This window comes from Fundulus heteroclitus, chromosome 3 (genome assembly GCF_011125445.2).
Source record: "Fundulus heteroclitus isolate FHET01 chromosome 3, MU-UCD_Fhet_4.1, whole genome shotgun sequence".
NCBI lineage: Eukaryota > Metazoa > Chordata > Actinopteri > Cyprinodontiformes > Fundulidae > Fundulus > Fundulus heteroclitus.
The window spans coordinates 40996759-41068847 of NC_046363.1; the positions used below are offsets into that span (position 1 = coordinate 40996759).

The 72089-nt window shown below is 38.9% G+C and overlaps 3 protein-coding genes across 5 annotated transcripts; 1 reads left to right on the forward strand and 2 right to left on the reverse strand.

The window, feature by feature from the left end:
• Positions 1 to 928: 928 nt before the first annotated feature.
• atg5 (ATG5 autophagy related 5 homolog (S. cerevisiae)) lies at positions 929 to 51431 on the reverse strand. Of its 2 annotated transcripts, none has more exons than XM_012877608.3 (8): positions 51311 to 51431; positions 50756 to 50949; positions 47823 to 47950; positions 46438 to 46516; positions 45798 to 45960; positions 41287 to 41381; positions 23809 to 23926; positions 929 to 2494 (listed from the first exon to the last, which is right to left on the reverse strand). In XM_012877608.3, exons 2-8 carry the CDS (start codon positions 50861 to 50863, stop codon positions 2358 to 2360), a joined length of 828 nt encoding a protein of 275 aa, XP_012733062.2. In that variant the 5' UTR covers positions 50864 to 50949; positions 51311 to 51431; the 3' UTR covers positions 929 to 2357. The 2 variants fall into 2 exon arrangements, with proteins under 2 accessions (XP_012733062.2, XP_012733068.2); XM_012877614.3 differs by having other exon boundaries at positions 50756 to 50946; positions 51311 to 51401.
• A 174-nt stretch (positions 51432 to 51605) lies between these two features.
• On the forward strand, positions 51606 to 55092 carry dctn3 (dynactin 3 (p22)). Its single transcript, XM_036135400.1, has 7 exons — positions 51606 to 51773; positions 52578 to 52662; positions 53676 to 53762; positions 53886 to 53969; positions 54224 to 54282; positions 54369 to 54428; positions 54684 to 55092. Exons 1-7 carry the CDS (start codon positions 51672 to 51674, stop codon positions 54768 to 54770), a joined length of 564 nt encoding a protein of 187 aa, XP_035991293.1. The 5' UTR covers positions 51606 to 51671; the 3' UTR covers positions 54771 to 55092.
• Positions 55093 to 55284: 192 nt separating this feature from the next.
• LOC118562681 (lecithin retinol acyltransferase-like) lies at positions 55285 to 58859 on the reverse strand. 2 transcript variants are annotated; one of them, XM_036135399.1, is made up of 5 exons: positions 58631 to 58859; positions 57309 to 57783; positions 57045 to 57177; positions 56725 to 56969; positions 55285 to 55568 (listed from the first exon to the last, which is right to left on the reverse strand). In XM_036135399.1, the coding sequence occupies exons 2-5, from the start codon at positions 57402 to 57404 to the stop codon at positions 55458 to 55460; spliced, it is 585 nt and encodes a 194-aa protein (XP_035991292.1). In that variant the 5' UTR covers positions 57405 to 57783; positions 58631 to 58859; the 3' UTR covers positions 55285 to 55457. The 2 variants fall into 2 exon arrangements, with proteins under 2 accessions (XP_035991292.1, XP_035991291.1); XM_036135398.1 differs by lacking the exon at positions 58631 to 58859 and having other exon boundaries at positions 57309 to 57460; positions 57546 to 57806.
• Between the last annotated feature and the right edge of the window lie 13230 nt (positions 58860 to 72089).

The following is a 72089-nucleotide window of genomic DNA, read 5'->3' on the forward strand; positions in this document are numbered from 1 at the left end:
CTGTACTTTTTACTTTTACTTGAGTATATTATTATTGAAGTATCGCTACTCTTACTTGAGTTAAATTTCTGGCTACTCTGCCTACTGTGAGTAACTTCATATATAAAGAACAAACTTTTAACCAAAAATACACCAGAGAGACAAAAGCCCAGAGTTTGTTAAAGGGAGACTTCTTATTTTTAAACAAGCTTTGTTATTTTAATATTATTTTCTATCTGCTGAGGTCATTGAGCTATTTGGAGGTCACATTAAGGTACAGTAAAATTAGATATTGTCATTAGAAGTACTTTTTACTCTTCTCACATTCTGTATATACATTAACTGTTAGTATTGCTTAGTTTAATGTTGAAAAACAATTATTTAGAAGTTTCATCTGCCTAAATGTGTTGTGTTGTAATGTTATTCTTTGTATATTTTTAAATTTTTGTCTTTAATTTACCAGAATTGCACAAAGCCTTAATTTTTGTCTGTCGGATTACATAATTTTTAAATATCAAATCATCACCTGTTATGATTTGTTACTCAGTACTTGAGTAACCTTCTTACTGAATACCTTTTTACTCTTGAGTAATTTCTTGGCTGACAACTTTTTACTTTTACTTGTGTAAAAATATGTTGAAGTAGTGCTACTCTTACTTAAATACAATTTTTGGCAACTCTACCCACCTCTGGCTAAATTAAAAGGTGAAAAGGAATCCATGTGTGCTTCTCTATCGATGTCTAAATAGGGTTGAAAAGGCGAACCAAGCCTGATTGTTAAAGGAGACATATCATGCAAAAAACACTTTTTTTAGCCCTTAAAACATTGAGTTGTGTACATGTGTTTCTAGTAGTACAGAAATGTTGAATTTAGGATCTGCGTTGATATTTTTCAATCCATTCAGTTTTCTTTATTCCCCGTTTTGAACAATTATTTCACACCATTGAAAAAATTTGTGAATCCGCCATTTTTATTTCTTGCCACCGTTTTGCAGTCCAAGCTGAATGATGCAGAATCTACAAGTGGAGATGTTAAAAAGTTGGATTTCTGGGTGTGTTAACCTGCACCAAAACGGGTTGCTGTCAGACGCACACATTAAATAATTTAAATGTGTAAAGGAAGGATTTAAAAGCATATTTTCATGACTAAACAGAGACAATAACTAAAATACACAAAAATACAGCGTTGGAATTTGCATCCAATCATCCTAGTGGTGTCATATTGTTGAGCATCTTGTTTGATTTTGCCAGTTTTGTGTGTCCTCCCCCTTAAACATGGAAAGTAAAACATATGAAATAAAACATATGCATTAAATGGTCCCAGAAAGTTTGCACAGTATAAGCAAACAGTCTTATCGGTCCGGCTCAAAAACAGATGCCCAGTTCAGCTTGGCTGTGGATAAAGAAGAGTAGAAAACCAAGCAGAGCGTTGTACTGATGGGGAGAAATCAGCACCTGCAATTTAAGATGACTCAGATGGCAGAGTGGGAAAATATTACATCTCTGTCTATCTTTGCAGAAATGTAAAACAATAAAACAAAGAAAATCAATTTGAGTTTAACCGTTTGGTTTAATAATCACACGTCTGTAACTTCTGATTCATGACTGAACAGAAATAAAAACACCTTTTTTATTTTATTTTATTAGAATTAGACTTTGACCTGAGCGGTTCTAAGAGGAGCTCAGTCCGACCCAGTTTCTGGTGAATGCTGTAGCCTCCAGAACCGCTGGTTCACTGGTCAAGCTCATATATTTAATTGGTGCAATACAACAGCTTTGAGATGTGACTCTTAAAAAAGGGGAACAACTTTCTAGGCTGCGATGTAAACTCATCAACACCACGTATGTCATGATGCAGGAGTGTCACGTCTAAGGCAACTTCAGCAGAACTCGACTCTGCATCCTCCTCCGAAACAAAAAAAAAAAAAAAAACTGCTTCCCTGTCTCCAAGACAGTCTGTTAATGAGAAAGACGGTGGAAAGTTCGAAAATATGTTCACCTCCAGTGTATATATTTGGTTATTTGGAGCACATGTGAAACAGGAGGGGGGAACAGGGAGTCGTCTCTTCTCTTATAGAAATATTTCTCAATCTGAGACGAATATACAGAAGAAAAGTTATTTCCGTCCTCTGCGTCCATCGAAAGATTTCTGTGGAGGAAAGAGGAGTCGTAGCAAAGACCGGATGGAAAATGTAAACGAACAAGCCGGGAGATTTGTTGAGTATCTCGTTTCCCGCCTTAGTTCATATTTATGATCGCTTATTTGGATCGTTCTCCGTTAATTTCTGTTAGTCTCCACAGTGAGGTGCTACCATGTCAGAGGTCGCCCCGCTGGCGGGTGATTGGCCGACGAGTCATTGGGGTGCGGAGGAGCGGCCTCAGTCTGTGGGCACCGGCACGACGCAGATGTGCAGGAAGTTGTCAGGATGGCTGAGGTGTTCGCTCAACCACTGCAGGGGAGTCTCCAGCAGAGGCTCGATGCCGTGGATCAACACCTGGTAGCGCTTCTGCTCACCTGGGCGGAGACAGGACGGGTGTTAGCACTGAAACATCGAACCCAGGCTCATTTACAGGTCCAGTGAAAAAAATCACATATTTACATCATGCAGCCACAACAGCATTCTATTAATTATTCATTTTATTAACCCTGGTTCTTTAGGGATGTACTCGACTCGTTCTTTTGCTATGGTGGCATGATCATACCTCATAATTATAAATTGTACATCCCTGTAGATTTTCCCTAACCCACTGAAGGTAAAGGTTGAATGCACAAGCTAAAGAAATGTCCATGCTTTCATTTAAATCTTTTATAAAAGTGGTTCTGAGGGTTTGACAATGTCTTTTCACTTGACCCAGGCCTGTTAAGTGGTGTGGACTGTCTGCAGCTGATAGTTTGTATTTGTTAGACCGCTGCCCCAGAAACACATCCCATGTGTGAGGAGCATGTGGCCTCCAGCAGACCACTGGGGGGAATCTATCTGACCAAACCATTGGAAACTGTCCTTCTGAGGGGGGTCTGAGGACCTGACGTCCTGTGGTAGACCCTGAGCTCACTGCCCGGCACCGTGGAGAATGTCCGGCATTTGCCAGCGAACACCAGAATCAGCAGGCTTGGCACTGCCGCCCTGTTCTTCATACAAATGAGGACAGACTCACTCTGAGCTCATGTGACAGACCTGAACGGGTCTGGAGAATCTGTGGTGAACATTATCCTCCCGGTGAGGGATGATGCTCGGCCTCGTGTGACAAGACTATGCAGACAGTTCCTGGAAGATGAAGGAATTGATACCAGTGACTGGCCTCCATGCTCCCCTGATCCAACAGAACATCTCTGGGACATCGGGTTGAGGTCCGTATGACCCCAGACTGTCCAGGAGCTCGGAGATGCCCTGGTCAGGATCTGGGAGGAGACACCATCCCCAGCCTCATCCGGCAAGCATCCCATCCTGTGGGGGCCATACTCACTACTGAGGAACATTTTCAGTCGCTGCAAAATCATTTCAGCAAACTGGACAAGCCTGCCGCGATTTTTCACTTTTTCAGTCTCACTTTATCAGTGACTTGGGATTAGGCCCTCTGTGGGTTGATAGTTTTCATTTTCCTCAAACGATGCAACATCCTTTTGCTCCCAACACATCAACTATTCCATATCAGTATAGATATCCAGCAGGATCTCTTTTTTTTTTTTTTTTAAAACAGTTCCTCTACTTTCTTTGAGCAGCGTATGATTTTGTGAACCCACCTCTTATGTCATAATGTATTGTGTCATAATGTATTTATTAGTATTTATAATGTATTTATAACCGATAATTACTGATTATTTACATTATATATATATATATATATATATATATATATATATATATATATATATATATATATATATATATATATATATATATATATATATATTTCCCTACCCTTTAGACACTATGAAAAAAAAAAACTACCTGGATGCTGAAATTACTCCTCTGCCCCATCACAGGCCCACACAAATACCACATGGTCAACCTCCTCCCCTCCACAAACACATCCACACATGGTAACAAGATGGAAATAAAATCAGTCCAGTTTTAATTGATATGTTACAAATGACCTACAGGCTGATACCGATGTTAGTGCAGATATATCGTTTATCAAAGCCTGGTTAACACAGCAGGATAATTAGCCTGATTTTTGTCCCCTATCCCACCCTCCCTACATGCCCTGATTATCAGGAGGGCTTTTAAGATAATCTTAACAGATATTCCTACCGTGCGTTGTGTGTTTAGAGTGATCGGGTATACTGGGGAGGATGCCGGGAACGCTCTGACCTCAAATCGGGGAGATTCAACATGTTGGATTGTCTTGGCCCGATATCCTAGCGTGTGTGGTGTTCCCCGAGGACAAACAAGCACGTCACATTCAACATGTGGCCTACAGCCAATCAGAAAGCGAGGTGAGGGAAAGCCAGAGAATAAAAAAAAGCACAACAACTCCCATCCATATATCATAGTGTCCCTGTTCTCCTTTAATCAACATATTTTTAATGTTTTTTCTCTGTTAAAATTAGTCCACAACCATCGCCTCTGTTCTTCCTCGTCGTCCATGTTTATTTACTCTGAACTCACGTTCGATTTTTAGAGGTTTCGCAAGATTTCCCGTCTGATATCTAAATGATTAAATCTGACCAGACAACCCACACTTTTATGAAAAAACCTGTTATAGCTGCAATTATTTTACCGTTACATGTGGCGTGTACCTTGGGTTTTGAAAATTATCCAACAACAGTATTTATTAGTTGTATTTTGTAGATTGTCATATATTACTTTTACTCGAAAAAAAACAACAAAAAAAAAACGCCACAGTTGTAACAAATCCCTAAAAGGCCAAAGTGTAATTACAGGAGTCTCTTTAATACTCATGTCTGAAACCAAGCTGCTAAGACTGCTTTTTGTTTCACTTCACTCTGCTTTGTTCGAGTGCTATTCGAGATAAAAGACAAAGAAGAAAGTGTAGACAACACTGAAAAGGTGACGGGAAGAAGAGGAAGAAAATAAATGCAAAAACGGAAGAGAAGAAGAGAGCTGATTGAAAAGAATTCTGATGAAAATGAACAGTCAAGGAGAGAGGAGGAAGTTAGTTAGTTTAGGAGATATGAGTAGAGAAGAAGAGTGCAAGTGACGGGAGGAAGAAAGGAACGTAAGGGGGGGAAAATAAAAAATGGTTAGTTCTAAAAAAAAAAAAGGAAAAAAAAAGATAAAAAGACAAAACCTGAGGAAACAACTGAGCAGAGAAAAGAAATAGTTAGATGAGGTGAGATAGACCACATCAGACACAACACTAATACCACTTCTGTGGTGGATGAGACAGAGGAAGAAGAGAGAAAGTACAAAACTATGACTGTGCTTTCAGTTACGACGCGGCGCCAAGTGACAGTTGATTGTTTTTGAATGCACTGGCAGCAGCATTTGAATTTTTACCTTTCAGTCTGACATGTGGTCTGCATGCACGAGCATGTGTCCGGATGCGCTGGCCTCCTGTGACTGATACCGCCCGTTGCTGAAAGGCCACGACCGAAAAGCGTTTGTTACGAGAAACGATTGGACCGAAACCGCAGAAGATGTGTAATTTGCAGAGATGATATTTGACCATGAAGTGACATTCAGGCACCCAAAAACCTTTAACTGACGATCTTTAACTGTTCTAGAAACAAGCTCACGAGCTTTTTCCGGGAAGTTGATCAAATCTAAGATGATAAACCTAATGCCTTACGCTTGCACGTGTTACACTTTTACTGTACAGGTAACAAAAAAAAAGTAAATCTGAGAGGAAGAGTTAAAACGAGAAGTAGAACTGCGGTAATGCATAGTTTTACGCATGGCGCCTAATGATCTTTCACACCTTTTGAACCACTTCTCTTCTCCTCCATGTGTACTTTGAGCAGATCACAAGTAGCTGGTAGTTAGAAAATGTTAATTAGAAAAAAAGCTCACAAGAGTAATTTGGTGTCAGACGAAAAATGCACGAAAAACTAGATGTTCCGTATTTTTTTTTCTCTTATTTGCCATTTCTAACTATAGACCAAACTAAAACTTTATTTTCAGCTACTTTTTTTGTATTTAAATATACTTTTAATTAAAACTTTTAAAAGTCTTCTACAGCTGAGGTGTTAAATCTTGCCTAAAAACTTAAAATAGCAAAATCAATTAATGAAAATTAAATATTCAAGAAAATTATCATTGATGATACTTTAACAAATCTTCAGTTTGTCCTTTACTGAAAATATGCAGTTAAATGGCAGAAGTGAAGTCTTAATTATTGCTGGCACTGTGGTTAAAAATTCAAAATGCTGATTTATTATCATCACTACAAAAAAAAAAACTACTTGTTATTCAGATGAAATATTTTTGCAGCAAACATGCAGACAAAAAAGGCCGATGGTTGTTTTACAAAGCCATTAAGCAAGAGGATTTCTCAAAGACAGAAATTACTTTTTACATTTTCTTTGATATTTAAAACTAATACTTTAAACTACTTTGATTTGCACGCTCTAAAAACTGCAACGTGGCCTCTCAGCATTAGGATTTCATCTCTCTGGTATAGATGAAACTGCATGTGCGTGACAAAGACGAATAGAAATGGGCACTTTTCCCGTCAACCGCTCCTCCACTCTCACATACGTAAATGCACTCTCTCTCTCACGGTCTACCTATATGGATGCATTTATATATACATACTAGTTGCACTACCCAGTATGTGACATTTTAGTTCCACGTAATATCAGGAGAACGGTTGAGGCAGTGTGCTAACCGACGGTCTGAGAAGTAGCTCCACCCAACACCTGCTGAGAAACTGGCAACATGAAATCTGCACAAACCTTGCATCAAATATCCAAAACAGCGTCTAAGCAGAGGCTCCTCTCTGGATATGACTTATTAAGCACTCTTTAACACCAGAAACACATTTCCTGGATGAAACTAAAATAATAATAAAAAAATAATAGTGTTGTCGCCAAATTAGATTTTTTTTTTATTTATTACCTTTCAGCAGACTCCAAAATAACATTGAATTTGTATATATTTACACATAAGATTAGTAATACTGCGCAGGAAATCTGGTAAATGCAGACACGTTGCATATACGATGTGCAGAGATTAAATTAAGGGACGCCTAACTTGGTCTGCTGAAATAAAACAGCATACGTTATGCAGGATTTGCTATGTTAATAATCTGAGGGCGGCTTTTTTTTAAGCACCTTTTATAAGTTTTGCTTAAATCAGAGGCTGAGGATTACAAGACAAAATGAAAGCTTTGAATGGGAATGTATTCTTGATTAAATAAAGGAAAAGCGGGAAGAAAATAAGTTCATTCTTTTAAGCAAAAAATAAACAAATATTTCTGCTGCATGCCTAAACCAAAAAAAAAAAAAAAAAAAAAAAAGCATGCTGACAAGAAGTGATCAGTTGGTGCTTGTGGCAAGACACAAACCACCACAGCGCAACCATAAGCACGTTGCAGAACAAAAAGCTGGTACGGTACGGACGTTTTGTGTTGTTAACACTTATTAAAAACTATTTAGTCCTGATTCAAACACTCCTTTGTCCACAAAATGCAGACTAAGAGACAGATATGTGAAGCAAAACTATGACTTTCAGTCTGCATGAAGGCACTCCTACATAAAACATCAGCAGCAGTGTTTTATTTACCAGTAGTCACATGCTGATATGCTCCCTTCACTGCTGGCCTTTGTGCCTGCTTCACACGGCAACATGTTCAAAGCCTGACAGACGGCACACATAACTGTAAAAAAATAAAATAAAATCGTAGATATAACAGGTTTTGCCCTAAGGTGTGTGGCGTCTGGTCAAACACCAAGTCCAACACAACACACATGAACAGATTTCACTCAGGATCATTAAGATAGACGGGAAATCTCGCCAAACCTCGCAAGACTGGGAGAGTAAAGCCTGGTGGCCCTCCAAGCTTATAGCACACTGGGGAAAACACTGCATGTAAAAAAAAAAATATATATATATATATATATATGTGTATATATATATATATATATATATATATGTGTATATATATATATATATATATATATATATATATATATATATATATATATATATATATTAGGGCTGGGCAACGATTAAAATATTTAATCGCGATTAATCGCCCTGATTAATCGCGATTAATCGCATTGTATTTACAAACTCCAAGAATGAATTCAAAAGTAGTGTAAAGAGCACTTTTATTTTATTGTTCTGCTGCCATATGAACAAAAGTGTTGTAACATTTGTAGCACTTATTTTATACTGGATATTTTCAACCCATCTATTGAATTTAGTGCACTAGTTGATCTTTTCTTCATAAGAGAACAACAAGCACTGCAGCCAAAATATGGCCTTTTTTGACCTGCTGTATATTAGCCAGTCCCTAAGCTTGATGTATCATGAAACTGTTGACCTTTTGGGTTTTGTGGTTTTTATTTTATTACAATTAAATAATAATAATAATAATAATAATAATAATAATAATAATAATAATAATGTTATGTTCAGTGTTTTTTTCGCTAATCCACCTCTTATATATTTCAATCCTTATGTAATTTTGTCTGTGTTGTGTGCACCTGCCTGTTGCTTTAATCCTATAAATTTCCCCGTCGTGGGATAAAAAAAGGATTAGCTAATGTTATCTTATCTTAAATAACACTTTTTAATATATGTACTGGGTTCTTTCAAGGTCTTAATTACATGTTATGTGTGGGCTCCAGTAACATCCATCCATCCATCCATCCATCCACTGATCTACCTGGATGTTCCCTGGAGGACTGAAACGCCTCAGTCAGAGACGTCTGTGGGTCTGTCGGGGCAGTGAGAGAAGTTTCGTCTCCTCTCTCCGTTTCTGGGGCTCGACGTTTTCATGTTTTTTCACGTGCTTAGATAAATTTGTTGTGTTTCCACTGAAATGAACCGGCTTTTTACAAAACATACAGCTTGATTTCATTTACGGTATTAAAATAAAGCCAAACGGTGCTACTTCCCCTGTTCATGTTTTTCCGCTGCTGCGGTCTCTCTCAGCTGTTTGTTTGTTAAGTTTGTGTGAGAGCTGAGTGGGCGGGCCAGGCTGAGCCTGCGTGCTGATTGGCTGGCGCCGCTGAGCCATGTACGAGAGGGGAGGGGGAGCGGGAGAGTGCTGCCGTGAGACAGCGCGCTGCAGCCAGCACGCCTGCTGACTGACACTGACTGAAAGCATGTGAGCAACATGCGTTAATGCGCGATAAAATAAATATCGCCGTTAATAGTCTAATGAATTAACGCGAAATTAACGCGTTAAGTTGCCCAGCCCTAATATATATATATATATATATATATATGTGTGTGTGTGTGTTTGTCTCTTTTTCTGTGTCTCTGCTCTGTCTTCTCTAAGCCCCAGTGGGTGGAGGCAGATGAGCGTTCACACTGAGCCTGGTTCTGGTTCTGCTGGAGGTTCTTCTCCCTGTTAAAGGGGAGTTTTCCTCTCCACTGTCGCTTCATGCATGCTCAGTATGAGGGATTGCTGCAAAGCCATCAACAATGCAGAAGACTGTCCACTGTGGCTCTACGCTCTTTCAGGAGGAGTGAATGCTGCTTGGAGAGACTTGATGCAACCTGCTGGGTTATATATATATATATATATATATATATATATATATATATATATATATATATATATATATATATATATATCATTACCGTATTATAAGAGAGTCGGTGTAGGACTTTAAACAGCTCCTGAATCCACAGCTGTGTTTAGAAACTGTACATGTAAAGCTGGAGATGTTAGGTTAAGTTAAAAGTGATCTTTCAGATGACAATGCTGTGAGTAATTTGAGTAATATGCTAATAACTATTATGTCAAACACAAAACACACATAACAGCATGAAACACTGTTTTGTTTCTTTGTTGCCAGTCGGCTAATTTTACTACAATAACTCAGAGTTTAAAAAAAAAAAAAAAAGACGGTTATAATAAATTAAACTTAGCTCACTAAGGTGGAGTAAAGCTTGTAGAATTAACTAAATCCCGAAAGCATTGTGGAGTTAAGCCAAGAAACACAGAAAGTAAAAGGTGTGATCCTGCTTCACTAACAACTATTGTGAGACAACACTTTCTCTGGTTCTCTCTCTCTCTCTCTCACACACACACACACACACACACACACACACACACACACACACACACACACACACACACACACACACACACACACAACCCTTACTTTCTGGTAGGTGTTTCCTACCCTTCACCATTCAACCTTCAACATTCGGGCCTTGCCTACATGTGGGTGGAGTAGGTGTATCACAGTCTCAGTATGAGAAAAGGGGGAGAATGTAAAGTGAGCAACACCCCCACCAACTTTACCAATCTACACAGTCAAATCTATATTTCTATAAGTCATTAAACTAACCACCTGCACCTAAATCACTCAGAGAGAAAAGTACAGGCTCAGGCTCACATTCAAGGCCACTTCAGACTATTGATGAAACATAGAAACAGCACTCCAGCAGTGAAAGCTGTTCCTCTTCAGGAAGAGGAGGTCCTCCGCCTTGACACAGCCGACATGTTGAAGACTCTGAGGAGAGTCAACCCGGGGAAGGCCCCAGGTCCCGACAACATACCTAGGCGGGTGCTGCAAGTCAGCTGGCTGGTGTCCTCACAGACATTTTTAACACCTCGCTGGACCAAGCCACAGTGCCAGCATGCTTTAAGCCTGCCTCCATCATTCCAGTGCCAAATAAACCTCAGGTCACCTGCTTCAACGACCACCAGCCTGTTGCACTGACTCCCCTCATGATGAAGTGCTTTGAAAGGTTGGTAAAAGAACAAATCGTCTCCAGTCGCCCCCCAACACTCGACCTGTTCCAGTTTGCCTACCGACGGAACTGCCCCACTGAGGACGCCATCTCTTCTGCTCTTCACCTGAGTCTGGCACACCTGGAGGAGAAGAGGTGTGCTTCAACTGGCTGCTAGACTTCCTCACCAACAGACCTCAGTCGGTCCAGGTCAGACAGAACACCTCTGATGTCATCACCCTCAGCACGGGCTCCCCTCAGGGCTGCGTCCTGAGCCCCCTGCTGTTCACCCTGATGACAAATGACTGCGTCCCCAGGTTCACCACCAATCACATCATGAAGTTTGCAGATGACACGACGGTGGTGGGCCTGATCAGAGACGACAACGACCAGGACTACAGAGAGGAGGTGGAGCAGCTGGTGGGCTGGTGCAGAGACAACAGCCTGATCCTGAACGCGGAGAAGACGAAGGAGATCATTGTTGACTTCAGGAAGAACCGGCCTCACCACCCTCCACTGCTCATCAACAGCTCAGCTGTGGAAGTGGTCAACAGCACCATGTTCCTCAGGGTGCACATCACAGACAATCTCACCTGGTCTGTGAACACCTCGTCACTGGTCAAGAGGGCACAGAAGCGACTGTACTTCCAGCGGAGGATGAGGAGAGCCCACCTGCCCCCGCCCAGACTCACGACCTTCTACAGAAGCACCATAGAAAGCATTCTGACCAGCTGTCTCTCTGTGTGGTGTGGAGGCTGAAGCGCCTCCGACTGGAAGAATGTGAGGAGAGTGGTGAGGACAGCAGAAGGGATCATCGGGGCTCCTCTCCCCTCCATAAAGGACATTTCATCACAGCGCTGCGTGTCCCGAGCCCGAAACATCATCAGTGACCCCTCACACCCCCACCATGGACTGTTCTCCCTGCTGCATTCTGGGAAGAGGTTCCGCAGCATCCGCTGCAGGTCCACCAGGTTCTGCAAAAGCTTTTTCCCCGTTCACAAATATGTGAAGCAAAACTATGGATTTTGAGTCTGCTACATAAAACATCAGCAGCAGTGTTTTATTTACCAGTAGTCACATGCTGATATGTTCCCTTCACGACAACTGCTGGCCTTTATGCCTGCTTCACACGGCAACATGTTCAAAGCCTGACAGACGGCACACACAATTGTAAAAAAATGAAATAAAATCGTAGATATAACAAATGTGGGTCGTCTAGTCAAATTTGACCTTGTAAAGTCAAATTTGACTTTGACTTTGTAAAGTGCCTCGAGATGACGTGTTGAGAATTAATGATTTATATATATATATATATATATATATATATATATATATATATATATATATATATATATATATATAGCATTACTGTATTGTAAGAGATTCGGTGTAGGACTTAAAACAGCTCCTGAATCCACAGCTGTGTTTAAAAACTGTACCTGTAAAGCTGGAGATGTTAGGTTAAGTTAAAAGTGACCTTTCAGATGACAATGCTGTGAGTAATTTAAGTAATATGCTAATAACTATTATGTCAAACACAAAACACACAGATAACAGCGTGAAACACTGTTTTGTTTCTTTGTTGCCAGTCGGCTAACTTTAATACAAAACCTCAGAGTTTATAAAAAAAAAAAAAAGACGGTTATAATGAATTAAAATTAGCTTACTAAGGTGGAGGAAAGCTTGTAGAATTAGCAAAATCCCGAAAGCATTGTGGAGTTAAGCCAAGAAACACAGAAAGTAAAAGGTGTGATCCTGCTTCACTAACAACTATTGTGAGACAACAGTTTCTCTGGTTCTCTCTCTCTCTCTCTCTTACACACACACACACACACACACACACACACACACACACACACACTATCTGGTCACCTGTTTCAACGACCACCATTATTTTGCACATTAAAAATGGTTTGTAAATTCTCCTGCATAATGTGAGGGCACACTGTTTTTCTCCTGCACTGTTATATGTACACTGCTGCACTTTATATTGCAATGTTGCCTTATTCCACCTGGAATCTGACTATACTCCTATAAACTGTATGCAACAAAATGTCGTTCTGTATGCACCCTGTACATACAAAATGATAAATAAAGTTGTCTAAGTCTAAGTCTAAGAAATGCTGTAAAACTAAATCTGATTCATTTAGGGTTACAGATTGCAAAATTAATGTCTGCAACATAACAACAGTTGAGACTTGTTCAGTCATAAATCTCAATATGTGTTGCCTCACAAAAACAAATTAACCAAACTGTTGTGTAATACGTTCATCTAGAGTCACTTTACACACTGGACTTTATCATTTTACTGCATTTATAAAACTTGCTTTTCAAATTAAAAGAAAGGTTTGATTTCAGTAATTCTAAGAGGGTTTTCAACTGGTTGTTGAGACGGGCATATATAATTTTCCACTTTCCATTTTGTATTAAAATGTAAATAACAGATTTCGTTATTAAAATCTATCCTCCTTAACAGAGTTTTATTTTCTATAGAGAGATGCCTGCCTTGTTTCTAATCAGAAACAAACTCTGTGTTTGTGTCAAAATAATTTTAAACCAATATCTGTCAGGGTTACAATGCATTTTGAGCTAAATTGTATAGGTAATTATTGATTATTAAATCAACCATTGAGCAATCAAGCATATAAGAGTAAAACAATAGTTTTTTTCTCACTAAATGTCAGCTGGGCAGAGCTTCTACTTGTTTGACTTGTATTATCTTGTAATACGTACACCTTTATACCTTCAGGTGTGCAAAAAGTATGTTAGTGAGCTATAATCTGTCTGTATGTGCATACTGTTTTTTTTTTTTTTTACATGGGGTTTGCATATATTTGATGTCTTTATGATAATCTTGATGATTTCCAGTGGTGCATAAAGAGAGAGACAGCTCTGCAACTGGGCCGTTTTTCAGAAAATCCTTACTTTATTTTACGATAAACAAGTTATTGTCAAGAGATGACAAATAAATGTTTAATTCTCATAGCAAATACAAATAATATATGTGACATATTTGTAAAATACGTACATTTTTTTTTAAACTTTCTTGCTTTTGCAGATACTCGTTGCATATGTTGTTGGATACCCGAGCTTGACAGCTAATAACCGGTGAGTAGGACTAGACCAAGATTATGGCGTAAACAGGAGAACAAGTTTTGCAATGTGCGACATTAAAGGGAAGAAAAAGAATTACCTGTGATTACAGTAAATACAGAGGCTTTAGATTCCCGTCAGGCTGCCCAGAAGTGGAGAAGCAACCAGAAGGTTAATGTGGCAGGAGACAATAGAGAGGAATGTTAAAAATTAGGTGTTTTCCCAGTTTGAGTCCCAACAATTTCTGGGAACCTCTGAAATGACCATCAACAACGGGAAAAACTTTGCTTCAACCTAATTAAGAAGGATTTCCTTACTAAAAATCCATTTAAATATATATTTAAATAATTTTCCACTATTTTGTTTACTGGTTTTGACATGATCCAAATACTTTTATAAATCTTCCTTCTATGAATAGCAGATGTATATTTTTTTAAAGAAAAGCTAAAATAGTAGCAAATAGCAAAATAGTTTATTAATCAGGCTTTTGAAACCTTGACCAAAAAGTAGCACACATAAGAAAAGGAGGAACCAGTGATGCTCAGGACACCAACAAACAACAAAACACTCTTTGAATACTGCTGTAAACTGGGGATTTTGAGCTGCCAGGAATAAGATCCAAAAAAAAAAAAAAAAATCCTGAATGTGCTACAAAAACTGGCACCACTTTACAATAAGGCTCCCCTTACATATGGCTAGTAAATAGTTTATAGATATGTTAATTAATCCGTAAACACTTTAGAACTTATTCATAAGTCTTAATTATGTATTAATTAAGGACGAGCAAGAGAAAACTGATCGGTTTGTGCTTTTAGTAACTAAGTCTGAAATGTTTAATATCAGCAACGCCGAATGAAATATATAGTTGAACAGATTAGGTTCACTAGCTAACAAGACACCGGTCAATTTTATCTCTTCTTTGGAATTAATTAATGCATAATAAACACTTATGAATAAGTTATAACATTTTTACAGATTAATGAATAACATAGCTATAAACCATTATCCATCTATAAGGGGAGCCTTATTGTAAACCTATTCCGATTCTGCATATTGAACAAGTTTTACGATTAAACGTTGCTTTCGGTCGGATGAACCGACCAAAACCTTTGTAAGGAAGAGCGGAGCAGGCCAGACAGTAGCACAATGGCAGAATACAGCAGATGTATTATAATTAGTGGGCTTCCTCTAAGCCATTGTGACATTATTGATAATCGTGATAACCAGGGAATGTTAGCTGACACACACCCTGCGGTTAGGCGGCATGCTGCCGTTGGCCAAGACAGCATGATCCTTCAGCTCAGCACAGCCAAACGCTGTTTAGACAGACCTCAAGTTTTAACCACACAAACAGCCAGACGATTTCTGACCGTATAACTGGCAGCAGTTCGGACTGACAGGCTGAAGCTATTTAGAGCATGAAGTGGCAAATAAATGCGTTTTTTTTTTTTATAGAGAGCAAACAACTGTACGTGCTCTGCCAATGATTACATCAGCGTGTGAATGAATCAGCTAGCATTAGCTAAAGTGTAGTGCAGAGCCATGACAAGTGGCATAACTGTGGTGTTTTCTAAATAATAATAATAATAAAAGTTGAAAAATGTAGTGAGTGAACAATACACCTCCCCATAACACCAAATTAGCGGTCCCATTGAGATAAAAAGTGAGACAATGACACTTAAAAGTTGTTGCTTATGTTCAGTCTACTCGGTAATTTTACCTTTTCTCATTGCAACAATTGTTATGCGCTTTTAAGAGCGCCTCCATTGTGCAGCCTCTCCTAGAAGTTCACAGGAAATGTATTTAGGGGCAGAAAGGATCAACTCTTCACCAACATGGAATGCCGTCTTAGCCTTAGCATCGCAGTTAGCTGCCAAGCGTGACGCTATAGCCGCACTCGTTATGTAAGAGAAACACGCGTCGTGACATTCATCAAGAGCGAGTCACAGACAGAGGCAACAGAGGGAATCCGGATCATTTCTCCAAACTAAATATTGTTCAGATTGAAATAATGAATAAAATGGAAATAATAATAAGTTTTTTATTCTTCCTGTGCAGCCCAGTACCAAATGATCCACATGGTGCAGTACTGGTCCGTGGTACAGGGGTTGGGCACCACTGTTTTAGACCCTTGTACAATTGTTTTCATTAGAGGCTTGTCATGCCAAAAGCACCTCCTTCCAACTCCACTTCTGACTTTGACTAGGCCACCCAAAAAGCTATCATTTTGTTTTTATTTTTTGGGGAGGACAGGATTTCTGCTGTGCTTTGTACAATTGCCCTCCTGCATCAACCAAGTGATCTTGAGCTTAAATCTATAAACTTACGGATGGGAAATCTCCTGCAGGATTCTGGACTAAACAACAGGATTGTTGGTTACATCAGTTTGACCAAGCCTGCCAGTATCTTTGAGGAGGCCAGACCATCGTAGTACCACAACCATGTTTGACGATGTGCTATTTCTAAGGCAGATGTGATGTAATGCACACCCTACAAAAAGCTCCACTTCTGTCTCGGGGATCATGCATCTGAAAAAGGTCTTTGTGGAGTGGGTTTCTCCTTGGGATGCTCCCACTGAGGCCATTTTGCTCATGAACACCGACTAACTGAGCTTTAAATGTTCTCCGTTCCTTTGTGACCTCCTGATAACGCTCTTTTCGGGTAATTTTGAAAAGCAACTCCTGTTAAGGTTTTCCACTGGGGACCCAGAGTCTTAAAAATGGCTGAATAACCCTTTACAGGTTGATGGGTGGTCAGTGACTTTGCTTCTCATCTGTTCTTGAATGTTTCTAGGTGTGAGCATGATGTGTTGAATTTTGTAGTCCTTCTGGGCTACTTTAAAAAGCTGAACAGGTTTATTTAGGCTGTTTCTTCTTCTGCAGGTCTGGCAGTAAATGGGTCAGGATGAAACTAGTGAAACTGGACACCTTGCTAGGTCAACTTTCTTCTCTGAGTAAACTATATCTTTATTTCAAAGGTTTCCTGTAGTTATTCAGCGTTTTTTTTTGTATCTTAAAAAGTTGCTTTATAATCTAAAACAATTAAGTTTGACCACGAAACAGAAAAAAGAGAAGAGAGGGCAGTAGGGGGCAAAGACATATTTGATTTGTTGCTCAAATTAGGACAGAAATGACAAGAATTAATAATAATAAAAAGCTGTTACTAACTAGTGTTAAATATAGATCGAACTCCATAAAAGCTTCACACAGACTTTCCAAAAAAATGAATTTTTTTTTTTTTTGTGTGTGACTTTCTCTTAACCTACACACGTCGACATCTTCCTGACAAGGTGAAGTGGCAGCCCATCTAAGAAAGGTTTTCCGTCTTTCACCACACCATGAAAGTATTCTGACCCGTTTTTCCACCGTTCTAATTCCTTTTTAACCATGTGTTGAGACTAGAATTAGAAAGCAAAGAGATTAAAGCAGATCTCGTCTCAGTCAACAATAGAGAGCGTCATCAAGCAGGCTTTCGAGCCATTCTAAATTCCCCTGTCTGGTGCACATCTCGGACGCCTCCGCATATGAACCATAACCCACTACCATCTGTATCAAAACAGCCACTGAAACCTGCACTTCCCCCTGCAGCCTCTGAATTGAGCCGTAGTGCTCGATAAGCACAGCTGTACTGGCTACTGAGGCGGGCTCTGTGAAGAAGCATGACATTCATGAGTGGGTTGTGCAGCACTTGGGGAAGAAGTGGAGGAATGTGGGTGGAAAAACGGTGTGGATTTGTCACTCAGCTGAAAAGGAGGGGTCAGGGTGGAGTTATGGGGGGGGATTATGATGCGGGGGTTTCCTTTTATTATTCACAGACAGTTATCAATACAGGGTTTTTTTTTGTTTTTTTTAAGGCCCAACTCCAAAAGAGAAAAAAAAACTTTGAAGAAAACAGACACCTGCTTACGAGAACTATATGCCAGTCACCGTAGAGCGTGTGGGAAGTACTACCTTCTGGGCTGTGATTTTTGCAGAGAACCTAAACAATTATTCAGCCAAAATCTTGCTCAATGCCACACCTGCTTTTAACCAACCGAATATGTGACGTGGTTCCGACACACGTTGCAGGAACACGATGTTTAGTGTTTGGTTCACGCGGCGTGGGGGCAGCCTCATGGCAACAGACGTTCGTCCGCAGCTTTCAAAAGATTTGGGAATCCCCTTTTTTTTTTTTTCGTTTCAGCCCTTAATGCAAGCCACCCCTATTTGTTTGGCACAACTGGTTTCTGGGTCCTGGGGGGAGGAGGGGAAGTGGGGGGTCAATAGAAATCCTCTCTCAGACATAACAGGGAGGGGAGTGCGTTTGGAAAAATAAAAAGGTTGTTATTTCATGTTTGAAAGATCACAAGAGATGTAGAGCACCCCGGATTTTCCTTTTGTTGTATGTTAGGGTCCTGGAGATAAAAAAAAATAAATAAATAAAAAATCTGTGAACTCATGAACAATAGTACCTGGAAACCACTCCCTCGGAAAACCACCAATCTACAAAGTCCCTGCGCACACTTCACTTCTCTAAACCAAACACGCCACCATAATCCACGGCTATCAGCCGACCCATCTACCAGCCGAGGAAACCAAACAAACGACTTTAGACTTTCACCTTGATCAACCACGCAGGCTGGCAGACTCCTCTGGAGGGAGGAGAGAAAAGAAAAGCACAGACTTAAAGTCAAAGACATAAAAGGCATCCACGGCAGACAAAAGACATCGAAGACTACACTTGAGACAGAGGCATGGGATCAAAGAGGAAAAGCGAGGGGAAGAAACAAGAAAGGAAGAGTAAGACGATATTTTTCTTCCCAGTAAATAATCACGCAAGCTTAAAATCTGGCAATTCAGTCCCAATTAAGTTAATAAATGGCAACTGGACTGAAACAGATCGGGGCCCGTAAAACCATCCATCACATGGTGAAAAAAATAAAAATCCTCCAAGAAGATCATAGAGTTTAGCAGATGTTACTGTTTAGAGTCATCTCAAGTGTTGGCTGAATCTCTTGAAACTAAACTAAACAGCTTTTACTACAGACTGCAATCAGAGTTCAAGCATTGTACAGGAAAAACATTGTCTTATTTAGCTGCAGAAAAAAAACACTACCTTTTCCCTGAAAGCATTGTAAGGCATATGAACTACGGTATCTATAATAAGAGTCACTATTTCACGCATTATTTCAGAATGATTCCTTTTACAGAACCTGGTCTTTTTAGCCTTCTGTCTGAAACTAATATTGGCCGGTTTTCACTTGGATCGGTCCTTAACTTACTGTCTGTGTTTATCAAAAGTGCTGAAAACTACAGAGCCCATTTGGGAATTAACTTTGCAATGGAAACTAGGGGTTGTTAATCCTGGCCTGAATTTATAAATGCCATAAAATGCCGTTTACCTTCGCCAAGCAGTTAAGTTAAAGCGAACATTTGTCATCGCTGCTGCAAAAAGGATTAGTTAATGCACACAATGTACAGTATATTAACACAAAAAACATGAAAATACAGCTGTGCCTTGACATATTTCTCAACATTTGAGCCATCCCTCACACGTTTTTTTTGGTTTTGTAACAGTTGACGAGGAGGAGGCTTATCTCTACGAGACGTTGGGGATGTGGGGGAAACTTTTGGACTTTATTCCAAACAAACCCGTAAGTCAAGGAGCCTCAATAATCTAAGCAACATGCCCTTGTGGTACAACTTGTTCTCAGATAATGAGTCTCCAGTGTTTTGTACCAAGTCCAAATCAAGCCTCTAACGACAGAACGTAACTCTCTCTCGTCAGAGTCATGCAAGCTAGTTTCCCTACAACACGGCACAGGTGTAGGTTTCACATCCAAATAATGCGCTCTTTTATATTCAGACCCATTTCAGCTCAGTGGTTCTCAAATGTTTTCTATTGCGCCCCACATTGAAGAAAGGGGGAATACGCCCCATCCCAACAAAAGAGGTCAAAAAATGTTGCTTTTATTGTTTTCTATTTTAATGCATTAAAGCCGTCGTTCTGAAGATTAACCAGAACCTATATATGGGTTCATACATGTTATATACACCAATGGCTTCCAACAACTAGAAAGTTTCAACACTGCCACACTTATATCATATTAACAATATAAATGTCTTTTAGTCTAACTCGAACCGGCAGTCAAAACAAAGGATGAACGAAATACGGTCACCGTCAGCGGACACAGCAGCAGGTTCTCTATGGAAACGCGGCTCGTTACTTTTAACTAGCTATGAATCTCGCTATGGCTAAAATAATATCAAGCCATTAATATTAAAGACAAAGTTCCGTTATATTAAGGTTTGTACTCCTTTTTTAGGAGTTTATTAATAGTATTCATCATACTACTGACTGCAGGTACAGACCAAACAGCAGGGGGTGCTGTTGTCACATTTTGAATGGTTCTAAAGTGCAGCATGTTCTGGACTAAACAAGGCAAGGCTTGTCACGACCCGATCTGCACCGGTAGCTGCTTGCACAAACAGAATAACTTCCGGGAAGGCAATTTTTAAATTTGTCTTGCTTTTTTCTTCTTTTATCTTATTTTGGGTGGGATGTTTCTTGTTGTACGTCGTTGTAGTTGTGTAAAAATTGCATGATTTAATGAGAATAACAAAAACACAGATAAAAAAATAATGGTTAAATTGCATTTCAAAGCACGCTCTGACATGCACAACGATAATGTCACAGAGCGAAAATTTTTATTCATTTGAATATTTGATTTTCTCTGAACTTAACTGCGCACTCCAACAGTGTTGATCAAAGAATGGATCCGTTTGCTGTCTTTCGACTTCCGCAGTTATGTTTATGCGAGAAATAAACAATGTGGCCCTAACAAGGCCTTCTCTTGTCTGTGATGGGTCCACCAGAGGTTGCATTGACATGATAAATACTTTACAGCTCGCTCACGTTTAATAAACAACTTTATAACACCAGATATTGTGTTATATATCGGGTAGTGAATAGTCTGTTCCTGTGCCCCCACGCAATACCTTCACGTCCCCCTAGGGGGAGCACCACATTGTTTGAGAAGCACTGACTTTAACTAATGAAAGTTTAACTTTTTTTTTAAACAACTTTAATTTAAAACATCTCAATGCTGTGAGTTATTTTGAAAACTGAACAGCAAACGCTGAATTTCTGAATGAATGAAACATTAGGTTCTTTAATATTGAAGAACAGGTAGTACCTTAGTATTGACGCTGACTTAATAGCAGGAGAATAATATGTCAGAGGTTAGCTTGGGAGAAACCTGTGGTCGTTACCATCAGCTAAAATGAACAGCTTGTTGTAAACTCTTTCAGAGTCGAGTACGAGCATCGCTGTCAGAGCTGGAGTCTTTGACCTTTTATTACATGAGACAGAGATTCCTCAAATGACTTGAGTCCCAGATGTCAAGCCTGCGTCACATCTCAAATCTTTAGAGGGTAAGTCAAGTCTTGAGCTTTACGATTTAAGTTTGACTCAAGTCCAGCTCCAAGACTTCAGTCGAGCAAGACAGGAAATATCACTTTGCATTCTGTCAACACAACTTCACAGGGTGGTTAAAATGTCATAGAAAAACAGAGGCCAGATAAGGTCTGAACATAGTTAAACAGTTTTTTAAAATATTAAACCAAATTTGTTTTTCAAATGAAATCTAGACAAGACTTATGAGCTAAATAGAATCCAGTTTAATGGATATTTTTGCACAGAATAAGGACAATGACTAGATAGTCTGAAATAGCCACACAAATAAATCCCAACAGATGTCCAGTGTTTGCCTTTGATGCCCAGCTATGAATAAACAAAATCATTATATAATCAAATTACTTTCAAAAATAAAATCGGGATATATAAAATGTATGTATAAATGTATTTCTTTAGCATAGCCTGAACATAAACTATAAAGATAACCAGATATTAAGCAACATCTGGCACAATATTTTTAGTTCTACAAGCACAAAACATCATAACTTTTTACTATATTGTATAAAGCTTTGTATTTGGCATCAGTGTGCTTCAATTCAACAGTAATCTGAATAAGGATTGGTCTGAGACCAGGAATTGAACCCAGGACAGCCATATAAAGCCTCCACACACGGACCAACTCACCAACCAACTCAGCCACCTACTCTGACTATTTTTAAAACATACTCCATAATGTTTGTTTGTGATGAAATTAAGCAGATGAAACATATTTTCTGATAGCAGGTAACTGAGAAAACCAACCAATAACCTTACATTCAGGTCAGGTTTCTCGGTTTTGGATATGAAAGCAAGGGCAGGAGATAAACAAAGAGGAGCAGGATGGACACACAAAGAGAGTGAATATTAGAGACGGGTAAGCAGACAGACGAGAGACGGCGGTGTTAATGGTTGTCGCCTCTGTGCAGGTGAGTCTCCTGCGGGTCTGTACTCCCAACATACTATTGTCTCTTTATCTACTTCCCCTCTCCTCGTTTGCAGACCATCTCTGTTTTGACTGCTGCTTGGCCTTTCTCGATCCCTTTCCTCTCATCTCTGCTTTCATCGTCGGCTCTCCTCCCTCACAGCTGCAAAGCCAGCGAACGCCACAAATCCACACAACTTAAAAGCTCCATCTGCTGTCAGAATATAATTAGGAATCAAGGAAATAACAGTCTGCAGGTATAATTAAATGCATAAAGTAAAAAAGAAATGTTTTACTACTTTTAGGCAGAGCAATACAATTACAGTAAAAACATATTTATCCAAATGGTTCCACTCTGTTCATCCCTGCAAGGTACCTGTCTGATGTTTTAATAACTAGATTTAACACCTTTTTTTTACTTTAGGAACATGGACTTCTTATATAGAGAAAATAGAAAAGGAGGTTATGAGTTGGGAAAGTCTCCTCCTCTCAGAGCAGTTTTTGCAGATACCAGCTACTGTAACAGGCTGGAGATGTGAAGGAGAGTACTTTTAGCTCAACAGCCTGCAATTAATATGTCATGTTTTCAAACTCTCCTTTCCAATACTGTTAGACCAGTCAGATGCTCCGTCATTGTCTTTTATGCCCACATCTGAGATAGATCTTATCGACCTGAAAGCTAAAGCTCAATGAGAATGAGATTTGGCTGAGGAAAATGTGACGTGTTCATAATCAGATCGGTCATTGCAATATGCAACAATAATATCACGGTGTCTGGTTTTTCTGCAAGCAGCATTGCTGGAGTCTCGTTTCCAGTATCACCTTGCCGGCTGAAAGTCTTGCTGCACCGCTCCAACATGTTGCATAAATCAAAGCAGCCACTGTCTAGCAGCTAAACAAGCTGCAGAGAGTCCTGCATTGCATTAGGCGCCACATGGCTTTGTTATTTAGTATTATTAGTGAAATTATTGTTAGATTTCCATTGCAGATCAAACTTTACCCTGCTCTGTTGTGAACACTGCGACTCCTGACAGCCCATTGTAAGTGTAGTGCTTTGCCAAAAAGCTCAGTGCACATCCCTAAAACTTTGATGATCCTATTGTCGACTCTTGAATGTATTTTGAGCTGTCAGAGGTGTAGTAGGAAGGCTTGATGTAAAAGACCACGGCTCACTTGGCCACCTCAGATAGTCGTTCTTTTTTCCCCTCCTAACCTGAGAACTCCTAATTCTTGTCATAGCTCCGGTTTCCCCTCACTCGCTCCCCTACACTTTTGTTACATTTCAATTTCCCCCTACCTATCCTTCTCCTTTGCCCACATCTTTATTCATTGCTAGTAGCAACAGCCTCTATTTTCCCTCATCTATCTCCTCCAGGAGATGCATAATCAGAACCTGGATCTCCGAAAGCAGAGCAAATAAAAGAACCTTAAGAGGAGTCTCTTTCGGTCTCTTGCCTATCGAGGAGAACCCGGCTCACGTCCGATAAGAAAAATCAGACAAAGTTGTGACTATACTTAGCGTTAGCTGGAAATGCCTGACATGCCTGCCTGTAGGCTTACCATCATTTGTCAAAGCATCGGGGTACATCTCCTTCAGCAGGTCGCCGAGTGTGTGTGCATGGCCTTCAGGTGAAACGGGGCGAAACAGTTTCTGGATGAACGGCCTGTCGCTCAGCGTCTGCAATTAGAGAACAGCTAATTAACAGACAAACCGATATGCATAAACGAAATGCTTCCAACCTAACAAATAACAAATATTTCATCTATACACATACTTTTAATCCTATTTTTTTTAAACAGTCCTACAAGAAAAAATACTTGTTGATTCTTAATATTAGCTTAAGTTGGTTAGGTCTACCTACAGTTCTGTGCAATACCAATTTATGATTTATTCTTAATATTTAAGTTTTGCACCAATTACAGTTGCTGATCAACTTGCATACAGTGACAAAAACTCTCTTTTTCTTAGATCTGTAATCTATGGATGGCACAGTTATCTCCGATCTCTGCCATATTTGTTCACTAATGTTCTTTAAAAAATAAAAAAAACATCTACAGCCTTCAAAAAAAACAAAAACAGAATCTATATTTAAAATAAATTACCCAGAGATGTTCACTTTGTGCATTCAGAAAGCAACTCTTAGCCATGGATTTCATTTAGGGGTATAGATTTTTATTGTACCCTTTTTTACTGTTATGTACTGTTATATCGCATAATATTCAAATAAAAGTTTTTAACTGCAGCAGTTTTTAACAAGGTAAAAATGTTTAAAAGGTTCAAGGGGCATGAATATTTTTTAGGCACAATAAATACATCACTTTCAATTTCATCCATATGGATGCTCAAGGTCTGCGTCACAGAAAAAAAAGCATCCAACAAAAACCCTTTCCTCTCTGCCAGCATGCTAAATGATTTGGGTAGCTGTGAGACGAAGGAAAATCCAGTAAAAGCCGCAGCTTTCTGTAAAACAACGTGGGAAATTTCTGACATGATTAACAGAGGCCAGAAGGTTAGGGAATGAAAGAATCCATAACAGGATGTACGCAAGACATCAAGAATGAAAACCTGGTGATGTGGTGGTTTGATGAGCACCGACGATTAAAATGTGATATTAAGCAATCCTCGGTGATCTTGAGATGTTTTATTGTTCAGAATCGGTCTGGAGCACATCTGGTACTTTACAGAAGTAGGCTTTTTGCTGAGGATAAAAGCTCATCTGGCACTCTAAGCTTTCAGAGGGGAAGAACAGTATAGTGAATGTGACGTTCTCAATCAGTGCGTAAAAAAGACAAATCCATAACTTTCCTTCAGTATTTGATAGATCCATTTGATGTCGCTGACATTGCGACACAGTCTAAATTTCTAATGATTATCTGTACCACTGAGCTGTTCTTTAAGTGGCATAGAGAACTACATGGCTTAAAAACAAAGGAATACTTTTAAATCAGAGTATAATATCAAGCCAGTTAAACTGTTAAACTGTAAATCAGTGTCGGCTGTTCTGGTGTTAATTAAATTGACAACATGTGAACTAAAGGGGCAACAATGAGACCACCCAAAAAAGCAGCAATGGTTTTTCCTTCATCGTTTATTTCTTTGTTTTTCAGAAGTTCTGTGACCAGGGTCGACGTCACTACTGGTAGCATCATACCTGGTCCCTACAAAGGTTGGAGAGGCAGTCCAGCTCCTCTGGATGGTTCATCAATATCAGTATCTGACAGGATGAGTACCGCGCTAGAACCCAACAGAGGCACCTCCAGTGAACACCAGAACTGGAGGGTTTGGCACTGGCCCCCAGCTGTTTTCACTGATGAGAGCAGGTTCACTCTGAGCTCACGGGACAGATGTGAAAGGGTCTGGAGAAGCTGCAGACTTTGGCAGTGGGTCAGTGTTGGTCTGGGGAGGCATATCCACTGGAGGGACGTACAGATACAGGATAAACGATGGCACCCTGACTGCCATTAGTGGTTGGGATGAAACTCTTAGACTTATTGTTAGACCCGTCGCCAGGGCAGTGGGTTATGGGTTCATGTGGCAAGACTATGCAGGCAGTTGCTGGAGGATGAAGGAATTGATACCATTGACTGGCCTCCATGCTCCCCTGGTCCAACAGAACATCTGTGGGTGTTCAGGTCCATACGACCCCAGACTGTCCAGGTCAGGATCTGGGAGGAGACACCCCAGTGCACCATCCGTCATCTATTAAGGAGCATCCCCTGACGTTGTCAACACGTGGGGGGGCATACAAGCTACTGAGCTGCAGTGACATTTCAGCGAACTAAGCTGTTGCATCAGTTTTTCAGTTTCACTTTCTCTGTGACTTCAGATTAAGCCCTCTGAGGGTTGATCAAACGATGCGGCTTCCTTTTCTTTCCAACACATTATATCCATACTGGAATGGGATGGGTAAAGTTTAATTTAAAAAAAAAAAATTATTGAGAGCTGATGTGTTATCAAAGTATTGCTTACATTTTTGACCGGGATATTAGGATTTAAAGTGTTCATGACTGAAATGTACAAGAATTGTTGATCCTATCTGCGGTATCAGTTTAATCTTTACTTTTCTGACACTGTATACGTTTACAAAATGAGACATGTTTTCACTATGAGTGAGAAAATGTCTCTCCCCCCACCTCACAAGTTATCTGTCAAGTGAGCCAGGAGGCAAAGCTTCTCCTATTTGTGATGACAAAACACAATGCTGCGGGACGGAGCGATGGCTAAATGCAAGCTGGGTAAATCCAGTTAAACCACCCTGAAATATTTCAGGGTGAATACAACATTCCAGTGTTTTTGACTCAGAATTTCATGTCTTAGATGTACAGGAAACCCTGTGAATTCACTAGAGTTTGACTCATAAAGTTATGCTTGGATGTTTGGTTCACATACATTTGCGATTGAAAATTGGTTTTCTATTTGAACTGAAATGGCATGGGAAAAAAATGCTAGTTGTCACTATTTTAAAGTCACACTTTGATAAAGTTGAGCCTAAAAGCGTTTTGCGGAATATTAAACAAACTGTCAGGATGTAAAACTAAAGTTGGAAGTCATTAATTTGACTAGTTAACCATTTCCAGAGACATTTAAGCAGCTGAAATAATGCTGCAGCAAAAGAATCTCCAGAAAATTCACAGTCTATAAAATATGTTATGGTTACTAGGCGTAACGTAAATCACTACTATGTTTCTTAGGGCTGCATTACATCATGAAAATATTTAACTATACACATTTCTTTCTTTGGCATTTTACAATGTTCCTACCACTCTCAATGGGCTTTAGCATCTCAGCCACTAAAGGTATAAAACAGGTACGGCGATTAAGGGCAGTCAGAATCCATCCCACCAGCCAAATATGTTCTCGACATTCAGAGCATTAATAGCTAATATTTAAATATAATATCTCACCAAATACTGCATTCAAGCAGTCCTTTGCTATTTGCTAACTTCAAAATGAGGTATATAAACAAATCTTTTTAATTAAAATGATGACAATCACCATAAGAGATCTAGGTTTCATTAGATATTTTAAAATAAAAATTAGTTTGAATATATATAGCCACGTTATATGCCTAAAAAAAGACCAAAAACCCTTTAATCATGATAAAATAAGGTTACATAAACTAAGCATTCATCCTGATAGTGTCCTTATAGAGGATAAATAGAATCCAGCACCCGGCATGATGAGCAGATATAAACAGACGTGGCGCCATCTACTGGCAGTATCACAGAACTGTCATAATGCCGGTTTGCTTTATTAATAAATAACTTGTAAATAATGCCTGGCAGTAAAGCGGCAGCTTGGCGTGATCGAAGACCAACCGTTATTTAATTAAATAAACTGATCTAACAGCAACTTTAAGAGCGTAATACCAGAACAGAGATGCTAATAGCCATTAGCCGCTTCCTTGTTTTATCCCCTGCTGCGCGCATGCGCAGTACGCACTTCCGTTTTTACTATAAATAAACATGAAAAGCTTTATTTACTAACAAACTGAGCAAAAACAAAGCATAAAACAGCAAAACAACAACTAATACGCCAGCAGGACGTGATAATCTTTCATAAAAACTGTATGCAACCAGAGTGAGCTACTAACGTAGAAATAAAAAAAGCAAGTAACGTGGCTATGCACCTTTAAGTGTTTGTTGCATTAAAAACAATAATAACAAGCTCTCACGTTTGAATAATCCATACATAATGTAAGGAGCTACAAGCTTCATATAAATAAAAGTAAACAGTGAAAAGGGGAAAAAGGAAAAAAAACAGTAAAACAATGAGCGCCTATGTGCTAATTTCTTTTCATCATTGTTTATAACTGTGGCATGTTGAAGCTGTGATCTTTGTGATCTAAGTTGTAACAAAAGTAAACTGTGCATATATGTACATGTACCTACAAACGTTTTCTCACTTTCAAAATATCCTTAATCAGATCATAACCTTTGGATTGTACTGTAAGCCAAGAAAGGACTCCTGCCTCGCTATGGCTACAAAAAGAATCCATTGTACAATAAAAGAACGGTCTTCCCAGAACCAAAGCCACGACGCAGCCCGATATCCAACCTGAGGTGTCAAACAGAGAGTTTGACACACTATAGGGTCTAATCATGGAGCTGTGAAAAGGAAACCAGCAAAGACCAGGATCAAGTATCCAAATGGTAACTACACACCCAGAGCCAGGCGAGAACCAGCAAGAGGAAGGTGGCAGGGGAGGCGCGAAGCCTGCGCTCAGGTTACGCAGAAAGACTGAGTCACTGACAGGAAGCACGGCCTTTCGTGCGGGATCATAATCCAGAGCCAGAGCAGAGAGAGTGCGCTAAGTGACAGCTACTTCATTGCATTTTTAAACAGGCGGTCATGAATTATTGAGCCGGTCAGCATACAAAGAAGTGCTATTGATCCATAAGGAGAGAAGCCCGATACTGTTTGGATGAAGACACTTTCTTTTCAGCTGGCGTGACACCTTAGCTGGCACAGCAGCAGCACATGGCAATACAAAGAGAGTGAGGTGTCATTAGGATTTAGGTGAAAAGATATCACCTGCTCTCGCTGATGGAAAAGAGCAGCGGAACTCAAGATGTCCCTTAATTGATGTGGGGGACATCAATCCAGCTAATTGAAGGTAAAACAATGGACAAGAATAAAGCACGGTCAACCTATGTGCAGTTTCAGAAACCGAGAAGGGAGAGAGAAAGCATTTCCACTGGTCTCTGAGATCAGATGATGATCAACCTTCTACATCTTACCAGTGAACATTTTTCCAAAACATAAACTTAGAGGAAAAAAATAACAACATACATACTAAATCACTCAAAAGCCCCAGAACACATTCTGATCAAACTCAAACGCTTCTCCACGCCACGTTACTGCAAGAAAAACCCACAAGGGCAGCAGAAGTTCCCCGAATGCGTTTCCGATTTTCTTTTTCTTGTATTTCATAATACAGGATTCTAATATCTAGTTTACTTTTAGGATATCTATGGTTTTGATGGCAGGATCAATGGAAACGAGCTTGGATCAATCAGCTCTATCGAGTGATTTGGACAAACGGCAAAAACGGAACTAAAAATAAGTAATATTTTCTTGAAACGAGTGCATCTGTTCTTGATTTGAGCAGGTAAATAAGATAGTCTGCCAAAGGAATAAGATTTTGCACTTGAAATAAGAACAATTCATCTCCATCATCTTATTTCAAGTGCAGTATATCTAATTATTTTATTTTAGGGGTGCAAACACTAATCCCCCCTCCCCCCTTCTCCTGGCAGTCAATTTGAATAATTTCTCCCACAAAGGCATGAAAAGAAAATTATGTTACTAGTAACAAACCTGGATAAAGATGATGAACGCAGGTGGGACTTTATATTTTTGAAATAAATTACCCTACAGTTTGCATTTAAAATGAAAACCCTGACAGCTCAGTCAAGATACTACAACCTGCTGTAGACTTAGTTTATTGTTGAAAGATAGAAGATGAGTTTATGGAGCCAGTCACCCTTCCTGCTGTTTAGAAATGGAGGTCAGAGTAGTTCTAGTTTATTTTGTGCTCCAATTTGCTATTTTTATAAATCTTTAGTTATATTATCAAAGCATATTGGAGACATGTGCCACAGGGCCCTACTCTATAAAGAAAGTTCATCATATCAAGATTTTCTGTAAGAGACCCAGTTTACCAAAGCCCAACGCTGAACATGTTTAAGTTGTACTTTAAAAATGATCACCAATGTAAGAAAAAACAAGGTTACTGACTCTGAATACTGTATAGTCACGCTGATTTAGAACAGGTGGAGCTGGAATAAGACAACCGATCACAATGAAGAGGCAGGAAGAATGTTAAAAAAGAATAAATTTGATGTGTAGCAATATAATAGCCAATTTATATTAAATGTTCTGCTTAAAGTAAAATGTAATGATGTATTCAGGAGAAGGAAAAAACGGAGATGCTATTCAAGTGTCACGGTCCTTTTATCATTTTCAGGACACTGATTGGTTAAGAGGTGGTGCTTTCAGCGGATCTATTCTCAACTGACTTATGAGCAGGTGATGTCTGTATTAAACTTATCTTTGTAATCCAAAAAAAGATAGATTTGAAAATTAAGTTATGGTATTAAACCACTTAATCCACAGCTACAGCCTGTTCCACAAAACATAATCATGAAGACACAAAGACAAGCCCTTTGCTAAGCTGATCGCCATCAGCCGGCCGTGTCATGTGAGCTTTCAGAAATAAAACCAGCATTCCAGAATCAAAATCAACATGGAGAACAACTCAGCAAGTTCGAGCAAAGTCAGAAAGATGAAGACACGTAGTTGCTCCCCAAACACTTACTGATACCATCAAAAAGTAGTAAAACTTATAATAAATAACAAACCTCCTATATTTCTAGAAACCATGACCACTTGTGTTTTCTCAGTTGTTGTCCTCAGGGCCCACAGTCTTGCATGTTTTAGGTGTTTTCCTGCTAGCTCCCACCTGACTTCTGCAAAACCTGATGGCATGCTGACAAGGTAATACAATCACCTGAATCAGGTATAAAGGAGCAGAGACAAGCCTAAAGGGCCAAGGTTAGAAAACACTGGATTCAAAGATTGTAGCTATATTTTTTTTTTAACCAGGCATGATTTTATCTTTAAATTAAAAGAACAAAAACACAGGAATACAGCCCCACCTTTAAGCCTAGGGACGCAGATGTGCACAACCAATCAGAAGTGCCGCACATCACATCTATCATTTACTCATAATCAGAACCAATCAGAACAGTTATTTGCATCAGCTGTTTCCTGAAAACACAGCTTAAACCATGCGTGGTAGCTCTTCAGCTGCTTGGAAGAGGAAACCAAATACAAAAATATTTTCCGCTGACAGTCATGGTTAAACTAAAGCCATTACTGTAAATGCAGCGACTCGTACTAACCCAACAAAAACAAGCCTATCACCTGTTGCCTTTGGCGAGTTTGCTCACAACTGTTTCCAGCATTCCCATATGTTGTAATTGTCTGTGCAGTCACTGCAGCCCCCTCATCTCATTAAGTCATTACAAGATATCTGGAAGGCAATTTGGCATATATCCTTCAAAGCTGGCACCTTCCAGAGCAGAAGTGGTGGGAGGTGGTTTACCCTGGCATTGGGAGTTGGTGACTAACACTGAGTCATGGAGTGGGAACTGAGAAGACTACCTGCACAAAAACAATGCAAAACTGTCTTTAAAACAAGATTTAAATTTCCCACAATGAGGCTGTTTGGGCACCGGGGAAAACAAGCAAGCAAATTAGCACCCACAAACACAAATAAGCAAATTACTCAAAAGAAATTAGCTGGAAGATATAATTAGCTGGAAGAATAGATGTGAAGAGACTTTAAAATATTCACCTAAACCTTTTAATGCATTTTTTGTGATGTGAATTTACTGTTGTCAGTTTTTTTCCCCCACTTTTTTTAATTGTTGCAAAACATAATAAAAACCCTAATTTGCACACACGCGTCAAATTGTTGTCCCTGCCACATGAGGTGGCGTCCACCCCAGAGACGTCGGGCCAGACGGAAACGAGCGCTCTGTTATTTACACTGAATGTTGTCATTAATTCTGTCGGCATCAAACCCGTCACATTATTTACTCTAAATACAACAGATAGGCTTTAAAGCAACAAAGCTATGCATCTATTTCAGAGCCTTCATTTTGTCTGAAATATTTCACTGTTTTGTCTGTAATTTCGCCTTTTGTTTGATTTTTAAGGTGTTTTACTTTTTCATGTACTGTGGCAAGAAAAAAAAGTGTTCTAACACATTTTTTTTTTTTGCTGTGGTTAATATTTTTCAGTTTTGAGAATTGCTTTGACAAAAATTTATTAACGTAATAATGATAAAAAAAAAAAAAAGTCTGTGACCACTTCTCCAAAACTCCAACTGAAATAAAAAGCTATGAATCACTATTTAACAGTACATTTGAGAGTAACCTTGAATTTCTGAAGTTGGGAAGTTACCAGACCGTCACTCCTCTAGTCAATAGAAAGTACTCGTGGGACTTGAGGCACACTTACAATGTCAGTAAAATAACTTCAAAGAGTTTGATTCTTCTTGATTTTTCCCTTCAGACAGCTTGTTTAAACAGTCAATGCATCACAACAAATACAGTTTTTATTCTTCCAGAGAATAAATCTCAATAAATGAGATCATCATTGCAAAGTTACTTTTTTAATTGAATTTCTAAGATAAATGAATTGTCATATAATATATAGATTGATTATTTAGTCTTATATACACAAACTAGCTACGTTTACATGGACAAAAGTAGTTGAAATAACGGGCTGTTCTGAATAAAAATGTGTCGTGTGAACAACTCAATAGGAATATTGTGATCAAATTAAGCTTAATCGGAATTAAATTGTAATCCGAATGATAGGGGTGGTTTATGCCGATTGACAATCCAATTGACATGCATGTAAACCCTAGTCAGGATCAAGTTATCCTGAATGAGGCAAGCTAACCTGAGTACGCCCGACGTAAACATGACATATTTCCACTTTGAGTGATAGAAATACGTCGGGGAACGAAACAACCTTTCTATAAGAAAGAATAAAAGAGCTCATTATTATAATTCATTCAGTAACGTTTCAACCATAATCAAAACCTGGTGCCAGTCCAGCCTGGGCACCCGGAAGACAAACTAATTTGTATAATGTTTGTTTTGTTTGCTATTTTTTTGTTGCTCAGCAAAGACGGAAGTACTTCGTCTTCTGTGGTTACTTAAGGGACATTTGCGAACTGTGCATGTCAGAGTGGTTCTATTCTTAATAAAGCCAGGTGCATATAAATGCACATTTTGATCGGAATGATTATGTGCCCATCTAAACAGCACAATACGAATATTTTTGGTTCTTTAATCAGAATACATTTAAATCTGATCGTAACATTTTGCACATGTAAATATAGCTAGTGATGAGTTTATGATGGTTACTGACTGAGATTGATTGGCTAGCAGCTAATCGAAACTCAAGACTAATAATAAAAAAAAAAAAAAAAAAACGGGAAAGTCTGCAGACTCGACAGTCATCCAGCAGGCAGTCACCGAGTACCTCCACACAGAGTGAGCCAACAATTCCCAAAATAGTAATAAAATAATTCTACTTTTTGTTGATATTCTATTTCTTCAAGGTTTTTCTCTAGTACCACCAAAAGACCAACTCAATATGCCCATTCATTCTGACTGTAGTCACCACTACTCGTTTGGTTGCTAAAATATAAGCAAAGCCTCGTCATGCCACCAGATTCTTACATAATTTTTACAACCGACATTAATAAGTTACCTTTATGATGGCAAGAGCAGCGTGTCTCAGCACGCAAGCCCATTCATACACACAAACACAATAATTTGGTCAGTCACTTCCTACGTTTATAGCCGTCACGAAGGTGCATCAACGGTGCATCAGCCTCTAAATTGCAGCCTTGCGCCTAAAAACAGGATGCCATTAAAGACCCGTCAATCCCATCTCACGTTACAAGAACTTCTTTGTGTCTTTAGAATAGAGTGAATAAGCGGCAACGAGTAGAAACTGGCACCTCAACCTGAGTCTGACAGCGGGAGCCAGCAACATGGGAAACACTGCATTAGATGTAGAAACTGGTAGCAACTCCGTAAAGCCAATATGCTATTACTAAGCAAAGGGAGATGATACTCCACTGACTCAGTTTGATTCAATTCAAAGTGAAAGAGTCAAAGACAGTGAAAAGGACTCAATTAAAAGTACATTCCTAGAGACAGATCTGTGCAAAAGACAGGATAGAAAATAGAGCAGAATTTATTGTCATTGTTGCTAGCACTTTTGCTTTCTGTTTTGCAGTGTGAAAATCACTCATATATACACAAAAAAATACACTAATAATACACAAAACAAAGGTTAGCAGCCGTCAGGGTATTTATCCTGCGTTTTGTCTAAGGTGTCTTCAAGTGATAGGGGTGATGGGTTTAACCGCTCTAGGGTAAAAAATAATTTTTGAGTCTGTTGGGCTTGGTTTTTAAAGTCCTGAACCCTTTTCTAGATAGCAGTGGGGGGGAAAATAATGTGGTGTATGGGGTGGGCAGAGTCAACCTTCTGCTTCCACCAGGATCCCCAGATTTAAAAAGCAGCTCGTATTCTGTGCAGTGTTTGGGAAGAGATTAATACTTTGTTCGCTGTCTCTGCAGGAAATTTTATATATGAGAGGATAGCAAACATGTGTCCTCCTAGCTCTGTGCTCTGATGAGAATTAGTAACTTTTCCCTCTGTGTTTTTTCTAAGCCTAAAGCCTGTGGAAGCGTTTCTCACATTTTGTTTAGTCTTATGACTCAACAGTTTTAAAAAAGGAAATCCCAGACACAAATTACCTTTTCATATCATAAACTATGTAGGGTTTCAACTAGAGCTCCACAGCATATTGAATCGCAATTGTCCCTGAAATACCAGTGTGACAATATTACAGTTACAAAGGACCGCTTGGATAAAGTATTTGGTAAGATACTCTAGTTCAACGCTCTCTGCATATCAACACTATATTGTTGGTCAAATAGTCTTTACGAAGTAAAGAACTGATGTATGTGTTTTAGGTCAAGTATTGTTAGAAGATTACAGCAGCATTTTGAAACGCGGGTAACCCCGTGTTGGAGCAGGGAAGACCATCTGAAGACAAGGCAACATAAAAATATGTTGAACATGACTATCTGTGAGTTTGCGAAGTTGAGCACAATCACAATACTAATGTGATTCTGAACAAATGCAACATGGATTTTTGTTTTACAAAAAGAATGGTCTATATTCATATGAATCATGTGGGCAAATGCTTTATCTGAAAAATACATTTTATAGAGATTTATAGAGAGGTTTTACTTACAGGTAAATTTACTTACAGGAACATTTGTGAGTCTTACAGAAATATGAAATAATTCCCAATATACGTGGTTTATTTTTACATTTAACAATTTTTATTTAACAAAACGCCATGAGTATATAAATTTAAATGTACTGAGACTAAAGCAAATGTCAAGATTCCTTTTTTGTCTGCACCAACTTGGCCAATAAAGTTTTGTTTTTTTAGAGCTAAAATAGTAAAGTGGGACTTATTTAATACAGAAAACCCACCTGTTTACAGTTGCTTTGACCCATAATAATAGGAACACTTTCCAACTTATTAAATGTGTATTGTTGTTTTCACCTGATAAAATTTAATGTTGGTTACTGGTCTCACAACCAGTGACTGTTTTGATGTGTTTATGATGTTTTTATGTTTTCATGATGTTAAGCAGTTTGAACCGCCTTGCTGCTGAAACTTGACTTTGTCTTATTCATGTCTCAAGAAGCTATAATATTGTTAGAACTATATTAGAAATAATGATATGTTCAGTTAATATGTGATATTATAGTGAAAGCAACATTATTGGTTGCAGTTTTGTTTTTAAACACATTAGACCCATTAACAAAGACATTTATTTATTAGAAGTTTTGTTTAAAAATAATGAAACCATGTTGTTATTACTGCTCACATGAGGGTATCTCAGCGGCTCAGTCCAAGCCAAGCCCCTCCAAGAAAAAATGTCCTCATGAGTAGTTCTTCTGAACATAATTAACTGCTTTTGTTTACATTTTACCCCAGACTTTCCAGACTGTTTGTAGTTGTAAATATTTAGCAGTTTGTAGGATCAAAACCACACTGGTTCCACAACAAGCCAGACTCATCAGGAATTATGTTGGGTTTTTTTCAGTGGATTTGTGTAAAAGACTTTGATGCTGGAATTGTCATGAAACCATTGCAGCTCATAAATGACCACAGAAACTTTCAATTAAGCCTAAAGCTGGAATGGTCTGGCCTCATTCTCCCCGCCGGCAGTGAGATGGCTTTACAGCAACAGCAAGTGCCTGCCTGAGAGGGCGTGTTGTGTTGGTTTGACTGCATGTTTCAGTCTGCCACTTTAAAGAGCTGTTTTTATGACTAAAAGCAAGAATGCGTTTTTCAAAGTGTTAAACAGTTTATGGATATTTCAAAGATGTGAAAGTTAAAACCAAAAGCATTTCAGGGTTTTGTTTTTTTTGCAAAAAACAACAACAGAGAAGTGAGTTTTGACAGTGGCTGACAGCCGTTCATCCTTAACACCCCCCCCACCCCCCAAAAAAGATTATTGTACAAAATATAAATGCAGCCATATGTGCAGACAAACAGGTTTTTATTAAAACTTGGTGTGCTCTAAGTTAGCACTCTGGGAAATTACCAACTGTCAAAGTAGATAAAGTGACGACAAACATGTCTGGTAGGAAAGTTAACACAAGTTAACACAAGCATCTTATTACTTAGAAGTCTTGTTGACTTCCTAACCTCGAAAACTATTTCTGTTCCATTAGATGACAGCTTACAGTCATTTACGGCTAGATCTATTTTCTGATTGGTTTACCATCACTCTTTATTTTAGTTTCGTGTCTATAGGCTCCTTCGGAAATATTACTGAAAAGGACTTCTTCAGTTTTGCATTAACTCATTTTCTCTTAATCCTTTAAACAAGGCCCTTATACAGTTTATGTAAAAAAAAAAAAAAGAAATCCAGATGTTTCCAGACTAAACATATCAGAGTCCTCAGGCCTTTGTGTTCATATGAAAATATTAACAATTACATCCCCCTTTAAGTTTATGGCAGATAATTCCAGCAAACAGGCTACATATATGGATCCTGAAAACAATAGAACATAAGAAGGAGGAAATAAAACAAATAGATGAAAGGACATAAGGGCTGCATCAAAAAAGATCTAATTGTTAAGGACTCTCTAGCCAAAGTAGAAGTGCGTCAGCAGTCGACATGATAAGTGTCAGTAAGGAAGGAGGTAGGAAAAGGAGCTTCCTATCATAGCTTTAGCATAGAGAGCCACTGATCTCTATTATCCACTGGAGTGCTAATAATCCGCTGTTTGAACGAGTCGCTTTGAAGCCACCAGCGGCCATATTGGTACTCCCTATTTTCCTCCAGTAATTAGGGAATATGTGCGCTACAGCATCGAATTACGACAATTTTCTGATGTTCAGGGGGGCCTAAGACTTTTAAAATGTCAAATGCCATATACTTTTATGTTATGTACTAAAAATATCAAGTACTGAGAAAGTCATGTGCTGAAATATTTTGCATGATATATATATATATATATATATATATATATATATATATATATATATATATATATATATATATATATATATATATATATATATATATATATATATTTAATATGAATAACATGTAAAATATTTCAGCACATAATTTCCTAGTACTTGATAGTTTTAGTACATCCACTGACTGTAGTATTAACTGTGAAACGTTTTCACACAGCCAGAAAACTGCTTGTTGTTGCAACCAAATCCTATGGGATTCTGTGAGAGTAGGGAGGAGCAAGATGGCAGCCAGTGACTTCAGTTTTTCTGCAAAATCAGCACTGCAGTGTATAATAGAGATCAGTGTAGAGAGGTTGAGATGTCCCTTACTGGTGCTAAGGAGGAGCCATAAGACATCCCACATTCCTTTGCGTGACATGAAACAAAAAAGCACAGCCCACATCACGGATATTAATGAAATTGTCCAGACAGAAGAGATACGATAGATGGTGTAACAGTCTATGCAACGCCAACGTTTTAAAGCAAAGGAAGCAATGAAATCTCCAGCTGTGATCTGTGATGTGATTAAATATAACGTGTTTATACTAACTATGACATCCAAACTGGTTATTTGATTACTATTATGTTGTACACCTCATTTATATTGCACATACATTTGTCTAATTTGCGTTTTTTTGTAGTTCGTTTTCAGAAGGGTCGTTCATGAGCTTTTCTGTGGCGTAATGACGTCGGAGTTAAATGCTGCAGGAAATCGGCACAGCAGTCTCAAGCTCTTATCTTACAAACGATAGAGTTCTTACTGTCGACCTCATGAAAGGTTAAAGAACAGGAGCTAGGAACTCTAATTAGAACATTTCGGATGCAGCCAAGGAGTAAAGGACACTAGAAAGGAAGGAAGGAGGGAGGTAGATGCAATGGGGGGAAAAAAACTAATAACACAAAAGGGACAATTAAAGGGGCCTAGTCACAAATTTTGACTCATACATCCATTCATTTTCAAATAAAACAATAAAGGCAAAGTGTTCATCCTGATAGTGTTTTTTTCGTCCTTTTTGAGCCTGAAAGGATTTTGCACCGAGCACGATCAGCAGACACTAACATTGTTGTGCAATCTGCCGGCAGGACCACAGAAATATGAGTAAACAAGATGGCGAGAAGTGACATAGCTCCTGTAAGAGCCAGTAGATCGTTATGCATACCTCGCAGTAAAGTGGCAGCTCGGCGTGGCCGAAGACCAACGAGATCTAAAGGGTTAGCGTTATCTGACCTCTTTGTTTTCACACCGCCACTGACTGCTGCTGACTCGCTCGCCGGCATTACTTCTCCTTGTTTACTCGTTGCCCGCATGGCCAATATTGTACTTACGGTCATGTGGTCTGTTAACGGTAAATGTACACAACAATGCTTCATTTACAAACAAATAGAGCAAAAACAAAGTATAAAACACAGAAATCAGGACATCAGGGTCTATTTCTCTCACTCTGCTGAGTTCTCCTACTGTTCTCCAATTTGCGTTGCTTGTTGTTATTTCAGCTTTTAACTTTTTGTTCTCTGTCATTTTTCTTTTCATAGAAGGTACACCTGGTCTGGCGTTCTGTTAGCTGTGACATCATCCAGGGGAGGCAAATTATCCTCTATTACCATCTAACATAGAAAGTACTCCTGGGTCAATGTGAGCTTCTGAGCTTTCTGTGTCTCTGCTCTGTCTTCTCTAAGCCCCAGTGGGTGGAGGCAGATGAGCGTTCACACTGAGCCTGGTTCTGGTTCTGCTGGAGGTTCTCCTCCCTGTTAAAGGGGAGTTTTCCTCTCCACTGTCGCTTCATGCATGCTCAGTATGAGGGATTGCTGCAAAGCCATCAACAATGCAGACGACTGTCTACTGTGGCTCTACGCTCTTTCAGGAGGAGTGAATGCTGCTTGGAGAGACTTGATGCAACCTGCTGGGTTTCCTTAGAGAGGAAACTTTCTGACCAATCTGTATAATCCGATTGAATTTGACTTTGTAAAGAGCCTTGAGATGACATGTATTATGAATTGGCGCTATATAAATAATATTGAATTGAATTGAATTGAGAATAAAATACAATAAGCCAATAGGGCGAGATCATTTAATAGGAAAACCTTTGTATACAACCACAGTGAGATACTAAAGTAGAAATTCGTAAAGTCATAGTACTCGACCAGGCCCCTTTAAGAACAGAAAGAGAAGGGTAGCAAGACCCAGTGAAGGGGAGGGGGGGGGACGCAAGAGCAAAATGATAGAATGAAGGAGGGAAACCTTTAGACTTTGGGATATGAAAAGTCTGGAAATACACATACTTTTCTGTAAATTTATTTTTTCCGTGTACTTCCAGACCAAGAAAATACAGAAATCTAACTCCATTCTTTTCAAAAGTGCGTAAGATCCCCGTTTCAAATATTAGAAAAACCTTGAGGTTGCACAATTAATTTTAACTCCTGTTTTGCTCCACACTCAAAGACTCAAAGAGCATTTTCCCTGCAGTCTGGCTTGCAGCAGGCTAATGTTTTCCATCCAACAATCATCCTCTTATTCATCCCGCCGTCTTCTTGCTTGTCGTCCAAGGGGACTTTTTACCTGAGTCAGGATAAAGCTACTAATGCTTGGTGGAAACACCCGACCTAAAGCTGCCTGTCTGCTTCTGCCTTTTCTTCCCAGACTCAACCCTGAAGCCCACATACTGCCTCAACTCGGGGCAATAAAACTGCAGCCAACAATGGTTGTCACAGGTATCAAATGTAGCAAAAAAACTCTTTCAAAAAAGAAATAAATGTGTCTCTGGCATAGGGGGCTTTCACCATTTAGATGTTGAATAAATCAAAAGTCACAAGTATGGACATGTAAAAGCTTGTTGGAGTCAGTAATCAGAAAGTATAATAAAGGCCTTTTATTGTATGTAAAGAGCAATGAATCATTTCATAACTGAAAAAAAAAACCTGAGTAAGCACTGAGTTACTTAATCATGGTTGTGGATTACAAAAAGTGGCATAAAACAAATTATTCCCGTTTACTGGAAATACGAATCTGAGAAGAACCGGATCTCAGACGTTCCAGGTGCAAATTTGAGGACCGACGGATGAAACATCACATTTTACTGTCATAACTATTCATAAGCTCGGTAACCTGTGCTGTAAGGATGATAACTTTCATCAACAAATAGAAAACTATTTCCATCTTGTTCCTTTGAACCTGGAATTCTGGAAATTAAAAATAGAAAAAAGGAATTTGGAAAATAAATAACAAAATAAATAATAATATTACTAAGCCTTATTTGGACTGTTGGACTGCAGGGCTTGCTACTTGGACCCTTAACACGGCTAATTATCTAACTAATGTCGGCTTGTAAGCCTTTGTTAAGAAGTCATTCCAGACTTAAAAAGATGTTTCTTTTTGTTCCTTCAGCTGTCTTTTCACTTTAAATTTGATTGCATTGCCTGAACATTACATCTCACTCAAAATCTTATTTCAATTTTGATGCCATAAGTAGATGAATATAAATATCTGTGCACTGAGAGCATGTAAAACCAAAGTCAAATCCCTTGCTTGTGTGAACCAACTTGGCCAATGAAGTGGATTAATTTTCTTAAATACTCAACTGGGATTTAACACATACTGTCAAACAAATGTTTCACATACCGAGGGTCTCTCTAGAAATGTAGGTAAATGGTGGATAAAACCCAATGAGACAAATTAGTCAGAGACGGAGAAGTTTTGCTGCTGAAACTAACCTGACAGATTCAACACAGCCCTCTGGCTCCATCTAACGGCACAGACAGGTATTACAACAGCAGTTCTACATCTATTACTCAAAGCTTTTTTACAGCATATTAACAGTTGGTGTATTGTTGCTCAGTTTTCTTTTAGTTTTAGCTTAGGATTGTTTTAATAAGATGCGTTTCTTACCTGGTATATCCTGAAGGGGATGTACCTAAAGCCTCCATCCTCGGTGGGATATTCCATCAGCTTCCGGTTCATTGCCCAGAACTGGTCGAATTTATCTGGAGTAAGATAAAAAAAAAATAAAAAATGCTCAAACTGATGAGCATCTGTAAAATCACACCACAGCCTTCAGCAAAATGAAGCTACTGATGCTGGTTGGGAACTCCCAACCTAAAGCTAAAACATGTCTTCATTGGGAGCAAAGTGGAACCAAACTCTTATTTCTTTTGTCAAAAACTTGGTAATTAAAGCTGATTCTGATTCTTTTCTCCTCAAAGTCGACCCTGAAGCTCATCGACTGCCTCAACTCAAATGTAAATTTGCACCAAAATGGGACGTTTTTATTTCTGAGATGCACTGTTTAAATAAAAAGGTTAGTGACTATAAGAGCCAGTAGACCGTCATTTAGTCTACTGCATAAATAATATCCTGCTGTTGATCATTTAAAGATATCTGTAAATTTCCTTGAACTACTTTAAGCATTCTTTAAGCCACTTAAGGTTTTACTAATAAAGCTTTCACAGATCACAAATTTGGTATGAAAGAAATAATCCTTGGCTCTCCGTACAATTATCCAGTCCATCTTTCATCGCTAAATATTTTTGATTACAGACGATCAAATAAAGTCCTTAAAAACCCTGAAATATCACTTTACTAGGAATCAGAGGCGAACTTCGTGTCTACAGGCTGAAATAGAAAAGCGATGACACAGTCATTTTTGTGCTTTTACAAACATATTAAAAGATTAAATTATGAGTGATCGTGGATTTTAAAGAATCTATAGGCAATAAAGGGCATGTGTGATTAGTTTAGCTCAAGATTGAACAGTGACAGTAACTGAGGCTGTGAAGCTAAAATCAGACGCTACTTTGCTGATAGCTGGAGTACGGCAATAGTTTCTTACTTTCTTCTCTGTCACCTTTTTTTTTTTTTTTTTTTTATATATATATATATACAGAATCTGACATGCTGAAACCATTTTTTTAAAAAAGTGTTTCTTCAGGGCTAATTTAGTTTAGATCTCCACTGCAAATAAAACGTTCTGATAATACTGTGAAATATCGGTGGTGCAAACTGAGTAGGGAACAAAGGATGTTGGGGATTGGCCTTTCTGCTGGTGGGGCTACTTTAAAGAAAAAAAAAACCAAAAAAAAGTAAAGAGGAAAGCGAGACTTCAGAAAGCATATGCTACTTTCAAACCGTCCATTTAAACGTTCTGGTTTTGGTCGTCTTGGATGAAAGTTAAAGACCTCTCTGTTTCAATTCTCTTTTGGATATGAGAGTTGAAGTTTAGAACCAGTTTCATATCTCACTTTCTTGCACAAGGCAAATCTTCCTGGATAAGTTAAAACCTGTCACACTTATTTTTAAATAAGTGTTTGTTAAATGCTTTATATCCTCAAAACACCTCAGAGTTAGTCAGTGTCTCCTCTGTGTGCTATTTTTTGTATCTTCCTTGTTTTATTAAGATTTGTGACGCACTTCTTGCTCATTCTTTAAGTTTCAGGGAAACGTGGAAGAGAGATAAGCAGCTGTATCAATGTCGGTTTGAGGTCCTGAGGTTTTCTTTTTCACAAAGCTGCCCTAAACATTTCCACTGCCACTCGCTCTCAGCAGCTCTGACGGTTACGGACGAAAAACGCATCGCCGAGAGACGCCAGGAATCGTTTCTGGTGTTTTCTGAAACCTTTTTGCATGACAAAGTGCTACTTTGGAGGTAGTGCAACGCTTGTCTGCTCTGAATTAGTTATATGGAGAAGTAGCCTTGGATTAACCTTTGTGTTGGTTTGTCAAGAAATAAGCTCAGGCAATTCATACAAACACAAAAATATCATCGTAATTGGAGGAAAAGTTATAGATGATTATTAATGTTTTTTGAATACAGTGATAAAAATTGAATTTATTTGCTCTGGTATCCATGCTAAATGTAACTCAGGGCCCCAGACTAACTTTCTGCTTGTTGCACTGGTGTGCATTAATTATTCAATTAAGGTGAATCCAATTTTCTTTACTTTGGTGCCACAATATTACAGTGGCCAGCAAAAGTATTCACCCACTTTGCATTTTTCATGTTTTTTTTGCCTCACAACCTGGAAATAAAATGGATTGTAATGTTTTTTTTCTGGCCATTCCTCCATAACGCCCAGCTTATTGTGGTCCTATGGACGGATACTTCAGTCTCTGCTGTTAAACTCCTTTGGTGTTACCTCTGGTCTACAATGAGGTGAAAAAGTGTTTGCCCCATTCCTGATTTCTCATGTTTTTGCATGCTTGTTGCACTTAAGTGTTCCCGAACATTAATTTTTTTTTTTTTATATTAAAAAAAACAACAATAAAAACAACACAATTAAACAGGTCAGTTCAGTTTTTAAATGAAGGTTTTTGTGAAATGACTTCAGATGAAGTCTTGTGAATTGGTGCTATATAAATAAAATTGAATCGAGAAGGAATTCTGCATTGCTATTACAATTTAATTCTTATGAAATAAAGACTGTAATTTACAAATGGCATGTATTTATTAAGTGTTGAGCCTGATTTAAATCAGATTAATTTAGATGTTAACTATATCCATTAGGCTTGGGTAATATATCGATTTATTCGATTAATTTGAATTTACAATTCATTAACATAAAATTTTTGGAAATGAAGGTTTTTATTATTATGGGGTGGATCCAAACCTACACGGCCCTGTGTGACAAAGGGATTGCTCCCTCTGTTAAAACATAACTTAACTGTGACCTTGGTTCATCTTTTCTGGCCACACCCAGGCCTGATTACTGCCACATATGTTCTCAATCAAGAAATCACTTAAATAGGACCTGCCTGACAAAGTGAAGTACACCAAAAGATCCTCAAACGAAAAGAATCAGGAAGAAATGAGAAAGGAAGTAAGTAAGATCTATCAGCCCGGAAAGGGGCTACAAAGCCATTTCTGAAGCTTTGGTACTCCAGCGATCCACAGTGAGAGTGAGAGCCATTATCCACTGTTGGTGAAAACAAGAAACAGTGGTGAACCTTTCCAGGAGAGACCAGCTGACCAAAAACAAGCCAAGAGCGCAGCAACAACTCATCTAAGAGGTCACAAACGACCCAGAACAACATCCAAAGCACTGCAGGCCTCGCGTGCCTCAGTTAAGGTCAGACTTCATGTCTCCACAATAACAAGGAGATTGGGCAAAAAGAGTCTGCATGGTAGAGGTCCAAGACCCAAAAAACACTGCTGGGCTAAAAGAACATTAAGGCTCGTCTCAGTTTTTCCAGAACACATCTTGAGGATCTTACCAACAGTAAAATCTGGCCTGTGGTTGTTTTGCTGCTGCAGGACCTGGAAGCCATGAAATCTGCTGTCTACCAAAAATAAATCCTGAAGGAGAAAGTCTGGTCTTCTGTTCATGGCCTCAAGCTGAAAACAACTTGGTTTGTGCAGCAGGACAATGATCCAAAGCTCACCAGCAAGTCCACCTCTGAATGGCTGAAGAAAACCAAAAGGAAGACTTTGGAGTGGCCTAGTCAAAGTCCTGACCTGAATCCTGCTGAGATGCTGTGGCATGACCTTAAAAAGGTTGTTCATGCTGGAAAACCCTCCAATGTGGCTGAATTACTGCAACTCTGCAAAGATGCGAGGCCAAAACTCCTCCAGAGCGCTGGAAAAGAGACACTGCAAGTTATCGCAAACGTTTGACTGCAGTTGTTGCTGCTAAGGGCGACTCAAGCAGTTATTAGGTTTGGGGACGATCCATTTTTCACACAGGTTCGGATTTCTTTTCTTCCTTAATAATAAAAACCTTCATTTAAAAACTGCATTTTTTCTTTATGTTGTCTCTGTCTAATACTTTAATTAGTTTGTTGTTCTGAAAGACTTAATCATGACAAACATGCAGAAATAAGAAATCAGGAAGACAGCAAACACTTTAACACCACCATGTGCTGCCACTCAGTCAGTTTTAGTGGGCGGGCCTCTCTTGGCAGGTTTGTTGTAGCACCATGTGCTTTTCCATATGAAGATGATGGATTAGATGGTAAAACGTTAGACAAGCCAGACCATTCTTGCTAAATGTTAAAGTGAATGGAGGCAGCAGGTGGAGGCTGAGGAATAACGCTGTAAACTGTTTTTTTTTTCTCTGTGTTGTGTAGACAGAAAATTAAAAACATCCATGTCTTTGCATGAAAAATGTGTGTGACCAACAAAAAAAAAAAACCCCGTCTACGATCACCTTCAGATCTACTTAGATGTCCAGACTTGCCTGTGAAATCACCACACAATTAAAACGACTGAATCTTTCATGTGTTTTCCAGATGTTAATACACAGATAACACCAAACGGCGCGGGTTTCCGCCAACAGGCCTGTAGGTGGATTAGTTGCAGAATTACAACATGTGTGGATCTGCGCGTCAAACAGTAAACGTGCGACTACTGGACTGAATGTCACTTCCCTCGCAGCTGCCTGTGGTCTCCATGTACACATGCTTCTCACCGTTCTGCAGGCCCATCCACAGCTGCTTGTGGTCCTTTTTCTGCATGTCATTGATAACTTGGCTCTTGTGCTTGAGGGCGTCCGCCTCCTTGATGCTGGACATGAAGTGAGCCTCGACCACGGAGTTTGACGAGCAGTGCAGCAGGTCCCCGTCTGGAAAATTCTGACAAACATTCACAAACACGTTTTTTTTATTAAGAGCCGTATTACAACGGCATAAAAAGATGAACGCCACACCAAAATGGAAAATATATTCTTAAGCAAAAGTTGAATTTTAAACATCAAATGTTGTTTTATCCTACTATAAAAAAATTATAATGCGCACAACCATTTTTATGTACTTTTAAATATACTTTCTTTTCGCATAATTGCTTATATTCTGTTTTTGCATACATTTTCTGGCACCAATAGAAAACTCTAGGTAACATATTTGGCTGTGGGATCCATGTAAATCCCAGAATTCTAGTTTTTTTTTTAGCTGAACATCAATTTTGACCAATATATAGAGTGACAGTGGTCATAATGTTATGACTAATTGGTCGCCAGTGCTGCGCTGATGCACTTCTTCTTTGCCAATGGGATGTAATGGGCGAACATTTCCTCTGTCCTGTATTGGATCGACATTCTGATTGGCTCTTACCTTAAAGTGCACGGTGATGGTCCAGGGTAAAACTGTATTAGAGGCATGAAAATCAAACAGAACCCCGATAGGATAATGCCTGGAATAAAAAAAAAAATACAAAAAGACAGGAGAATCTATAATTAGTATTAATTGGTTTAAATTTACAGTGACCGGTAACTCTGTCTAGAAAAAAAAAAACTAGATACCACCCACCGGTGTACTTGTTTTACTTTTATCCTAAATTGTTTTTGGGAATATTTCGTCTGACAAAAAAAATTCTCGTTTAAGATGTTGACAAATAGTTTACTAAAAAAAATAATAAAAAATATTTGTTCTTTTATGCTGGAGAATGTAGAGAAGAAACCTACAATGTTTTATCAGTTGTAGCAGATGGCCGTTCAAACTGAGCCTGGTTCTGCTGGAGGTTTCTTCCTGTTAAAGGTGAGTTTTCCTCTCCACTGTCGCTACGTGCATGCTTGGTATGAGGGATTGCTGCAAAGATGACACAATGCTGTCCACTGTAGGGCCACATGCTACTCATGGAGGAGTGAATGCTGCAAGTCAATGACTGGATGCAGTCTGCTGGATATCCTTAGATAGAGATTTTTTTTATCAATTTAAATAAAAAAACTGAACTTGACCGCATGGTTTGAGAACCAGGATAATTTTAGCATGCATATAAACTTTTTACAGACTTTTAACAGACTTTTAATCCGTCTGTATGAATGGATTGAACTGACTTTTTCTTTTTCAAGGCACTTTTTCAAGTGCCTTGAGTCAATATTTGTTGTGAATTAGCACAAGATAAATAAACTGAATTGAATTATCAATTTAATCTTTAAGCAAAAGTGACAGTAAATCACCATAATTAAGTTTATAAATAAAATGTAATCACGTTTTTGGCATTTTTACACCGTGGCCGTTTGTTGAGCAACAGCGCCACCTTGTGGCTCAAAGTCGTCACTACATTCTGTTAAAAGGTTATCACATTAAAATACGTCAGAAGGAGTCAAGAAAGTTATTAAATCTGACAATAATAATGCAGATTCTGATTTATAAAACATTGTAAATGTCTCTTTTAACATGTATTTCAACTATCAACATTTAGTGAGAAGATAAAATAAATAAAACATGTACACCAGATAACAAACCCTTACCAATGAGTAGAAATCAGCTCTCTCCACCACAGAATTACTCTGATAAAATCTTACATGCATAAAAACACTGAATACCCAATAACACAATATTTTATACCATTTTATTTCATATAGCCCACTCACTATCAACACCAGCCAGAGCTGTAGGTTCTGGTATATAGTCCTTTAGCCAATGAGCATCTTTTTCATCAGTCAGACTACAGGTGTAATGATTTAGGTGACGTTAGAACACAACTACTTTCGTACCATTTGAGCGGCGTTCCTTCGTACTCGAACCACATCTCCTCCACGTCCTCTGCCCGCATCACTTTGAGGAAGTGTTTTTTGACCTTGTCTGTGACAACCGGCAGGTAGCTGACCCTGGGTAGCAGCAGCTGACAACGTTAGCAGGACAGAGAAAGAAACGCATTAATAACTCCATCAGAGCTGAAGTAATGATTCAAAGCAATCTCAGAAAGCACGTCTAAGATTCCACAATCAGGCATTTTCTGGTCAATATCTGTTTCCTGTCTTCATGGAGGTATAACCATCTTATTTTCTCTTTTCTGATATAAAATTAAGGAATTATTAGATTATTCCCATTTATGCATGTGGTGCTGATTTTTATCAAACTCAAATGAGGACATCAAAGTGCCGGCTGTGGGCAGATGCCTCATTAATACCTCAGAAATGGTTTGGAGCTCTAGGTTTTGATGTTTTTAATCAACAAGTCAAAAAAATCTTGTTTTTTAATATCACAGTATTAGGTTACTACAGTTACTAGCAAAAGTATTCCATCCCTTGGCTTTTTACCTTTTTTAACAATCCAAGATGTAATTTGTCATTTTAATCTTATTTTATGCCATTGGGTAATAAAAAAAAAAAACTAAATCTTTGACGTTCCCTCAGAGAACCATCGGGTCCACCATCTTTAAATTTGACTAATTCTAATCTCTGTTTCAATTTATTGGTACAGCTCTCTTTAAAATGTAGATACTTCTACTGCGAAAATTCTAGTTAGATAGTTGTAGCTTATATTCACACTGAGCCTGGTTCTGGTTCTGCTGGAGGTTTGTTCCTGCTAAAGAGGAGTTTTCCTCTCCACTGTCACTACATGCATGGTTGGTACGAGGGATTGCTGCAAAGTCAACGACACAAAGCAAGCGACTGACCACTGTGGCTACATGTTCATCCAGGAGTGAATGCTGTTTGTCAAAGATTTGATCTGCTGGGTTTCCTTAGCGAGGAAACTTTTGACCAACCTGTCTGGACTAAAATGACTTTGTGAAATGACTTCAGATGAAGTCTTGTGAATTGGTGCTATATAAATAAAATGATTTGAATCGAGAAGGAATTCTGCATTTCTTTTACCATTTAATTCTTATGAAATAAAGACTGTAATTTACAAACGGCATGTATTCATTAAGTGTCGAGCCTGATTTAAATCAGATTCATTTAGATGTTAGCTATATCCATTAGGCTTGGGTAATAAATCGATTTAATCAATTAATTTGAATTTACAATTCATTAACATTAAATTTTCTTTTGCCAATACACTTATTGGGCTTCCACGTAGACAATAGCAGCAATGCTGAATATATGTTTAGGAAAATGCATTGTTCAAATATTGTAAAGTAGAAACTTTTTAACCATAATACAATACACTTGAATTTATTAATTTACTTTTAATGTTAGTTTGAAGTTACAGAAGTGAAGTGAAGCCTGTTCTTAGCTCATTGTGTAAAACCACTAGCAGCAAACATTTTGTTATATCTTCATTGTTTACAGGGGCAGGGCCGCCATCTTGTTTTACAAGCATGTTTCACCGGTTGTTGCACTTTAAATTCAGTTTTTTTTTTTTTTTACTGAAATGGAGGGGTAAACTTGATTAAATTGGATTTGGTAAAATTAAATCAGAGATTTTATTTTTAAGCCAGATCACCCAGCCCTAATTTCCATAATTAAATCTAATTAAAACAAGATGAAGTAAAATTGCTTTTGCCTGTTGTCTCTTAAGATGCTCATGTATGATGGTTTGATGGTGAAGCAACTGTTTTGTTCATCATGTTTGTTTCGAAACTTTAGCTCATATTGGGCCAACCCAATAACTGGGGCTGAGCTCGGCTAACATGTAGCCCACACAAACACGTGCAGCGAGGACAGCAACCAGCTTTTACACATATACACCAATTTGGAGGAAAACTGTTGAAACTAGTTCAGGATAATAAAAATAAGAGAACTTCAGAAAGAAATACGTGTATTTTGCATTAACAGTACACTTTAGAACAAAAGTCTTTGCTTCTATGGCTTTACAGAAGAGTAGATTACATCACAAGACTGTGTTTTACTATTTTTTGTGTCAAAATAAATTCTGAGGGATTCTTAGGATCAAAAATATTTCATAACAGTATTTAGCCTGATGAGTTTGTTTGAGCATCCAATAAAAACAGGGGCAACAAATTTAAGGTGCAACAGGTGTGGGTTTCGGAAACCCTAGAGAGATGGAGATTTGCCCTGAAGAGGACAGGCATGAAGGTTAGCCAGAGCAAGACAGAATACACGTGTGTGAATGAGAGAGACCCAAGTGGAGCCGTGAGGTTACATGGAGCAGAGATAAATATATGGAGGTTCTCCTTGGGAGTGATGAGGATGGATAGGATCAGGAATGAGAAAATCAGCAGAACAGCTCATGTTATTGGAGATAAAGCTGGAGAGGCCAAAATGAGGAGGGATTGTGAGTACATCAGTAAAAGGATCATGAGGCTGGAACTGCCAGGCAGGAGGCCTAGAGGAAGACCCAAGATGAGATTTATGGCAAGAATAAAAGAGGACATGAAAGTAGTTGGTGTGAGAGAAGAAAATGCAGAAGATAGGATTAGATGGAGACAGATGACTCACTGTGTCGACACATGAGAGGGAAAAGCTAAAACTATAATAATAATCAGAAAAAGATGTGTACATAATAATAATAATAATAATAATAATAATAATAATAATAATAATAATAATAAAAATAATAATAATACAGGGTTTCTCACAGAAAAGTAGGTAATCCTGGCGGCAGGTGTCGTTGCGGGAGGTAAATCTAATAAATATTAAGCACCTGTTGGCGAAACAGGCTGCCTAAGATGCAAAGGACACCCAACCTAAAAATGCTGGCTGTAGTTTTTTTAGTTTTAGAGAGAAACTGCTGTGCTTACATAGTATGCTTCTGCTTCTCTCTCGGTCACCTCGTCCGGGTTCAGAGTGAAGCAGGTGGGAATCCGGCCGAACCAGACATCTCTCAATACGTCCTTGTCATCTGCCATGGTGCTGCTGTTGCTCTTCCCAGTAGGACATAAAGAACAAGGCCCCCCAGCGCAGAGGTGGACCCGGAAAAACGCACAGCTTCCTGCTGTCATAAACAGAACAGAAAGCATGGTACAAAAGCTTCCTAAATCACATTTTCATAAGAGCATTGCTCCAAATCCCAACTCCCACCTGTGCTCTAATATATTAAACTCTCGTGGTAGTTATTACAAACTCATACAGAAGAAAACCTACATGCTGGGTTTCCAAACTAACTCCACGCCTGTCAAAACTACAGGCTTACTGACGTTAGCTTCTATGCTAAGTAGGCTAACTTAGCTTGAGGAAATTCAACAAAGAACGGGTTAGCAAACTAGTGTGTTTTCTGTCAGGGCACTGTTCGGATATCCGCAAACCCGACATTTATTGTGGATAACAAAATACAGTGTTACATGAGAAAACCTTACTTTTTTGTCGATGTTTGATAGACAGTCTGAATGGAAAACCGGGCCCTACAGTGTTGTCATCCGTCTGCTGTCACCGGAAACCTTCATTTACAGCAAAACAGCGACCCCTAGCGAACACTCCAATAATTACACTAACAGTAAAATACACTCTTCTTATATTTTAAGTCAATTAAATCCGTGAGTGTCTTATTTCTTTTTATATTTTCATTACAATTTAACTTATTTGTGTTAAAACAAGTTAAAAAAAAATAAAATAAACAGGAACTGTGGCCGGGCGTTACATCATCAATATGCGACGCTACTTGTACAGTAGCTAGCGACCGTTCCGTTTCTGTTGACTTTTATCAGCTGTAGCTCCGAGATGGACCAAAAGTTGGACCCGGGCAGCCTTGAAATGCGCCTCCAGGCGTTGGAGAACCAATTATATGGCGAAAGAAGAAACAAAAGTGGAAAACCTGTCAAGGTTCGCCCGTAGTATATACCCAGAAATGTTACGGATTTAGCACAAAAAAGCACAGTAGTTAGCTATTAGCTTAGCACAAGCGATGATTCGGTGACTGAGAGCGAGTATACGCCCTTTTAGAAAAAATATATTTTTGATTATTCGGTTACAGAAATTGCGACAGACATGTAATTATATCTACAATCATTACTAAGGAAGTATATCTGTTTTTTCGGAATGAAAATCAAACGTTCCATGTAGTCTTTCTTGCTAGTTAACATGAATAAAATTAACAGTCAACCCTTGTTAGAACATCAATAATAATAATATATAGGAAGTGACTGAATAGGAAGCAGTCTTTTACATATATGCGGTAAATTCATCGTCATTAAACTATGTGACCAACAGGAATAGCTTTTGCCAGAGGGGTGGTTTATTAAGCTCATCATGTGATGTAAAAACATTTTCATCTTACAAAGAGTCATTGAGGTTTGCTGTTTTAACACTGTAACTTCCACTGAGCTGCATTTTCGTGGTTTTGTTGTGATCTGTTACAGGATTGGTAGATTCCTCCTGGAAAACCTTTATATTCCTGCCATACTAAAAAGGGCCTAATAATGCTTTTGAGTTAAAAGCAAATACTGTAACTATGGAAGACAAAATATGCAATGATTGAAAATACATTTTTTATAATAAGTCATATGCCACAGTTGCTGTTTTTTTTCTTAGATTTTGTTTTAATGTTGGTAATGGCTTCATAAATATGACAAAAAAAAGTCCTGTATTGTTTATTAAAGCTAAATATATTGGGTTTTTTTTCTGCAGTGTGCAGAAGCTTTGGTCAGAATTCAAGCAGGTTTGACCAACACGGCTAACAAGAGAGAGCGAGTAAAGATCCTCCACAAGAAGAGTGAGTCCCTCTTTAGTTTTACCCATTGATAGTTTGATTTAGCCTTTTTGAAACTCATCATACTGTTGAGGCTGCATCACATTGGAGGATTATTATTTACTATATCCAGTCTTTTTCAATGTACCATTAGGAATTCCCAGTCAACATTGGAGGAATACGTGTTTATTTTATTAATTGTTATGCGTCAACAATGTTTTTTTTTATTGGTTTCTTTTAACTGAACATTTGCCACCAAGTGTATTTTCCAGGTCTGAGTAAGTCAAGAAATCTGTATTTGATTATTCCTTTTCCCATTTTTGCCCATCTGTACATCGTTCCTTTTTTTTACAACTTTTTTAGTCCCTCCTTCCATCCATGGATCAGTTAATCTGTCCAGTCATTTAGAGTATGCTTTTAAATATGCTGAAGGATCAACTGTGACCTTTTGAAATTTGGCATTGAAAATGTTTAGGAAACCTGTAAGCATGAACACCATTCCTGTGAAATATACAAAGCGCAGTTCTTCAATGGTCACATTTCTGTAATGACTTTTGATTTCTGTAATTAAACTAGGGCTGGACGATAATTCAATAACAATATATCTCAATTGAAGGACGTATATCAATAATAGAAAGAAGTTTCAGTAAAATGTTCAGTAGAATAACAGTTTTCCTTCCTTTTGCATTCCAGCCATATAGGTTAATATTACATCATTACATCCTCCCAACCAATCACAACGCAGACCCAGGAACGTAGCCCCACCCCCTTCAAAGAGTTCAGAGAGCACGTGTTAATTATTTCTCATTTAAAAACTTGTAGTTTTGGTAAAAAGTTGATTGAATTCAGTGTTTGTCTGTTCTGTATCTAAAATAGTCAGGGCTGCACTTAAAATATATGTTTTGAATTTGTTGATAATTATCAATGTCGAATATCATTTCTATTTTATCGATCTGCTTTTTATCTATATTGTCCAGCCCTAAATTAAAGATGTTATACTTGTATTTCTAAATCTTATTCCTGATTGAATTGTACAGTTGAGGACCTGATGAAGTACCTGGACCCCCAGTTCACTGACCACATCACTCTGCCTGATGCCATGAAACTAGAGTTCATCCTTGCAGGTAAAAGGCATAAAGAGCATTGTAGAAATATGATTATAGATGACCCCCCCCCCTGTTTTTTTACTTACTGTTTCTAACGGTTTACATGATGTGCAGTTCAGCGTATTTATTCTCTCTACACAGAGGAGGACTCCTTGCGCTCTGAAGCTGCTTTGTTGGAGCAAGTTAACAGTTTGCAGCCACTTTTGGACAGCACCCATATTAGAGGTTTGAAACATACACATCATATACAACTGTATCTCTACTGTAATGGAAATAAAATCATTGTCTTATTTATTATTCATCTTTCTGCTGTCAGCAGAAGTGGGTAGAAAAAAAATCTTGCAAGTTGCTTCATTAGTGTAATATGTGAATTTCAAGTGGCTAAGCTCTGATACAAAGTTAGTGTTTTAGCTACAGTATAAACTGAGGGGACACGTTTCTGTTCTGGGATGCCTTGGTCAGCTGCCTGTTTTCCACAGATGTACCTGAACATGCAACCAAGCTGCAGCGCCTTTCACAGATTCACATCAAGCAACAGGTAGCTACCGCTCTCCGGCTTACCCTCCATCACCGTGCTGTTATAGGCTTGGTTTATGAATATTTATTTTTGTTTGTTGATTTCAGGACCAAACTGAAGCCCAGGCACAAGAAGTTAAGAAGATCTTTGAGGAATACAACAAAATGGTACCAAACACAACCTTGAATGCATTCTGTTTTATTACAAAAAAATATCATGTAAAACATTCAAAAACGCTCAAAAATATGTATATTTTTAACATTATGAATTTAATTTTGCACAGCAGACCTTATCCATCCTACAATAGTAGGATTGAAAAGGCAGAATTAAAGTCTACAAATGCATAAATAAAAATTTTTTAACTATAATTTTCCTGTTATGAAATGGATCCATCTTATAGAGAGTTAATGTCTCTTTCTTAGATGTTCCTGTTGTCCAAGCAGTTCACCCAGTGGGATGAGACGCTGAGGAAGATGGAGGAAGCCAAAGGAATCCGACCTGTTGAGTAGTTAGTCTGAAAGCTGAAAGGAGGAGGAGGAGGAGGAGGATGAAGATCACTGCACTATGATGGGAGCAGACATGATACATTATGTAGCGGATTCTACCCCAGTAGGTCAGAAGGAAGAAGGAAAAAAAAAAAGCAAAACATCAACAGCACTTCAACACATTTCTTTTTATTCCTTATTTTCTGACTCTTTATTGGTTTGCAGACCAAGAAACTAATTTCTTTTTATCACATTGAAACTTTGATGTTGCCTAAACGCTGTTAGTGACTGTTTATTACTTTTAATGCAAAGTTACTCCGTGAAATAATAAAACAACTGAACTGAAGCTTTTGAATCTTTATCCATTGTGAAGAAAAACCCCACAGAAATGATACATTTTAAAGGCCGCCGTTAATTATTATAATTATTATGTGTTTTAGCTCTCCAGTTTAACTTGAACTAAGCTCCAGCCCTTAAAACGATTTGTATTTTTGCTTCCTAAGAAGCACACAAACACTCTCAGACACCTCTTCAGTTCTTTTTTTTTTTTTTGCTTTGTTGTATCTAACTTGGCATAAGGTTCGAAGGTAATGATTAAAGTAGTTATAAATATTATTTTCATTTGTCTTCTTCAATGAGGCTGTTACAGGTTACCAAAGTATCTGGGCTGACTTCTCACGCTTCACCACAAACATGTTCACAGGAATCTTCTTAGTTATTGTGATCCTCGGGGCATTTGGATTTCTTCCTCAGGTAGTCCAGTAAATGCTTCTTGTCAAATTTGTCGTTGCCAAAGATTAGACCCTCAAAAGTCATGTTGAACTGTAAGCAAAGCAAAAAAAGCGATTATGTACTTCGTTGTCAGGTAATTACATAATAAATTGTGCGACTAATTAGAGTAACCATAGCTGTAGGGTTGTAGTTTATAGAGAATTATATTTAGTGTTTAAGATTGAACAAAAGCAAAGGCCATACATCCTAAAATTATATGGATTGTTTCTGTACATTAATTCTGATTAGAATGTACATTTATACTACACGATCATGAGGGTTAGAAATATGCTGAAAAACCTCTGATGGCTGCTATAAGTTAGCACAGGATTTTTTCCTAGAATGCAATGATTATTAAAAGCGTTATGAGAACTCATTCAGTCCGAGGTTTCTTCAGAGCCGCTGTAATCCTGACAGCTAGAGAAGATCCTCCATGCCCAAAAAGCCATCAGTGTCTCCAACAACTCTATGAAGAAACCTGCGTAAAATGAGCTACAGCAGCATATAACTTCCATTTGGCATTAATAACGAATGTTTGAATTGAATGATGTGATCTCCCTGGAAACTCCAAATAATGACGTCCATTAATGATGCTACACTGACAGGATTTTTGCTTTCGTTGTCAAGCAATATTATCACTTCCTAATGACTGAAACACCTGCCAAGTCTGGGTGTAGTCTATAAATTGGAATAATTTCTGGGGGTAACGGATCAAGGCAATACATCTGAATATAGGCAAATGAAGGTTTAGCATTTACTGGACAAAGTTTGTCCAGTAGTATCAGTAGTAATGTGTAGTATCTGGGACATGAGCATTATTATGTACAAGTGTATCTATTAGGATGAACACAAATGCTGGTTTGTGAATGTTTATTACATAATGCACCATATTATTCTTAAAAACGAGCTGCATCTGCATTTAATAATATGCTGCGCAAAATGTAATAATGCGCCAGAACATTTTACAAAATTCATTCAAGGATTTTATTATATTTTGTGTCGATTATAACATAATGTGGTTTCATACTCGCTTTATCCCTCATGGGGTCGGGAGGGGTGCTGGTGCCCAGTTCAATGGGCGAGAGGCGGGGTACAACCTGGACAGGTTGCCAGTCTGTCGCAATATATATATATATATATATATATATATATATATATATATATATATATATGTATATATATATATAAGAAAGACAGGGCTTCGTACCTGCACTGCTATCCTGACGCCGTATCGGACGTAGGTAGCGAGGTGTTCACAGTTGTTGTGAAGGCTGCCGTACACGCTGCAGCTCTCATATGTCTCAGTGATGCGTGCGATGATGTCCTCGTCGTCTCCTTTTCCGTAGGTCTCTCCTGTTAAGGGGTCGGTGTAGTCATCAAGGTAGTTGTTCACCTCCGGCTCATCGTACGTTTTTAGTTTAGCAAATATGCACGATTTACCGTGATATTTCTCTGTAGGCAAAAGACAAAAGACACAAGTTTATTAATCAAATTAAAAATCACTGCATTATTATTAAGTGTACTTACTTGATTGCTCAAATATGTCCTGCCATGCCTCTTTCCCACAGATCTGTACATCTCCCACGTAGACAGCAAAGTGTTTGTATCGAACGCCAACATTGCACCTGGTTTTATAACAAATGATGTCTCCAAATTGGAACTGTGAATAAAAAACGATCTATAGTCTCCGCAGAACATTTCGAATAAACAGAAAATGATCAAAGTGACTGAAACAAAAAACCTTTTAGATGCCTTTATAAAGTGGTAGCATTGATAAACTGGTGAACTTACTCCACTCATTTCCAGTGTTGTGATCATCAGCAGAAGGATCCTATCCACCAGGTTAGCTTCCTCATTTTTTAAGCAGTCAATGTCTGGCATGAACATGTCAGACTTGTGAAACTATCATTTAACTAAAGTTGATGATTTCACAAAGCCATTTTCTACAATAAAAAAAGGGGAAACATATTTACTGGTGAATGTTTGAGGAGAGGGAATCTAGGAAAGAAGTCGTTTCAGAGGTTTTACCTTAATTTGAAACACATGAAGTTTACTGGATCAGAGGAAATTGGCTCCTTATTCACACTTTTGAACAATATTTCTGTTTTTTCTTGACCATGTCTCCACTTCTGTCCTTCAACGATCCACAAAAGGATATCTCATCAGTTTTTAATGAGTCTGCTAAGCTCTGAGCAGACTTTCTCATGAGCAGCACGGTTTCTCTCCCTAACCGCTCTTTTCATTCACGACCAGATTATGTCGCCTCCTGCGAGATAAGTGACATTTAAAGGCAGAGGATTCAGTAAAAGGCAGACACTGACGTGTGTTGTTTGCTCTCTGTTTTTGCAGTTAAAATTAATGAGTTTTAGAACAATATGATACAAAATATCCTTTATTGTTCATAATTGGGGAAATCCTGGTGTATCAGCAGGAAAATGAAAGGTAAATGGAAGAATACAGATACACACAATGGTAAATATACAACATAAGAAACATGCTGTACAGTTATTGGTTATTAAAGATAGCATGATCAAATGAACTGTGCACCTGAGGTGGATTTTAAGAAGTATGCAAAATATGTCTGTATATTTATGCATTAAAAAACAGTTGCTCTTATAAAGATTTCAATTTTATAAGATCAGACACTGATGTCTCACTAGCTGTTAAATACTTTTTTGCTGGCAAAGACTAGCACCTCATCAATCTTGATTATGAATGAGAAATAAAGCATTCAGCACCAGTTTTATAGTAGATTTAGCTGAATGTTTACAGACTGTATCTGTGCATGTATGTATAATTATGACCCTCTACAGATTAAGGTAATAATGGGTGTAGCCAGTTACTGACCAACCAGTTATATTCGTCTTCCTTGCTTTATAATCTGTCTTTATTTTAGAAGTTAATGTCTGAGATGAAAGATAAAGATGGAATAAGTACTAGACATATAAACTAAAAAGCTTAAGCTGACACACAGACAAAGGACTGTTCTAAGAACATATTAGATCAAACAAACTCATTACATACTGAATCATTGTGCTGCCGTTCTGCTCTCAGGTGTTATTTAACACATACAGGAATATGTTTTATCCACAAAGTTCTTTCAATAATCTTACCTTCAGTAAACTATCGGACACCTGCTGAGGAAGAGGAGAACTAAAACACACCTGAACGGTGCTGCCGCTGTTTCCCAGACTCATTTGAATGAGACAGCCCTTAAAAACAAATGACTTCTTGGTTTTTGGCGTTTGGCTCTTCAGGTTCCCACTTTCTCTTCTGTACATTTTATTTTTTCGAAGCTACCTGAAGCTTTTCCTCGTTTCTGCAGCTGTGAGAAGTTCATCCTCTTGTAACGTTGGAATGGAAAAAATGTACATAGGTTCTGCTTAAACTGCCATTTTTGGAGCCATGGTCAAACCTCATGTTTGCGTGATATTTGCATAGATTTTGTCAAACTATCTGTTTGAGGAAAACCAATGAGAGACGGCACAGAGGTATGTCGGTAATTCCCTGGCAGTTATGCAAAAGCCAAATTTATTGCAGGTTGATTTAGGAGTAGGGAATGCAAACATGGACATTTATAACTATTGATTTATTCTGCTGCAGTTCAAAAAGATATGAATGCACTGTCAGATTCTCACACTGTTTTATTTCAGGTACATAAATAGGTAATAGTATATAAATTATGTATTCTTAATATCAGAAGTTCAAAAACGTTAATAGTTTTGTATTGCTTCTTAGGGAATTAATTTAACTCAATAAGATGTGATTCACACAGCTGAGGCTGTGGGAAAATATGAAACTGGAGCTAAAAAAGAGAGACACAATTATATTACTTAAAAGAAAATAAAACTTTACACTGAAATTTTTTGACAGAGTTTAAGTGTTTCAACCACTGCTCCCTTGCTTTCTGGCTTTTGATCAGAAAAAATATGTTTTATCTAAGATAGAGTGAATGATAAAAAGTTCTTCTTTTTGTGGCTCGTATGTGAGGTTCAATAGTTTATAAAGTCAATCTAATATACAGAGTACAAAAAGCATTTCATTAATAACTGCACACCTTTATAAGTAATAACAGAACTTGCGTTTTTATTTTAATTTGAAACATCTGATTTCACACTTAGAACATTTATTAAATGTTTATCCTGTTGAGTCAGAGCTAGATGGTTCCTTCAAATGTTTCACCAGAGCTTTCTTGTTGATCTTCGGATCGTTAGAACATAGACCTTGACCAGTCAGACCAAACTGTAAAAAAAAAAGCAAAGCAGTTATACATAAAACATAAATGACTACACAACAAATACTCAGCCCAACAACTACATGTAAGAGCAACCCCAGAGGAATGATGCATTGAGTTAGCATTAAACAATAAAGTCTGATGGAGCCAGACGTGTTTTCATTGTCTTGGTTCACATTTCTGAACTGCTGCTGTTTGTTTTCACCAGGCCTGGAAATGTGCTCCTCATGAGCTGCAGTGTTACAATAGAGATTTGGGGAGGTACAAACAGCACTACAAATGTGACATTACAAATTCCAGCTGTAGGTTTACACATCAGTGCTGATGACTTCAAAATGTATAATATTCCATAATGTTCCTGTAACATTTTTATGAAATATTTTGTTGTTACACATCTTTAATTAGACACTTACCTGTAGGGCGATTTTATGTCCATAACGTATAAATGTAGCAAAGTGCTCACAGTTGTTTTTCCTTAATTTATACTTGGTACAATTTTCCGTTGTCTCTCTGATCCGGCTGAGAATTTCTTCATCAGTTCCCTTTGTAAATGTTATTTTTGAGCGAGGGTCAGGATAGCCGTCAAGGTAATTGTTTACTTCTGGTCCTTCACTCAGATTCATCTTTGAAAATACACATAATTTCCCGGGCCTCACTGTTGCAAAGAAGAGAAATAGGACAGTCAAGTGTTGCAGTTCACAATAGATTTGGTATAATTCTGCACTGTGGCAGAATTTTTAGTTTGTAGTGTACTTACATCGCTCATAAATGTCATAATCATCATCATATTTTTTGGGTAGGTGATAGGGATTTCCTTTCCCCACATAAACAGCAAAATGCTGGTACCGAATCCCCAGTTTGCACCTCGGTTTAAATGAAATGATATCTCCAAAATTGAACTGTGACAGGAAGAGGGAAGACATAAAAGAAGCATCAGATAAATAAATAATATTTAACAAACATTTGTAAAATAAACTCTAAAACACTATTTGGATACTGAAACAAATGAAAGTTAAATGAATTTGCCAACATCTTACTCCATTTGTTTCTAGTGTTGCGATCACCACCAAGAAGATAACAGCCCCCAAGATCACGGTCTTCATTTCACCAGTAGTTTAAGCACTGGAAAAACACTGAAATTTACATAGATTCAGAGTAAAATAAAAAAATATCAAACTCACAAGTTTAGATTTAGCTGTAAGTAGGAGTAAAGGCAAGAAGTAAACATTAACTGTGCCCTTAATAACCTCAATATAAATCCTAAAAATGTCACTTTTTTACTCCAGTTTATCCCAATAAACAATATTCCAGGGAGCATTGTCTGGGCTCCAGCTATTAGGCAAACTTATTTGCTATTTTACTGTTGCTGTTGAACATCTAAAAGCAAAAATGTCAGATAAAATAATTATTAAACTTTTCTCTAAAACATAAAGTTAGCACAGTGCTATATTAACAGAGAATAGTTGGACTTAAGAAATAATCATTTGCAAATAAGTAACCACAGACTGTTAGACGGCTCTTACCTTCGTGGCTGAATGAGGGGAAGCCTGTCGAAGAAGCTGGGGACATGGCTTTATATACCCTTAAACCACCGTAGACTTCAGTTACCCAGAAAAATGTGCAAGACCGTTTCCAACTCACTCATTTGAATGATTCAACATCAAGCATAAGATAAACTCTGAGAGAATGTCTTGTAGCATGCAACGACTTTTATTGTTTTTGGTGTGATAACAATTAAAAGATCACATCAGTGGATCCTGCCAATGTGACAATGAGAAAATAACCCCTTTATTCTGCCTGCTGAAAACAGTATGTGTGGACTATGTGAGTAAATTGTATAAAAATCCAGTAAACAATCACCTTGCTTCATTGCCTTCCTTCTTGTCCTCTGTTGCTGCAAAAGAGCAACTGCCCCGGCAAGTGGCTTTGGATACGTCTCTATGAGCTCGCCACATCTGGCCTCTGCCCATTCCTCTAGGCTAAACTACTCCAGCTCCTTCATTATGGATGGTTTTCGGTTGTGAACAGCGATCCTTAAGTCTAACCACAGATTCTCAGTTAGATTCCAACATTTAAATCTGTTGGAATGGCCAGTTGACTGTTGCTTTAGCAGTATGCTTCAGGTCATTGTCCTGCTGAACGGTGATCCTTCGTCCCGGTCTCAAATCACAGGCAGACTGACACAGATTCTGCTAAAGAATATCTGTTTCTTTTATGTACAATTCAGCTTTCCTTTCAATGGGACCAGATTTCCAGTCCATGCTGCTGAAAAATATTCCCACAGCATGAAGCTGCCACCACCGTGTTTCACTGTAGGGTTGTTGTTCTCTGGGTGATGGAATGTGTTAGGTTTGCGTTTAAATATTAGAATTATCTGACCAGAGCTCCAGGGGAACATAATTTTTTTTCAACCCCACCCTGACTTTTACTTCTCAACAACTTTGTCCCTGACTTGTTCGGAGAGCAAGCATTTAAGTTTAAGCAGAAAGGTATAGCCCTCCAACAAAATACGTGGTAACACTGGTTGCTTTAGGTGTCGGTATGCACTCAGCTGGATAATTTATTTTCACAAATGTAAACATTTCTGTATGTTTCTGTCTTTGTTCAAGTAGAGCTGTGGCTGAGAAATTAAATAAAGTGTGCAAAACCGTTTTCCACTAATTTGGATATCAAGCACAAGATGGACCTTCAGCACCGGTTTTAAATTTGAATTTCAAATGTTCTTCAGTAAGTCTCACCGTTGCCATTTTCCCTCAGGGATCATGTCTTGTAGCATGCTGGCTTCTACATTATAATGCAGAATTTTTATTGTTTTCATTGTGAAAACTTTTGAGGCTCCACATTACCTGCCCCCACCAGTGTTGGTATAAGGAAACAATCCCCTTTATTATAACAGCTGAAAAATACAATTGTACATGTGAACTGATCACTGTGTGAAACACTGAGTTAACGGTGTCAAAATCAAGTTGTTTTAAAACTTACCATAACTTTAAAAAAAAATTATAATTTGATAAAGCTAAACAGTACATTTAAACTTGCATGTTAACAACATATTTCCTGTACAACTCTTTGTCTGCTAAAATTTCTTCAGCACCGGTTTTAAATTTGAATTTCAAATGTTCTTCAGTAAGTCTCACCGTTGCCATTTTCCCTCAGGGATCATGTCTTGTAGCATGCTGGCTTCTACATTATAATGCAGAATTTTTATTGTTTTCATTGTGAAAACTTTTGAGGCTCCACATTACCTGCCCCCACCAGTGTTGGTATAAGGAAACAATCCCCTTTATTATAACAGCTGAAAAATACAATTGTACATGTGAACTGATCACTGTGTGAAACACTGAGTTAACGGTGTCAAAATCAAGTTGTTTTAAAACTTACCATAACTTTAAAAAAAAATTATAATTTGATAAAGCTAAACAGTACATTTAAACTTGCATGTTAACAACATATTTCCTGTACAACTCTTTGTCTGCTAAAATTTCTTGAGCAAGGATCTAAAAAGACCTATTTGCAGGGACAGTACATAATAAAAACTTATAGTTTCTAGGTTCAAAGTTCTAACTTAATACAGCATATATAGTGTTGTAACCATTCAGATGTGCGCAAAAAAGCATAGATGTCCATCAAAACGAGTTACCATGGTTGCTTTGAGTACGAGTATGGATAAGATAGAACTTCAGCACCGTTTTTAAATTTCCATTTCAAATGTTCTTTAGTAAGGCTCACCATTGCATTTTATCTCTGGGATCATGTCTTGTAGCATGCTGGGTCTACATATATATATATATATATATATATATATATATATATATATATATATATATATATATATATATATATATGAATGAGAGAGAGAGAGAGAGAGAGAGAGAGAGAGAGAGAGAGAGAGAGAGAGAGAGATAAAACTGCTCTCTCACACTCCTGAGCAGGGTGAGTGTCTCTCCAGCTCTTCTGCCAGAGGCTTGGGAACTTCAGGGTTCTTCTTAGAATCTTAGCTGTTTGTAAGATTGTGCTCTTCTGGACTGAGATGTCTGATGTTTCTCTAGGTAAATGTTGGAGCCACTTCTCCAGAGTGGGAGCTACTGCCCCGAGGGCTCCGAAGACTACGGGCACCACTGTTGTACTCACCTTCCAGGTTCTTTCTAGATCTTCCCTGAGCCCTTGGTATTTATCCAGTTTCTCATGTTCATCACTCAGGATGGTCACATCGATCACAGCAGCTGTCCTGCTCTTGGGTCCCGGAGGTTCTGAGTTCAACTCCCACAGACTGCCGCTTTGGGTCCATGAGCTAGACCCTTAACCCCTGATTGCTCCCCAGGCGCTGTACAGTGGCAGCCCACTGCTCCCCAAGGGTATGGGTTAAATGCAGAAGTGAATTTCTCAATTGTGAGATCAATGAAGTTATATATATATATATATATATATATATATATATATATATATATATATATATATATATATATGTAGCGACTATCAACCACCTTTTTGTTGCTTCTGGGTGCGGGGAATCTGGAATTTAACGCGCTTACAAAATGATGTTAAAACCAGGAGATAAGGTATGGGCGTTCCCATTTATTGAAGTCAGTTTGTATATGAACAAACAAGCTGAGTGGCGGTTTTTACAAGTGAGATGGACAGGTAATTATGGAGAGTGTGGATATAACAGAATGTAACCAGTGGACGCAGGCTATTGTGTGCCAAAGAAAGCGGTAAAAACCGTATGACGTCCCGTCACCCAAATCCTTTCTGCCCTCTCACGTCGCACCTATAAAGCCTTCCCCTCCACACCGCCACCAGTGGTAGAGCAGAATATAGGTCAGTGTGTCAACCTAAACAAAACACCGCCACCCAAAACAAATAAACCAGAAACAAACCATACCTAAACACCAACAACTATAAATGGCTCCTACACACCGGCCCCAATTGTGTAGACAGCACAATTCAACAAACATCAAAACAGGAGCCCCAGAAATATGTAGGCCCAAGCATTTTCCTTTTTTTTTTTTTTTTTTTTTTTAAATACAAAGTCAAATGGCTTCTTGAAGAAGAAATATTTTGGAGATGGGTCTTTCCAGTTGTCCTGTTTGTGTCTTCAGCTGTACAGCACGCACAAGTCCATGTTTATCTGGGTAAGTATTTGTAACCCTTCCGAGGATCCAAGAACCACGAGGAGCAGAACGATCCACAACCACCACGATATCGTCAACAGCAAAACTTCTCCGAGGTCTGGACCATTTCTGTCTTTCCTGCAGCAAAGGTAAGTATTCCTTTGTCCATCTTTTCCAGAACAGGTCGGAGAGGTACTGCACTTGCCTCCAACGTTTCCTGAGGTAAACATCACTTTCTTGAAAAGCACCAGGAGCAACAGTAGGGTTTCCTTTGAGCAGCAGAATATGATTTGGAGTTAGAGCTTCCAAATCATTTACATCATCCGAAACCTTTGTAATGGGGCGATCATTAAGGATAGCTTCCACTTCACATAAAATGGTTTGAAAACTTTCGTCATTCAAGGTCTGCTGGTGAAGAACAGAAAGTAACACCCTTTTGACCATTCTGATGAGCCGTTCCCACACTCCTCCATGATGGGATGCAGCAGGTGTGTTAAAAATCCAGTCAATCTCTTTTAACAACAGGGCTTGGTGGATTTTTGTATGATCTATAGCTGCCAAAGCCTCCCTTAATTCACGCTCTGCACCAATAAAATTTGTGCCATTATCCGATCTCATTTGACGTACTGGACCTCTGCGACATACAAAACGCCTGATGGCATTGATGCAGGAGTCAGTTGATAGCGAATGAGCCACCTCCAGATGTATGGCTCGGCTGGCCATGCATGTAAAGATAACACCGTATCTTTTAACCATAACGCGCCCTCTCTTGACCTCAATGGGCCCAAAATAGTCCACACCTACATTAGTAAATGGTGGGAATTCTGGGCAGACTCGTTCCTGTGGCATATCAGCCATTTTCTGCTCTGCTGGTTGTCCTCTGTGGCGTCTACATACAACACATTCGGATAATATCTTTCTGCAAGCTGAGTTGGCGCAAGTAATCCAGTATCTTTCTCTGAGAGCTGACAGCATATGATTTCTACCTGCATGACCAAGCTGCTGGTGCAGGTCTCTCAGAATTAGTTTGGATACATGCTGGTCTTTAGAGAGGATCAAAGGATGTTTCTGTTCCTCAGGTAGGACTGAGCGACTAAGCCTACCCCCCCTCTCAATAAACCTTGATGTAGTACTGGATCGAGCCTGTAAATGTCACTTGTGTTCTTGACAACAGATGCTCCACGTTGCAGATCTTTAATTTCCTCTTTGAAGCTGGCATGCTGGCTGTAACAGACGATGGCAACCTCTGCCTTAGAGATGTCCTTTACTGTAAGAACTTGTTTACAAATGGCAGCTCTGTTTTTTCTCATCTCCTCTTCTATCCTCCTAGGAGCTATAGAAGCGTCAACAGAGGGACCCATTGCCATCAACTCTTTCCTCTTCGTACTCATGCTGAGCAGAATATCCTTTAATTTGAGCAACCAAGCAACTGAAATCTTAAGTTTGGCCCAGCTTGAAAAATAATGGACAAACTTAGTAGTAGCATCATGTGGCTGTATGTCAATGGCATTTATCAGAATATCCCTTTTCACCTCTGGGTCCTCAGAACAAACAGGCTGGGGTTCAAAGGGCTCTGGCCACTCCTGCTCGGGCCTTCGGAGGAAATCCGGGCCATTTATCCACCTCTTGCATGACATAAAGCTGTCTGCAGAAAGACCTCTGGAGGCCTCATCTGCTGGGTTGGACTTAGAGCTGATGTACCTCCACTGAAACACATTGGTAGCCTCTCTTATTGCAGCCACTGTATTTGCAACGAAGGTGTGAAATCGTTTGGTATCATTACTGATGTATCTCAACACAGTCTGACTGTCTGTCCAGAAGCATGAGCTATTCAGCTGGATACAGAGCTCCCTTTTCAACATTCTGTCCACCTTGACGGCCAAAACAGCGGCAGTTAGTTCAAGGCGGGGAATTGTTGTCTGCTTTAATGGAGCTACTCTAGCCTTTCCAAGCATGAATGCCAAATGCACATTTCCTCCTTCATCTTGTACCCTCAAATAAGACACTGTCCCATATCCATGGTCACTACCATCTGCAAAATGATGCAACTGGACTAGTAGATGTCCTTTAAAACTATTTGGCTTGATGCAACGCCTCACTTTAAAACCTGCTATTTTCTCCAGGTCCTGATACCACGATGACCAAAACCGTGACATAGACTGGGGAATAGGGTCATCCCAAGACAGATTTTGTCTGCATGCTTCCTGTAACAACAACTTAGGTAGCAAAGTGTAAGGTGCCAAGAAGCCAAGAGGGTCATAGATTGAACTGACCATTGAGAGAATGCCACGCCTAGTGTGAGGCCTTTTTTCCACAGCAAGTTCAAAGCTAAATGTATCACTCTCTGCACTCCAGCTGAGGCCCAGTGCTTTCTCCAAAGGCAGTCTGTCTCGTTCCAGGTGAAGTTGTCTTGTTGGTTTGGAGCGCTTTTCCTCCGGAATGGTTGACAACACTACTCGGCTGTTGCTTGTCCATTTCAACAGCTGAAATCCTCCCTTTGAGCACAAATCAGTGAGGTGCACAACCAACTGTACTGCCTCTTGCTCTGTGGCCACAGACTTCAAACAGTCGTCAACATAAAAATTTTTGTAAATGGTGTCAGTCACATGCTTGTTGTAGCTGTTGATATTATCTGCTGCTGTCTTTCTTAGAGCATAATTGGCACAGCTTGGTGATGAGACAGCTCCAAAGATATGCACTTTCATCCTGTATTCGATTGGTTTGATTGATGCATCTCCTAATGGCCACCACAAGAAGCGGAGAAAATCCACATGTTTCTCTGACACCTTCACCTGATGAAACATAGCCTGGATGTCTGTCATCAATGCGATGTTCTCCTCTCGGAATCGGGTGAGCACACCAAACAGGGAATTGGTGAAATCCGGCCCCTGTAGCAGCTGGCTATTCAACGAGGTGCCTTTATAGCTTGCTCCACAATCAAACACCACTCGCAACGTCCTCTTCTTTGGGTGGTAAACTCCGTGATGGGGCAGATACCACACACCTCCATCCTTAGGTTCCAGTTGGTCATGAGGAACAACCTCAGCATAGTCTTTGTCAATTAGGTTGGTAACAAATGCTGTATATTCTTCCTTATAGGCCTTGTTCCTGTCAAATTTTCTTTTGAGACTTTGAATGCGTTGCTCCACAATACATCGGTTATTGGGCATGACTGTGTCATCCTTATTAAAGGGAAAATCCAAGCAGTAATGTCCATCTTGGATACAAGCTGATTGCTCCAATATTTCCATGAACTTCTTGTCCTCAATCGACAGTTCATGCTCCTCTTGCAGTGTCCTCTCACTGAACTCCATATTGTATTGAGACACCAACAGCTCCTCCAATTTGACAATGGAAATCCGATTAGTGTAAACAGTAGGACAGCCTTTCTGACCACCATTTCCACTCCTTAAAGGTCCGTTTATGACCCAACCTAATAGGGTTCTCACGGCGTAGGGTCCATCACCTTTGCTGTTTATAATCTCCCATGGCTCCAGGAGCTTTGGCACGTTTGTCCCAATCAACAGGCCAACATCAGCATCCAATTCTGTGATCTTAATATTTTTTAAATATTCCCATTTCTCAACATCTTGCTGACGGGGAATGTTGGTCTTTGAAACAGGAATGGTTTCTTGGGTGTAGACCTCTGGAAGCTCTATGAAGTTGTTTTCTTCCAGTTCAGAAATCTCCAGTCCAGAAACACAGTGGCTAGGCACCAATTTTTCTTGACCCATAGTGCACAGCAGAATGTTAGTCCTTTTACTCTGTAGGTTTAGATGGTTCATGAGCCCACTGGTGATGAAAGTGGCTGTACTCCCAGGATCTAAGAAGGCATAAGTCTGCAGCACCGTATCTCCTCTCTTAGACCTAACCTTAACTGGAACAATAGACAAAGTACAGTCATGGTTCCCGGCCCCAGTACAAGCACCAACCTGGTGAGACACAAACGCACTACTTACTGATGGTTCTTCATTGTCTAAATGCAGAATAGTGGGGTGTTTTAGATAGCATTTGTCGCAGGTGAGCCGACTCTTACACTCCTTACTGATGTGGCCAACTTTCAAGCATCCAAAACATACTCCTTTCCCTCTCAGGAATTCAATTTTCTCCTTATGAGAAATTCTTTGCAGTTCTTGACACTTTGATATTAGATGAGGCTGTTCGCAGTAAAGACAGGAGAATGAAGGAGGATTGTTTGGGACAATTGGCTGCTTGTAAAATGTTGGTGCAGAGGCACTATCCGGTGCTGAAAGTGAGATTACAAAGCTGCTGCCTTTGATGTTGGCCTTTAGTAAAGATTTAGTCTTAAATGGTCCTCCCATCACAGGGCTTGGCTTGGTGTCAGAGATGTCTCCAAACAGTGGATGGGACAGGATCTTTACTTGTTGTTCGAGAAAGTTGACCAAATCATTAAATGTGGCTCGGAAGCCTTGCCGCTCTTGTAGTTTACAAGCTGTTATTCTCCATCTTTCACGGAGCTTATAGGGCAACTTCATGATTACTTGTCTCATATGAGATAGAACGTTCAACTCCTCCATGTACTGTATTTCTAACATGGCATTACAGCAGCCACGTAAGAACAAGGCGAATTCCTGCAATGCTTCAACATCCTCAGATTTTATGACTGGCCAGGCAAACACCTTCTCCATGTACGCAGAAGCAATGTGATGTTCGTTTCCAAAATGCTCCATTATAAGTTCCTTTGCTCGCTGGTAGCCCTGCTGTGATGACATGTGCATGCAGCTCCTGACCAGCTCCCTTGGCTGCCCTCTGGTATATTGCTCTAAAAAGTACAGACAATCCTGATAGTTGTTTGTCCTTTCTTCCACACAATGTTCAAAAGCTCTTAGGAAAGACGTGCACTCCAAAGGATTGCCATCGAAAACTGGGATCTCACGCTGAGGAAGAGTAGCTGATAACTGTTGCTGAACAAGCATTGATGTGATTTCATTCTGTTTTTGCATAATGGTACAGATTACGTTATCATTTGGAATTGATGGATTATTTAATTGTTGTTGCATTTGTGCCTTGTGTGTTACTTGTAATTGTAGATCTGATGGTTGAAAGGGACAAGTGTTTAGTTTGGGGTTGACGTTTACAGAAGGTAATCCATCCAACTTTGAATCTGGTCTATCAGCGCCATACAGTGGTTGTTTCGGGTAGTGCGGCTGCTCTTCTGACTTTGTACTGCTATAAACTTTTTTCCTCACAGCTGGCGCAGAGGGAGCAGTTGCTGTAAAACCCAGCGGAGTGTATGTGGCAGTATTGGGCACAAATTCTGTCGCCTGTGGGTTGAATTCAGCGCGTCTTTGCTCTTTAAGTCCCTTACTGACATAAGAGTTCATCCCATCGGACATCGATTTAGATTTTCCTCCAACGCTACTGCTTTCCAACACAGAAAGGCGTGCTGCTGCAGCAGCTAATTGCGCATCCAGTTCCACTTGTTCCTTTTGCTTTCTTATCTTGTCAGCTTCCAGTCTGTGTCTCTGCTCTAATTCCTCCAATTCGTGTTTCCTTTTCAAAGCCTCTGCCTTTGCCAGTAAAGCTGCTTGATCAGCCAGGGCTCGTTTACGAGCAGAGGATGTGCTGGACGCACGACTGCGCTTAGAACGCTTACTTGAAATGTTGGAAGCACTATCCTCAGGGTTTACGTTATCTTCAACCACACCACAACAGTTCTCCACTTGAATGTTAGCAGCATCAAGTTCATTACACACCTTCTCATTTTCTTTCAACCAGGTGTTCACTTTATTCACAAACTCATTATTTGCGTCTTCTTTCTCCTGAAACCAGGCATTTTGTCTTTGTTGCTCGTCCTCGGGCAAATTAAAATCATTTAACAAGGTATCGTGGAGAGATGATGCCTTTTCACACAGCGTATGGAACTTTTGTATATATTGTTTAACCTCAGAAACATTTTTATTTGACAACCACAGCGCTGTTATTTTCGACTTTATTTTGCTTGCATTTTTAAACACTTCACTTCTTTCCTTTTGCACCTTTTCCAAAGCAAATACGGTGCCCTTTAGCGAAAGTTTCCTTTGTCTTTTTTCAGCTTGTGTGCCCATAGGCTCAGTTTCAACATTATTATCACTCATTTTCCACTGTGGCTTAATAAAGACAGTAACGTGCTGCGTTGCTGCTTCTTTACGTTGCCAGAAACGCTCCAAACTGCAGAACACCAGCGCATTCACATAAGCGGCTGTTGGATATTCACACTTTGAAACATGAATGAATGAAAGCCATCACATAGTCCTTAGCTGTAACGAGCAGGCTAGCATCAACTCCAGAAGACGGCCCAACGCTGTTGCGCATCAAAATCAAATCCAACACGCCCTGCTTTATATTTAATAAGGATGACTGCACTCACCAGAGACGTCTTGATGGTAGTCGTGCCTCATACCTTATTTGATTGATCTTACTTAAGATGACAGCGTTGGATGGCTGGATAGCTCCTTCCTTTGTTATGCAGGTGAGCTAGGACGGTGCGACATGACGTGCGCCCAACTTTTCCAGGTGAGTTGTCCTCTTCATCCAAAAAGGTCGCGGTTTTTACTTTGTGTAGCGACTATCAACCACCTTTTTGTTGCTTCTGGGTGCGGGGAATCTGGAATTTAACGCGCTTACAAAATGATGTTAAAACCAGGAGATAAGGTATGGGCGTTCCCATTTATTGAAGTCAGTTTGTATATGAACAAACAAGCTGAGTGGCGGTTTTTACAAGTGAGATGGACAGGTAATTATGGAGAGTGTGGATATAACAGAATGTAACCAGTGGACGCAGGCTATTGTGTGCCAAAGAAAGCGGTAAAAACCGTATGACGTCCCGTCACCCAAATCCTTTCTGCCCTCTCACGTCGCACCTATAAAGCCTTCCCCTCCACACCGCCACCAGTGGTAGAGCAGAATATAGGTCAGTGTGTCAACCTAAACAAAACACCGCCACCCAAAACAAATAAACCAGAAACAAACCATACCTAAACACCAACAACTATAAATGGCTCCTACAATATATATATATATATATATATTTTTTTTTTTTTTTTTACATATATATATATATATATATATATATATATATATATTCCAGAAGCTCTTTCGTCTGCAACTCCTAGTTTTCCTTTATCCTATTCACTAAACCAGGTGATTTTAACATGAATCACTGTTGATGCCGTGGAGCTGGAAATGCAGACAGTTGCAGCTAATCTCAGTACCGGAGTTTTACTT

Coding starts and splice junctions, on each gene's coding strand:
- atg5 (XM_012877608.3), bottom strand. CDS start 50,863: ATGGCAGATGACAAGGACGTATTGAGAGATGTCTGGTTCGGCCGGATT. Junction 47,951..50,755: donor GAGAAGCAGAAGCATACTAT/GTAAGCACAGCA, acceptor TAACGTTGTCAG/CTGCTGCTACCCAGGGTCAG. Junction 41,382..45,797: donor GTGGATGGGCCTGCAGAACG/GTGAGAAGCATG, acceptor ATCTTACTCCAG/ATAAATTCGACCAGTTCTGG.
- dctn3 (XM_036135400.1), top strand. CDS start 51,672: ATGGACCAAAAGTTGGACCCGGGCAGCCTTGAAATGCGCCTCCAGGCG. Junction 53,763..53,885: donor ACTAGAGTTCATCCTTGCAG/GTAAAAGGCATA, acceptor CTCTCTACACAG/AGGAGGACTCCTTGCGCTCT. Junction 54,283..54,368: donor AGATTCACATCAAGCAACAG/GTAGCTACCGCT, acceptor TGTTGATTTCAG/GACCAAACTGAAGCCCAGGC.
- LOC118562681 (XM_036135399.1), bottom strand. CDS start 57,404: ATGTTCATGCCAGACATTGACTGCTTAAAAAATGAGGAAGCTAACCTG. Junction 57,178..57,308: donor CAACACTGGAAATGAGTGGA/GTAAGTTCACCA, acceptor TTTTATTCACAG/TTCCAATTTGGAGACATCAT. Junction 56,970..57,044: donor GGACATATTTGAGCAATCAA/GTAAGTACACTT, acceptor TTTTGCCTACAG/AGAAATATCACGGTAAATCG.